This window comes from Solanum dulcamara, chromosome 9 (assembly GCF_947179165.1).
Source record: "Solanum dulcamara chromosome 9, daSolDulc1.2, whole genome shotgun sequence".
NCBI classification, from domain to species: domain Eukaryota; kingdom Viridiplantae; phylum Streptophyta; class Magnoliopsida; order Solanales; family Solanaceae; genus Solanum; species Solanum dulcamara.
In genome coordinates, this window is record NC_077245.1 from 76,880,068 (window position 1) to 76,952,156 (window position 72,089).

The following is a 72,089-nucleotide window of genomic DNA, read 5'->3' on the forward strand; positions in this document are numbered from 1 at the left end:
TTTGCTAGGTTTTGGTGTTTGTTAGCCTACAGATTTTTTAGGTGCCGGAGGTCCAGGTCGAATTTCCTTGGATTCCATAGTATCATCCGTAACAATCTTGGGAATGACTCTAGTAGCCCTAACGGTGGTTTAGAGGGGTTTATGAGTATTTTATTATCAACGCAACAGAAATTTGGCAATTTTACCAGGTTTTTGTGTTTGTTAGCCCACGGGTATTTTAGGTATCGTGGGTCCGGGTCAAATTTGCTTGGATTCTTCCATAGTAATGTCCTTAAAGATCTAAGGATGATATAGTAGCCCCCGCGGTGCTTTAGAGGGGTTTAGGAGCATTTTATTGGCGACGCAACAGGAATTAGGCGATTTTGCTTATTTTTCGTATGTGTTTGCCCACAGATTTTTTAGGTTGCGGAGGTCCAGTTCGAATTGTCTTGCATTTTTTCATATTATAATCCATAACGATTTGGGGAACGACTTCAGTAGCTCCGACGTTGCTTTAGGGGGATTTAGGAGCATTTTATTGGCGACTCAACAAGAATTAGATGATTTTGCCTGTTTGTTGTATGTGTTTGCCCACAGATTTTTTAGGTTGCCAGAGGTTCGGGTCGAATTGTCTTGGATTCTTCTATAGTATCTTCCGTAATGACCTGGGGAACGACTCCAATAGCTTTGGTGGCGCTTTAGAGAAGTTTAGGAACATTGTTTTGACGACGTAATCGGAATTAGACGATTTTGTCAGTTTTTCATGTGTGTTAGCCCACAGATATTTTAGGTGCTGGGGGTTCGGGTTAAATTTTCTTGAAATCTTTCATAGTAGCATCCGTAATGACTTGGGAACGACTCCAGTAGCCTCATCGGCACTTTAGAGGAGTTTAGGAGCATTTTATTATCGATGTAACAGGAATTAGGCAATTTTGTAAGGTTTTCGTGTTTGTTAGCCCATGGATATTTTAGGTGCCGGGGGTACGGGTTGAATTTCCTTGAATTCTTTCATAGTAGCATCCGTAACGACTTTGGGAATGACTCTAGCAGCCCCAACGATGCTTTAGGGGTTTAGGAGCATTTTATTGGCGAACCAAAAGGAATTAGGCTATTTTTCAATTTTTTTTGTGTGTGTTAGCCCATGGATTTTGTAGGTGCTGGGGGTTCGAGTCGAATATTTTTTGGATTCTTCCATATTAGCATCTATAACGACTTGGGGAATGACTTCAGTACCTTCAACAATGATTTAGAGGGGTTTAGGAGCATTTTATTGGTGACGAAACAGGAATTAGGAGATTTTTCTAGTTTTTCGTATGTGCTAGCCCTAATTTTTTTATGTGTCAGGGTTTCAGGTCGAATTTTATTGGTTTTTCCATAATAGCTCTGTAATGACCTGAGGAATGACTACAATAGCCCCAGCGGTGCTTTAGAGGAATTTAGGATCATTTTATTGGTGATGCAACAACAATTAGGCAATTTAGCCAGTTTTTCGTGTGTGTTAGCCCACATATTTTTAGGTGCAGGGGTTCTGGATTGAATTTTCTTGAATTCTTCCATTATTGCGTCCGTAACGACTTGGGAAATGACTCCAGTAGCCCTGACAGCACTTTAGAGAAGTTTATAAGCATTTTATTGGCGACGCAATAGAAATTAAGCGATTTTCCTAGTGTTTCATATGTATTAGCCCACGGATTTTTTAGGTGCCGGGGATTCTGGTCAAATTTTCTTAGATTTTTTCGTAGTAGCGTCCGTAACGATCTGAGAAATGACTCTTGTAGCCCCCTGATGGTGGTTTAAAAGGGTTTATGAGCATTATATTAGCGACGCAACAAGAATCAGGAGATTTTTTTTGCCAGTTTTTCATATGTGTTAGCCCACGGATTTATTAGATGCCGGGGTTTAGTTTGAATTTTCTTGGATTATTCCGTAGTAACATTCTTAACGACCTGAGGAATGATACAGTAGCCCCGACGGTGCTTTAGAGGGGTTTAAGAGCATTTTATCAAATAACAGTAAAGGAAGAAAAAAAAGGAAAGAAACACTTCCTATTACATGTTCATTGTCATACATATGCACATAAATAAAAACAACTTTTTTAAAAATTTTTACAGTGAAACATGGACAAACACCCGCTTAATTTCCTTTGAGCAGAATTACACTATTGACAAACTGCACTTCTGTATAGTTATATTACAAACAAATCTAAGCATCTTTTCTTTGAGGCTGCAGTAACCCAATTTTTTTTTTCTATAAGACGGAAGCCAAGCTTAACGATATTGACAACATAAACATACTCTATGTCGAATTTCAAGTTGCCTTCAGTATGCCTTTAGAGCCATTACACTCCGATTGCAAGACTAGGGCTCTGCTGAGTCCAAATTGTTCAGGCTGCAATCGGTTACAGGAAGAGCTGAACTTATCATGAAGCTCTCAATGAAGGCAACCATTTGTAGAAGCATTAACAATGTTAAACTTGAAATCCGTCAGGACCAACATTTCATTAGCATCCAATACGCGAATGTTTATTCATCATGATTGAGATAGTATATGAACACAATAAATGTGGAATGGAGCTCAAACTGACGCTAAATTGAAACAAAAAACGTTGACAATTTGTTGGCCTCGGCAATGCAATTCTACTAATATAACATGTTCAGCTTTAATAAATTTTATACATGTGTTTCCCATTCTCTCCTGGTACGAGGAGGGAATAGGAAAGGAAATTGAAGATGTAATTTCCAAAGGCAAAACACTTACTAAAGCAAAGGCTGCACAGGCTAGTTCAAATCCTGGGAAATGGAAAAGTGCATGTTCTGATAGAAATAAAGCTAGAAAAATATGACATCATATAATCAGAATAAATTGACTTGTATATCGCGAACACAAGGGAAGAAAAAGAAATACCGGTTTAGCTACCTATTAAAGGACTGAAAATTAATGGGGAAACTACGCTCGCAAAGGAACATATGCTTGTGATGCATCCTTGAACCTTTCCTAAAAACAGGAAATAATTCAGATTTTGAGACAATTCGAACATGTTATAGCTCTACAACAACAACGTATCTAGTGTAATCTCAAAAGTGGAGTTTGGGTAGGATAGAGTGTACAGAGACCTTATTCCTACTTGAGAGGTATAGAGACTGTTTGCGAGAGACCTCAACTCAAGTAAAAACATATCAAAGCAAACTGAGAAAAAAAATATAAAGGGATCATGACAAAATACTATAGAAAGCATGACAATAGATAGTAAAAGAAATCGACAGACAAGAAACTACAGGAGAAATACATTAACAAAACCATTTACAAGACAGAATACAACAGGGGAGAAAAAAGAAAAGAGAGTTTAACAAATGATCAAAGATGTTAGTGTCATGTAAAGGGAAAATATGAGAACAATTCTTGATAACAAACCTGCTCATTTGGCCCAACTTGCTTGGATGCTATGCTCTTCAACTGCAATCAGGTACAACATTTATTTATTTTTACCTTAAAACTATCGAAAAACAAACGATTATGTATACGAGACTTACACATGGCATCACGAAAATACACATAGCAGAGATTACAGCGCTAGCATATGGGACCTGCATGGTAAAGTAGATAATTAGCCATATCTCGAAGAATATAAAAGCTACGTCCCTCCTCTCTATTTTACGTGTATGTCTGTTTTAAGAAAAAACGGATATATTTAATAATAACAATTTAACTTTAAATTTCTCGTCATACCCTTAATGACATAATTTTACATCTACAAAAAAGCGTCATGGCATATTTATTACTACAAGTTTCAAAAGTCTTTATTGAGTACTCTAACCAATTCATGTAAAATGAAATGGAGGGAGTAATAGATCAGGAAAAGGGATAAAACATATGACATACACTAGTAAGGATGGAAGAATGGAAGAAATTACCCATGAGGACCAAGCAATACTGTAAAGTAACATCCGCATAATTGAATTTGAGTCAATATCAGTTAAATAAAATCTTCGATGCTTTGAATTGAACTAAAAAAAGCCTCCAGATGTATAATATTATTTAATCATTGTATAACTTATGTATACCAACAAGAAAAAGAAACAGTAAATCTGTCCGATTATTTGTATGAAGATCCCTTGAAAATATAGTCAAGGATAGAGTTATTAATGTACATCAACACAACTGAAAAAGAGCCTAACAGAGAGCAATTTCTTCTCTCCAAGAGTAGGAACTAATATGGGCAACAGAAGAATCTGCAAAAATATTAAAACATTGAAGATATAATATGTACATTAAGAAGCAAAAAGAAAAACAATACAAACATATAAAACAAAAAATGTAATCAAGAAACAAACACCTGTGATATGGATCCTGCAATCCCAGAAATTATCATCAAATCAGCAAATTGGCTTTTGTTGAAGTGAAACTTAGCCTTCAAGAAATACTTCTTACAGTTTCAAGAAAACCAATTTGTCTTAGCAAAAAACAAATGCACTTTTTGATGTATAATATATGTATAATAAATGTATACTATACGTATAATCTATGTATACAAGCTAGGAAAAGTAAAGAGTGAATCTGGCCTGTGATTTGTGGAAGGATCTCAATATTATACTAGACAATCAGTGGCAGATTTAGACTAGAACCTATGGGTTCATGAGAACTAGTAGCTTTTATTCATATCCTGCGTATATATAAGAAATCTGTGAAATGTCTGTAAATATTCAATTGTGAACTCAATTGTTATTATATATTAACTTAAAGTTTTAGTATGAACTCATAAAGTTTAAATCATGAATTCGCCTCAGTAAACAGTGAGGGTTTCCACATTAATGGGAAGTAGAGAAACTTACAAGAAGAGAAGATTCAAATCCAACTTCTGCAACATTGACAAAGAAAGAAACAATAGCTGCATGTAAGATTGTGGAGCTGCAAATTTTACAATAACCATACCATGATTAATAGGAGAGCCAAACAAAATAAAAATTCAATATACAGGCTATGTTGCTTAAACTCTTCAAAAATATCATGAGATATATGTTGGATCCTTCAAAACCAAAAGTAGTGAATTTTTGAAGGATCTGTCAGGGTTGCAACAATATATTTTTGAAGAGTCCGAGCAACATAATATGATGGTACAAAATTTGAGTAAATTTACAATCTCACCTATTCCTGAACAAATATAATACATCATTGAAAGAAGGCAATTCCTTGAATAATTGGAATTTATTCTTTGGAGCTTTTTCCAAAAGACAAACTGCCTCTGTTCCTATAACGGAAATTTGATCTGTTATACAAGAGCTATTATTGCCACTGTTGCAGCAACCTGTTGGTAACAATAGTTTAATTTAGCATAATAAAAATAAATACTTATGTTAGATGAATTTGTAATCTTGAAAGTCGTATACAATATTATTATGAGTTTAACTTCTATGTACAGATAAGGTAACTAACCTTTTGTAACATGTTAAAACTAGTGACGGTATAAAAGTTTCGTTATAGTGTTAGTGTATATAAGTAAAATCACAATATTATTAGTACTAAAATGGCATTAGACGTTTTAAGACGTCTCGAAATAAAAAGAGTGTGACTTACTTGGAAAGTGGAAGCCGGGGAGAGAAAACGAGTAGTGAGATTTCCACAGACAAAAGCAGAGGAGGCAATGCCTGATAGAACTCCAAAGATTGAGGCACGACGGCCCTTTAGAACAACATCAGCCTGAATTAAGTTATATATATTGTCAGTATAATTTGTTTTATATTATCAAATCACAAAATGATATTTTGTTTACCACATAGGCAAGAGCAAAGGAGTGAACATTTCCTTCACAAACCATAGAAACCAAAGTTCTTAGGACATAGTAAGCATAGAAAAAGTATTTTGTCCTGCTGTATGCCAATATCACTGTCCACACAAAATGAGTCAAGACATGATCAATTTGTTAGTTTCACAATTTGAGTCGAGGATGTATTGGAAACAATCGTTATAAAGGTAAGAAGTTAAGGTCTGCGAGTCTACATATACCAGGCTCTCCCCAAACTACACCTATAAGACTACATTGTATGTTGTTGTTGTTGCTTGATTCATTGGCTAATATAAATGGGTTAATTTTAGTAATGGTTACTGAACTTAATTAATTTTTATAACACTAAAGTTATAAATCAATTTTTTGTGTTAGTAAAGTCGCTATACTAATTATCGGTAATACTAAAGTCATAAAACTAATTTTTGTAATAGTAAAGTCACTAAATTAAGTGTTAGTTGCTTAGAAAATATAAATTATTGAAAAGTTTAAATTTTCGATGCCAAAAAATGGCATATATTCGCCGAATCATCATTTTGCCTTATTCATGAGTTGGGAAAAATCAAACTAACACAAAAATATATATGAGCAAAATAGAAAAATAAAATGGGAAAAATAATGACACCAAGAATTTTACGTGAAAACCCTTTTAAATAAGGAAAAAACCACAGGCCAAGAGGAGCAACTGATATCACTATAGTAAGAAATTTTACACCGTGTAGTCACGAGTACAATACTCAAAAATGACTACTACACACTCAAAAAGAATAGTACTCTTTTGATTTACCACCTTACTAAAATATCGTTCACACTCTATTTTTCTTCACATACTATTTTCTTATATATAATCTGTGGAAACCTCACAACTCTCTAGATATTTTCTCTTTGTGAATTGGTGTATCTCAACTAAATCACAAACTCTCAATTTATAGAGGAAGAAAGAGCTACAATTTCAGCTGCACTTTTTGACAACAATTGCAGCAACAATTGTTGACTAACAAATTTCAGTTGCACTTTTGATAATAATTGCAGCAACAATTGTTGATAAAAAAAACCACATGGGATGGACCCCACAAATCTCCCCCTCTATTCCTATGCACCAGAAGGAAGTATCTTCATCTTCTCAGAGAGAGATCATGCCAACAAGTTTTTTGCACAATTCAAACTTGTCCCTTGTTACCACTTTGGTCAGCATATCTGCAGGATTCTTATTTGTAGAGATCTTTTCAACCTGCATAGATTTGTCTTCTATCTTTTCTCGAATCCAATGATATCTCACGTATATGTGTTTCATCCTTGCATGGTACATAGAGTTCTTGCTCAAGTCTATTGCACTTTGACTGTCAAAATAGACGACATACTCCTTCTAATGCAAGCCAAGCTCTTGAAGAAATTATTTGAGCCATATCTAGACTTTAACTTTCTTAAAACAATTGAGTGTGATTTCTCAATGGTTAAGGTTTGTTTGTTCTATTAGATGGTCATGAGGTCAACATTGAAATAGGGTTCCAACCAGGATCGATCCCTAGTCGCACAGGCGGGTGCTTTGGCTTATACCAATGGCCCAAGTACACTTTTATGCTCTCTATGAGTGCATTGTTAATTATATCTGAGTTTCTATTAGTTTCTCAAGATATATATATACATACACATGATTTTCCCCAAAGTTAACAAGTGCATGTGTCGCCCACCTATACATGTGGGTTCGCCTCTACTTACATGTTATTACAAACATTCACTAGTCAATAATAGTAATAACTAATTATTCTATAATATAATTTTTTTTTCACAGGATACATACAATTTCTTTATGTCGGGAAGCATGTGTCTTTTTTTTTTCCCACAAATTTTTTAAATGGTGGATATTTTCTTTACTGATAATGAAATTCTATGACAAAAAGCATACGTAATATTTTTCAATCACGTTTATATATTGTGAATTCTTTCAACATTTATTTCTTCATATTGAGCCTATAAAAGATAGAGAAATGTAGGACAAAAAATACATTTAAGAAGAATAGAAGAATTTAATAACTATAAACTAGATATTTAAAAGAAAAAAAATTATAGTCACTAGTTAGAAACAAACAACAAATTAACCCACAAAAAAGCTAAAAATAAATAAATTAGTGGAGTTAAAAAAATGGTTAATTGAAAAATTAAACAGAAAAATTCAATTATAAGTATTGGTAAACCTGAATTCTATCCCAACCAAATAAACAAACAAACCATTTTCCACAAATTTCTTAACAGAATCAACTGATAATTCTCTTATTATTTCTTGTCTTACTCGCATTATAAATACGTACCCTATTTTTAAAATACGAATTTAATTTCTGTATACTGGCGGAGCCCAGGGGAATTACAAAATCTTGTTTAAAAAATCCCCAAATGCTCTGCTTTGGACAAAAAAAATTAAAAATTGAAGAAAAAACAACTATCCATTCATTATAATTAACAAAAATCCCAAATAAATTTAGAAAAATGGCGGATGCTGGAAAAAAGAAAATAGCAATTGCTGGAATTGCTTCAGTTCTTTTAGTTGCTTGTGTTGTTGGTGCTGCTGTTACATTTACAAAAAAGAATGATGACTCAACCTCTAACGGAGGCGAAATTTCGACTTCTAGCAAATCAGTACAAGCGATATGTCAACCGACTCAATATAGAGAAACATGCGAAAAATCGCTTGGATTAGCTAAAAATACGAGCGATCTAAAGGATTTAATTAAAACAGCATTTGATAGTACTATGAATGAAATTGCAAATTCAATTAAAAATTCTGCTCCATTCAAGGAAGCTGCAAATGATCCAAGGACTAAGAATGCATTAAAAATTTGTGATGAAGTTCTTGACCGTTCGATCGAAGAGATCAAGAGATCATTTTCAAAAATTGACAGTACTGACCTTAATAAATTGATCAAGGAGTATGTTTATGATGTTAGGTCATGGCTTAGCTCTGCTGTTACTTTTGAGGATACTTGTATAGATGCATTCGCAAACACGACTGGTGATACGGGTGAGAAAATGAAGAATGTCTTGAAAAATGCTAGCGAGTTGTCAAGTATTGCCCTTGACATTGTTAGCAGCTTTGAGGAACAAATGGCTGGCTTACAAGACCTAGGCATTACTAACAGACGATTATTGACCGTCGAAGCAGGTAATATTAGGCTAAAATTGAAAAAATAATAATATGGTAGAGGGTGTTTATTAGGTAGAGTTGGGTGTGGAGTTAGTTGGCTAGGGTGTGCCTTTTTACATGGCTGGACACCCGACTCTAGCCTTCTGGACCTTAAAAAGGTGAAATAAAAAATTATGCTAATTCAAAAAAAGGAAAGTGAGTGGAGGTGCTTTTGAGCTAGAGTTGGGTGTGGGGTTGCTATAGTTGGCTATGTTGAGCCTTCTTATACGACCCCAGTTCTAGCCTTTTGTATCCTTAAAAAAGGTTGAAGTAAAAAACAAGAAGAGAAATGGACCATCTTTATGAGAAAGGTCGTATTCTCTTAGGCTAGCGATCTTCTAGCCGACTACTCTATGATGAGCTTCTTTCTTTTTCTGGCTCTGCTCGCTCATCTACGCTTTGAGTCACACGATGTATTAACCAAAGAGCTTCTTATGCAATTCATGTCTTTCTATTTCTATGACCAAAATTATTTTATCGATTAAAAATCTTAAAAGGTTGAAATTATGAAATATAATTTTTGAATCTGTCTCTGCAGGCAACCGAAGGCTCCTTCAAGTTGCATCCCTTAAGCCCAATGTTGTGGTGGCTCAAGATGGTAGTGGACAACACAAATCAATCAATGAGGCTCTTAAAACAGTGCCCTCAAACAATGCTCAGCCCTATGTCATCTTCATCAAGGCTGGTATTTACAATGAAAATGTTGAAGTTGCCAATACAATGACCAATGTTGTTTTCATTGGTGAAGGCTCAAACAAGACCAAAATTACTGGCGAAAAAAATTATCTTGATGGTCTCCCAATTTACCTTACTGCCACTGTTTGTAAGTATTGATCATTTAATTCAATTATATGTTCATATGCATATAACCAAACATCAATTACTTTCCCATTTTTAAAAAAAAAATAGATTTTGACCCTAGTTCAACTCAAAAGTTAGCCCATGATATAAGCATGGGGTAGAGCTAGTAAAAATTGTACGTGTCCCGACCAATTTTTGGAAAATAAGTAGTGTTTGAAAATTCGTTCAAAAGTAGCCTCTTCTGATGCGGAAACACCATGAAAATGTCCTGGATTTCGAACTTAAACAAGTGAGAAATACAAAATATTGTCATGAATTTGTGTATATTTTTCAATTACAACCCTGAAAAATGGTTATTATGTTTTAGTTTTATAACGGAGACACAAAAGGGGTTCAATTGAATCTTTTCGTCAAAAGATACTTCACCTCAACTCTAAACATATCCTATCATTCTTGTGAAACTTTAATATAAGATTAGATCGGGATTTCACTCCCTTATAACTACTCCTAGCTTTCAGTTCATCTCTGACCATCAAATAAAATGTCAATAACCCGTCCTAACTCTTGACTCCACCACTACGTATAACACGTTTGATATTTGATGCAATTTTTTTGTAGCCATCTCTGGACATGGATTCATGGCTAAGGATATCGGATTCGAGAACTCAGCAGGACCTTTAAAAAAAGAAGCTGTTGCACTTCGTGTCTCAGCTGAAATGGCAGTTTTCCATAATTGCCAAATTGATGGTTACCAATCAACGCTTATGGCTCATGTTGGTAGACAATTCTACCGTGATTGTACTATCTCAGGAACCATCGATTTCATCTTCGGAGATGCTTTAGCTGTGTTCCAGAATTGTAAGTTAATCGCGAGAAAACCTGAGGAGATGCAGACACAGTCTATCACAATCGCGGCTCAGGGAAGGAACCAGCCATTCGGAACAGGTTAGTGAATTAAATCTCCTTCTTCGAAAAATTACAATTGTACAAATATGTGTAAAAAAAGTTGAACTAAATGGAGCCTTTGGCGCAATGGTAAGAGTTATTGTGATGTGCAGGGGGAGATATATCTTTTGCCCTTAAGTGTCACACGATATTGCGTCTCCTAAACTAAATGTTTATATTTATATGGATAATAAGCAAAATGATAAAATCAGATATAAATTTAAATAATGAGACCTTTCATGATAGTGATACGCCTATTACCAGGTGACGAGGAGGTCACGAGTTCTAGGGTAAAATGTATAGTGTGCGCTATTAGTTTGATCTAATTTAGTAACTTTGGCTTGGATCGTGTATATGGGTTTAAGAAATCTACTAGATCTGTATGAATATTAAATTTTGAAGCTAATAACTCAAAAGGTCTATGAGTTCAATGGCCCCTTAAGCCCATAAAGTTCAAATCTTGTACCAGTCGAGTTCGAGCCAGAGTAGAAGTCTCTTTGTGAAAAATACAATGAAAGATTGCATAAAGTGGACACAATGAGGTCCGTCTTTTCCTAGACATTGTGACCATCAAGAGCTTAGTGCACTATGCTGTCATATCATTTATATTAGTTTTTGAATCCCTTTACTTGAGGGAGGTTTTTGAGAGGATGCGAAAATTTCTTTAGTTTAAAATTGAATCGTCTTGTTAGGATTTCTGACTTTTTCACTACTGCTCAAACAGGTGCAACTATCATACAGAATTGCACGATCACAGCTGAGCCAGCTCTAGTTGCCATCAACCCACCACGCAACAAGGCGTTCCTCGGACGTCCAGCGAAGTTGTACTCAAGGACCATAGTGATGCAAACTCAAATTGATGGATTCATTGATCCTGAAGGATGGACACCATGGGCTGGTACCTTTGGACTTGAGACTTTATATTTTGTTGAGTACCAAAATAGGGGTCCAGGTGCAAATACTGATAAAAGAGTAACTTGGAAGAATTACATTAAGAACCCTCCACAAGATGTTACTGCTAAATTTGCCCCAGGAGTTGTACTTAAAGGTCGTGATAATACTGATGGATGGGTTACAAAAACTGGTGTCCCATATGAACCAGGGATGATGAAGATGTAAATAAGTTTGTATATCTTCAATAAATAAAAAAGAAATAATTATCTTCATTTTTGTAGTTTTTGTCGTGTTATCTTACACTTACCTCTTGGGCATGTGAAATGAAAAACAAATAGTATTTTTTGAGAATGTTTCTTTAAAGTGGTTTAATAACGAAATCTTTAATATTTTTAGCTAGATGGATAAATTATATTCGAAAACATATAATAAGCGTACAACAACTGTAGTTGGATTATAGTTTTTAAAAAAACATACTTATATTCTGTTTGGCTAAACTTTCAAAATCTGCTGATTTTGAAAAGAGGTTTTCGAAAAAAAACTTTTTAAAAATTGAAGTTTGTGTTTGGTATAAAATTTAAAAGACATTTTTGCCAATATTAAAGCATAATTTGTGCTCGATGAAGATTTCAAAAGAGTTTTTTGATTGGACATCTATATTTATTATTACCAGTTACCACGCTTCCCTATTCCTATAAATGCCGGCGGAAGGAACTTTTCATTAATCCCCTCTCCATATTTGAGTTTGCCAAAATGTTTTGGGCTAATGATAACCCCAAAAAGAAGTTTGGGCTAATGACATGATCCAATAAACTTCAAATGGGCTTTGTTTTGGCCCATCTCATTTCTTCAACATAAAGCCCACATATATATATACACATTGGAGCGGGAAAAGTTCATTCTAAAAATTTGAAACGTCAGTTAAACGACGTCGCACTGTAGTTTTGCTATAAACCCCTTTCCCCAAAAATTAGGGCTTTCGAATTTGATTCAACAATTCGAATTTTGTTGAATTTAGAGCTTTTTTAAGTTGGGTTTCTGTAATGGATGGTGGAATTTGTACTCCTAAAAGATGATTAATAGTCAAGAAGAAGCGAATCACTCCGGCGTAGATGAGGAAAACGGGAAGTTTCATACTGTTTAGCCTCTTCGGGACCTAGAATCTAATTGGGGTATTGATTTAGCCAAAAATCTTGAGCATTATTGCTTGGGTTTTTATCCATCTTCAAGCAGTTGTTTGTACAATTTGGCCCTGCTTGTCTTTGTCTTCACCCTAGTTAAATGATAAAAGGATTGTCTTGTATTTCATGAGAGGCGTGTCTATTTCAGAGAACCAGTTTGGATTTATGTCGGGACGCTCAACTATAGAAACCATTCATCTTATGAGAAGACTGGTGGAGCAATATACGGAGAGGAAGAGGGACTTGCATATGGTATTCATCGACCTAGAAAAGGCTTACGATAAAGTTCCATGAGAGATACTATGAAGATGTTTGGAGGCTAAAGGTGTACTTGTGGCGTATATTAGGGTGATCAAGGACATGTATGAGGGTGCCAAAACCAAGGTAAGGACAGTAGGAGGGGACTCAGAGCACTTCCCAGTTGTGATGGGGTTGCATCAATGATCAGCTCTTAGTCTGTTTTTATTTGCCTTGGTGATGGATGGATTGACGCGATAAATTCAAGGTGAGGTGCCATGGTGTATGCTTTTCGCGGACGACATAGTCCTGATTGTTAAGACTCGTAGCGGAGTTAATGCTAAGCTGGAGGATTAGAGACATACCCTGGAGTCTAAAGGGTTTAAGCTGAGTAGGACCAAGATAGAGTACCTAGAGTGCAAGTTCAGTGAGACACCTCAGGAGGTTGGCGCGGAAGTAGGCTTGGTGACCAGGCCATCCAAAAGAAAAGTAGTTTTAAGTACCTTGGGTCTATCATGCAAGGCAGCGGAGAGATTGACGATGATGTCACACATCGTATTGGGGCAGGGTGGATGAAATGGAGGCTCATTTCCGGTGTGCTATGTGACAAGAAGGTGCCACCACAACTTAAGAGCAAGTTTTACAAAGTGGTGGTTAGACGGACTATGTTATATGGGGCGGAGTGTTGGCCAGTTAAGGTCTCTCACGTTCAAAAGATGAAAATTGCCGAGATGAGAATGTTGAGATGGATATGTGGGCATACCAGGAGCGACAAGATTAGAAATGAGGCTATTCGGGACAAGGTAGGAGTGGCCTCGGTGGAAGAAAAGATGCGGGAAATGCGACTGAGATGGTTTGGGCATGTGAAGAGGAGAGACGCAGATGCCCCAGTGCGGAGGTGTGAGAGGTTGACCATGATGGTTTCAGAAGAGGTAGGGGTAGGCCGAAGAAATATTGGGGAGAGGTGATTAGACAGGACATGACGCAGTTACAGCTTACCGAGGACATGACCTTAGATAGAAGGGTGTGGAGGACTCATATTAGGGTAGAAGGCTAGTACATAGTATCGTTATTCTTCCGTATTAGTAGGCGCATTAGCGCACTATAATTTCTTGTGCTCTGATTTATGTTATTATCTATTACTTTCTGTACTTTGATTACTCTATTTTATCTGTGTCGCTTTCGTTATTTGCTTTCACATATCGCTTTGAACTTCTTAGCCTTATTTGACCTCTTTTTATGCTTCTATTGAGTCGAGGGTCTCTCGGAAACAGCCGTCCTACCTTGGTAGAATTAAGGTCTGCGCAGACTTTATTCTCCCCAGACCTCACGTTCTGGATTTCACTGGGTTGTTGTTGTTGTTATGTGGATTGCAAACAGTGTGTGTGTTAATTCAGTTATTGGCTATGTTTGCTGGACAATCACAGGTTTCCTCCAACAACACAGTTGCACAGGGTTCTCCAGCTTCCCCAGTTAGTTCTGGTTCAGCATTGTCTGATCCTGCTGATCTATCTACTTCTTGGGTTTTATCAGGAGAACTTGATTCAGCAGTTGATCAGCAATATTCCGCTAGACGACATGCACATTTAGGTACTATCAAATTAACTTTGTAGAAATGATATCTTTTTGCAGTTTATATTAATGAAAGTGTCCATAGCTTGAACTGAACCTCCTATTGATGTTAAAAGTAGGTAATTAATCTTCGGTCAAAGCCACAGCTGTAAAGAAAAACACAGAAAAGTTTCTCTTGATGAAAATGGAGTTATATTTCTTGTAGAATGTTTCAGGTATGTGCAAAAATATAGTACTCCTATTCTGTTTATGCTACTAGAGCTTGAACCTAATTGTAATCTCGGAATATGTTCAAATCCTCTTTTTCTCATTCAAAATTGGTTAGATTAAAGTCCTGTCTTCTACTGATTGACAGAACCTAACAGGGATATGACCGTCCAAAATCATGAACAGAGACTACTCGAGATAAGCACACTTGAATGGGATGAGCTGTTGGCACCTGGTGGTGATCCTAACAAGATAATTGCTACTCAACAAGGTATATGCTAGATACTGTTATTATTTGTGCTTGTACCTTATAGACATTATTTATTATTTACATTCATAAAAATAGTTATTTATTAAGTATTTACCTAACTTTTGCAGCAGGAGGCAAAACTGCTAATGTGCAGCACACGTTGTATGAACAACACAATCTATGTGAATTAAATGGGTACAGCCTCAATGTGAGTAGATATATCCACAGCTTGCTTCACTGGCGTAATTCTCCACCAACACAGTTTTCTCTCATCATTTTCATCTCTATGTTGCTGTTAAGATCTATTCATATCTTCACATATCTTATGCTATCAATGACAACGCAAGTAGCATTTTTTGATTTGGATAATTTCTTAGTTCTCCATTGGTGGTTGTAATAATATTTTAGGGAGGAACCTTTTCCATTGAGTCATTTTAAGGAAAAATGGTTCACCAGAGAGCAAGCTCCACAAATGTTATACTACTTAATTTCCTAAAATAAATACTCTTCATCTGAGATTAACTAACTTAGGGTATACCTTAAAATCAGAAGTAGAGAGTTATGCAGAACTACTTGTATGTAGTGTATGATCAAATAAATTGGCAAATGGATTTTGATACTTAAATTGAAATTCTTAGTGTCTTGCTTTGCACCAACATGCATGAGCAATACTGCATCTTCCATCTTATCGTTATTATCAGAACCAACAGAATCCTGTTTTATTGAAGTTTAAAACCAACTATATACTATAAGAAACTAGAGTAAAACTCTTGGTGCAGGAGTGTGGTGACTTGGAATGAGATACACCTAATTAAGAGTAGTAAAATGGTGTCTTCCTCTAAAGCAACTCACATGTACTATAATATGTTTACTCCCTTGAACACACAACTTTTTCTTTTTACCTTTTTCAGGTTATGGTGTTCTTAATTTCAGTTTTGCACACATATGGATAAGATTATCTTCCACTTATTCTTTGCAGTGTGCATTTATTATTTAATTTCATGAATTCACACACCATGTGTATATGTATACTTATCATGTTGTGCGTATCTATGTACCATTTAAGGATCTAACCTTCCTGCTTTAAATCCATCCTTAGCAATTGTCAAGTACCTTCCATCCAATTTTATCTTTCTTCCTTTTGAATTGAATGCTGCTCGGTAATATCTTCTTTTTTCCCCTTTCTTTTAGTTGTCTACTAATATTGGTACTTGTAGGGTGTCTCCTCCTTTCTTTAGAGAATGTCTACAGTTAACAATTCAAATGAGATCACCTTCCAGACGGTGGATGGTCAAATGACTTCAAGTTTTGAGAAGAATGAGTCTGGAGTAATGACAGTAAGCACAGACGATTCCTTTGATAGTCTGAACAAGGATAGACTTCAAACTCAGGATAGCTTTGGAAGGTGGATGAACTACCTTATCACTGATTCTCCAGGATCCACAGATGATCCAACTCCCGAATCTTCAGTGTCAGCTGGTCAATCATATGCAAGGGAGCAGATATTCAATATAACAGAAATTTCGCCTGCGTGGGCTTTTTCAACTGAAGAAACAAAGGTCCTTTCTTCACACATGTGCTTTCTTGATTCAATGGTTCTCTATGCAAGAAGAAAAATGCTGTCTGTCATGATATTGGCTTTAAGTAAACTCGATAAAACACAAGCAATAATATCAGAAAAAAGGAAGCTTAATTACTCTTCGTGTGTTTGTGTTACCTTTTTCATTCTTAAAGAAACAAGAAAAATGTGTTCAATATCATTTTGCATTAATAGAAAATAAGTGCTTTGTTAGACCTGACCTGACCTGACATAACATAACATTTTAGGTTGAGAATTAAGATTAGTTAGCTTTTCAAGAGAAAAAGGAGAACAAGGTTAGCATACTGTGGCCATTGACTTATTTTGTGAATGTGATGTGTTCAGTTATCAGAGATTTTTTTGTTTTTACCTCTTTAAACTTTTAGATATTATTCTTATAGTTTGCCAAGTTCTTTGCCACGGTCAAGATGGTCAAGATAAACATGTCTTTTGAGCTATGATCTAGCAGTTATACCTTTTTCTCTATGATTACAGATCTTTATCATTGGGCATTTTCATGGAGAACAATCACATCTGGAAAGTTCTAGCTTGAATTGTGTTTGTGGAGATTCTTGTTTTCCTGCAGAAGTTCTCCAACCTGGGGTATATCGTTGTATAGTTTCTCCTCAAACCCCTGGACTGGTAAACATATATTTAAGTTTCGATGGTAATAAACCTATTAGTCAAGTCATGAGTTTTGAGTTTCGAGCTCCTTTGGTACATGTTTGGACAGAACCCTTGGGGAATAAATGTGATTGGGATGAATTTAGAATTCAGATGAGACTTGCTCAGCTGCTGTTCTCTACATCTAAGAGCCTTAATATTTTATCCAGCAAAATACCTCAAGATTTGCTGAAAGATGCAAAAATATTTGCTGGAAGATGTTCTCACATTATTGATGATTGGGCCTGTCTGATCAAATCAATTGAAGACAAGAAATTCTCTGTCCCACATGCAAAAGACTGCTTGTTTGAGCTCTCTTTGAAAACCAGATTACAGGAATGGCTGTTGGAAAGAATTGTTGAAGGATGTAAAATTTCAGAACATGACGAGCAAGGTCAAGGAGTTATCCATTTGTGTGCTATCCTAGGTTACACTTGGGCTGTATATCCATTTTCCTGGTCCGGTTTGTCATTGGATTATCGAGACAAATATGGATGGACAGCTCTCCATTGGGCTGCATCTTATGGAAGGTATCCTTAGTTACAGCTATGGAATGTTGCAATTATCTATTGTTTGAATCTCTCTTTTCTATTCTTGGTTCTTTTGCTAATGTAAACTGTTTAAAATAGTCGTTACACCTTTGGTTGTGTTGAGTTGAACTTCTGTTCACCAACCTGTCTGACCCATTACCAATGAATGATAAAGAAAGTAGAACTAACATGGAACTTATATTTTTAACTGTTTTGGTCATTTCAAGCATAAGGTTGTTTAAATTTGAGCATTTGGACTGTCAGGGAAAAAATGGTTGCAACTCTTTTATCTGCTGGAGCAAAACCAAATTTGGTCACAGATCCCACTTCAGAAAACCTTGGTGGATGTACTGCTTCTGACCTTGCATCAAAAAATGGTCATGAGGGTTTGGGGGCTTATCTTGCTGAGAAGGCTTTAGTTGCACAATTTAAGGATATGACATTAGCTGGAAATATCAGTGGTTCACTCCAGACGACTACTGAATCAATAAACCCCAGGAACTTCACAGAGGAAGAGCTAAATCTGAAAGATAGTTTAGCAGCTTATCGTACTGCTGCAGACGCAGCTGCACGTATCCAGTCTGCATTCAGGGAGCGTGCACTGAAAGTGCGGACAAAAGCAGTAGAGTCTTCAAATCCAGAGATGGACACACGTAGTATAATTGCGGCTATGAAGATTCAGCATGCTTTCCGCAACTATGAGATGCTGAAACAGCTGGCAGCTGCTGCAAGAATCCAGTATAGATTCTGAACTTGGAAGATGAGGAAAGAGTTTCTTCACATTCGCTGTCAGGCCATCAAAATTCAAGTAAGGCCCCCTTGATTCTGTGACTTTTCCATATAACTAATTGAATGACACGGTCCATCTCATGCATCAAAGGGCATGGCTGATTTTGAATAATCAGTTAAATTTATTAGTGTTTCAACTTTCTTTAAATTTCATACTTATTATTTGCCCACCAAATTGAGGCGGGCCATCATGTTCCGCAATTGGAAGTGTGGACTATAACCTTTATTTTCCTGAAAATAATGGAATACTAGCAGATAACCTGAAAAGGTTCCTCCTTGTTACGAATATGACTTTTGATGCTCCTGGATTTCAAGGTTCCTGGAAAAACAACTCTGTTATAATGTGTTGCTACTACTGTCCACAACAACAACAAACCTAGTATAGTCCCACCATGTGGGGTCTGGGGAGGGTAGAGTGTACGCAGACCTAACTCCCACTTTGAAAGGTAGGGCGGCTGTTTCCGAAAGACCCTCGGCTTAAGAGAGAAGAACAAAGGAGGAGAAACAAGGAAAACAAGACATAGGTCAGTAGAGCCAAGCATATAGAAAACAATATAAAAATATGAATAATGAGAGCGATAAAGTCAGGATAGGAAAGATCGGGGATAAAGGAGCATTAACTACTATAGATAAAATAGGATACCCAAAGTAAACTGGGCTAACAAATATAAGCAGTAATCACATGCAAAAATCAAATGTTAATAAACAAATGAGCGCAACTACGACTACTATGGAGAAAAGATAGGCCACCTAGCCCACTATCTTAGTCTGAGTCCTCCACAGCCTCCTATCTAAGATCATGTCCTCGGTGAGCTGCAACTGTGCCATATCATGTCTAATCACCTCTTTCCAATACTTCTTCGGCCTCCCTTTGTGTAACACCCCTCAAAAAATTTCCCCTAAGATTCGGGCCTTCCTTGTACACGTGTGGGGCCCATCGTATTTATTTCGAAGTATGTGCTTGAGTTAAGATGAGTCCCTGAGAAATTAAAGAGCGTTGGAGGTGATGTGGGGTCATTGAGGACCCCTAGGACCGAGCTAAGTCCCAAAAAGGTTCGCCGTGGCTAAGTTAGGATGCGTTCGTGTATGGGGTCGACTTCTAATGGCCCTATCTTTTGAAAGATGGAAATCTAGGTGGCTCACAACCTATTGAATTAAAGGTCGTCGAGTCTTCTTTCCAATGCCACCAAGAATGTGAATTTTAGAGTTCGGAGTTGAAAGATACGATGATCCTAAGGCGAACTAGCACGGCAGGAATTCCATCTTTGGCCTGGGTTACAACTGCTGGGGAAATGGCCTTGGCGCTATAAATGGCGCGACGCGCCACTATCGCGCCAGGTGCATTTTTAGCCCATTTTCAGAACTTTTGAGGAGGGGCAATTTGGGAACTTACCCAAATTATATATGTATTTCCTTTGGTCTTTTGGGAACACATTTCTCAGCCTCACTCTCTCTCTAAAAAGCCCTAGGAGCTTCTCTCTCTCTCTTCTTCTTCTTCCCCATCTCCAACAAGAAGAGTTCCAAGAGCTTCAAGATTTGAGTTCTCCATTGAAGACCCAACATCAAGGTTTTCTTCAAGTCTTCACTAAGGTATGTAAGGCTATCTAAAACATGGGTTGAGTTCACCCATATGCCCTACTCTTGCTTTGAGGTTAGATGTTCATGAAAATAGAGTTTCTTGGTATTGTTTGAGTTTGTATGAACTTGATCCCCTATCTATTTGATTCTATATGTGTCAATGTTGTTGAGCTAAGAGGTTCCAAAAATGAGCCCTTAGTTGAGTATGAGTGATGAAGAAATGAGTTGTGAAATATGTTCTATTTATCTTCTTACTATGTAGATTATGATAAAGGATGTTATTTTCTTGAGAATGTTGCTCAATATGAAATGTCAATTTAAAGTCTTGAAATTGTGATAAGCCTCAAGAATTTCTCAAATGGATGAAAGAAATGATTGATTATATCTAGATGATGCTATGCATGTGCATTTAAATTTCTTTTGAATGATATGCTTGAGATTGATCGGATAGTACGATTGAGAAAGATGTGATTGTGATAGAGTTGATGAGATGACAAGGTTGTAATGAGACTTGTCGATATGAGTTGATTGAGTTGATTGGATTGAGTTTTATGAGCATTGAGTCTTGGGAGGAGTATCGAGCACCGAATTGGGCAAGAGTATAGTCCATACTCGAACCCAATACCTGTGTTGCCAAACGTAGGGGGGATTGAACCGTTAAGTCGGATGCTTCCTTGAGAGTTTTGTCCTGACATTATAGGACTTGGTTGGATTGGATCCATGAGTGTTTGATTCATTCATACCCTGGCAAGGTATGAACAAGCGCGGCAACAACGTCGTTTTGTTGTACCTTCACTGGCTCATAAGTGATGGTTGTCAGTTAAGAGAAACTCCCAAATAGGTCTTGATAGTACTCTAAGTTAGAATAAGTGGAATTGTATGTGATTGGTCCCGTCTAAATCATATTCTTGTTTAGACTTAGGACGTTTGATTGAGTTGGTATTCCTCTTGAGTTGAGCTTCCGAGTTGATTAATTCTTCCTTGTTGTTCGTTGTATTCATCTATTTTACATACTCGTACATTTCATGTACTAACGCCATTTGGCCTGCATCGTTTCATGATGTAGAGACAGGTACTAGAGATCATCAATTGGCGCTCCGTTGAAGATCCACATACACTCTCAGCTAGTTGGTGAGTCCTCCTAGTTTTCAGAGGATGTTGGGCCTTCATGTACAGTTTTGTTGACATTTCCTCTACTTTGATTGTTGGTAGCCATGGACTTGTCATTGGCACCTCTTAGACTTTGATAGAGGCTTCATAGACTGGAGTGTGGGGAGGTCGAACTGTTATTTTGAGAAGTCTTATTTTATTGTCTTGTTGGGTTGTAAATGTTTGGCCTTCGGCCCTATATATGAATAGTATTTCTTTAATTGAGTTTTCCGCTAAGAGAATGTGATTGATTGAATGTGTGATTGGACCAGGTGGTTCGCTCGGAGGTCAGAAATGGCCTTCGAGTGCCGGCCACGCCTAGGGTACCCTCCCAGGGCATGACAAACATGGTATCAGAGCACAGAGTTCAAGTATCCTAGGGAGTCTATGAAGCCGTGTCTAGTAGAGTCTTGCTTATGGGTGTGTTGTGCACCACACTTATAAACGGGAGGCTATAGGACATTAGGAATTGTTTCACTTCTTTCATACTCTGATTTCGTGCGATAGAGTTGAAACTCCATAAGACTCTGTTCTAATTTGTGCGTTTGTACGTTACAGATAATGCCTCCAAAACGTACTGCTAGACAGAGGAATGTTGATAACGCCGAGATGCCCCAAGCAGAGGTACGCCCACCAAGGGCTAGGGGCCGACCTGTGAGGTATGCCGAGGCACCCCAAGTGCCAACTACTCCACCTGCACCCACATCAGAGGCAGAATTTCGAGGGGCAATTGCAATGCTCACGCAACTAATGGCTGCCCGAAGTGGTAATCAGAGTTCGCCGACTCTTAGCTCTAGCTCCCAAGAGCCATCTGCTGCCAATAGAATTAGAGACTTTCTAAGGATGAATCAGCCGGCATTCACGGGTTCTAAGGTCGATGAAGATCCCCAAAACTTTATCGATGAGATGTGGAAGATTCTGAAAGCTATGCATACTACGGAAATCGAGGGGGTTGAGTTGGTGTCTTATCAACTCAAAGATGTGGCAAACATTTGGTATAACCAATGGGAACAGAGTAGGGGTGAGGATGCTGAACCAGCTAGATGAGATGAGTTTGAGAGAGCCTTCCTTGACCACTTCTTTCCCTGAGAATTGAGGGAAGAGAAAGTGGAGGAATTTGTAAACCTGAAACAGGAGGGTATGTCAGTTAAGGAGTATGGCCTAAAGTTCATCCAGCTGTCCAGGTATGCTCCAGAAATGATTCCAGATGTGAGGTCAAAGATGAGGAAGTTCGTCTCCGGATTAGGGAGGCATGTAAAGAAGGAGTGCAAGGCAGCATTGTTGATCTCGGATATGGATCTTTCCATATTAATGGTGTATGCTCAACAGGTAGAGGAGGAGAAAAGAAAAGACAGAGAAGAGCACCTGAGCAAGAAGGCAAAATCAGCGGGCCATGAGAATGAACAGAGGCAAAACAAGGGCAACAAGTCCTTCTTCCAGAAGAGGCCTCCCAATTATGCCTCATCTACCGCAAGTGCACCTATGCCACAGAACAGGTATGACCGGCAAGGACAGAGTCGCCAGAATTTCAGCCCCCAGGGTTCTCAATCCCAAGCCAGTGTAAGTCAAGGTTCGAGGGGGAAGCCACCATGCGGCAAGTGTGGTAGGCTCCACTTGGGAGAATGCAGAGCGGGAAGGGTTGGTTGTTATAAATGCGGCCAAGTAGACCATTTTCAGAAGGAGTGTCCAGCATGGGGGAACAGAGCCTAGTTCTCTACAACCGTACCGCCAGCTAGGGGTAATCAGAGGGGCACTACTTCAGGTACGAGTGGAGGTACAAACCGCCTATATGCTATGGGCAGTCGCCAAGATCAGGAGAACTCTCTAAACGTCGTGACGGGTATGATTCGAGTCTCTTCTTTTGATTGTTATGTATTGATGGATCTGGGTGTCACCCTATCTTTTGTGACTCCTTATGTGCTAGTAAATTCAATAAAATTCCTAAACGTCTTCTTGAGCCTTTTAGTATGACCACTCTTGTCGGTGATTCTGTCTTAGCTGAGAGAGTCTATAGAGATTGCACTGTGTCCATTTATCACAGGGATACCTTGGCCGACCTAGTTGAGTTGGACATGGTTGACTTTGAATTGATCCTTGACATGGACTGGCTCTATGTCTGTTATGCCTCTATTGATTGTAGAACTCAGATTGTCACGTTCAAATTCCCGAATGAGGCTGTCATAGAGTGGAAGGGTAGTCCTGTTGCGCCTAAGGGTAAGTTTATTTCATACCTTAGAGCCAGGAAACTAATCTCAAAAGGGTGTGTTTATCACATTGTCCGAGTGAAAGATGACAACATTGAGTCCCCATCCCTTGAGTCAGTTCCGATTGTCAACGAGTTTCCGGATGTCTTTCCTGAAGATCTGCCTGGAGTCCCTCCTAATAGGGAGATTGACTTTGGGATTGATAATTTTCCTGATACCCAGCCTATCTTAATTCCTCCATATAGAATGTCCCCAGCTGAGTTGAGAGAGTTGAAGGGGCAATTGAAAGACTTATTAGATAAGGGATTTATTAGGCCGAGTGTCTCACCATGGGGAGCTCCGGTCCTATTTGTTCGAAAGAAAGATGGGTCCCTTAGAATGTGTATTGACTAGAGGCAGCTGAATAAGGTCACCATAAAGAACAAATACCCTCTTTCCAGAATAAATGATTTATTTGATCAGCTTTAGGGTTCCACGTGTTTCTCAAAGATAGACTTGAGATCCGGTTACCACCAGTTGAAGGTGAGAGAATGTGATATTCCAAAGACTGCTTTCCGGAATCGTTATGGCTACTTTGAATTTTTGGTCATATCCTTTGGATTAACTAATGCCCCCGCAACTTTTATGGATCTCATGAACCGAGTGTTTAAACTATATCTTGATATGTTTGTGATTGTATTCATAGATGATATTCTGGTCTACTCCAAGAATGAAAAGGAGCACGCCTATCATTTTAGAGTCATTTTACAAACTTTGAGGGACTAGGTATTATATGAAAAGTTCTCTAAATGTGAATTTTGGCTTGCATCAGTGGCCTTCTTAGGCCACATTATATCTGGAGATGGTATTCAGGTGGATGCTCAGAAAATTGAGGCAGTGAAGAGTTGGCCCAAACCCACATCCCCGACAGAGATAAGGAGCTTCTTGGGTTTGGCTGGCTATTATCGAAGGTTTGTAGAGGGATTCTCATCCATATCATCACCATTGACTAAGCTGACTCAAAATAAGGCTAAGTTCCAATGGTCCGATGCTTGTGAGGAGAGTTTTCAGAAATTGAAGACCAAGCTAACCACTGCTCCTATTCTAACCTTGCCCGATGGTACAGAGGGTTTTGTGATATATTGTGATGCATCCAGAATTGGTTTGGGTTGTGTGTTGATGCAAAGGGGGAAGGTGATAGCCTATACTTCAAGACAGCTTAAGGTTCACGAGAGGAATTACCCAACTCATGACCTTGAGCTGGCAGATGTGGTGTTTGTGCTTAAAATCTGGCGCCACTACCTGTATGGAGTGCATATTGATGTATTCACCGATCACAACAACTTGCAATACGTCTTTAGCCAGAAGGAACTCAACTTGAGGCAAATGAGATGGCTTGAGCTACTCAAGGACTATGATATGAGCATCCTCTACCATCCAAGTAAAGTTAATGTTGTTGCTGATGCTCTTAGCAGGTTGTCTATGGGTAGCACTGCCCATGTAGAGGAAGGAAGGAGAGAATTGGCGAAGGAGGTACACAGATTAGCCCGATTAGGAGTTCATCTAGAAGAGAACAATGAAGGCAGAGTTACTGTTCAGGATGGGTCTACGTCCTCACTTGTGGCAGAGGTAAAGGAGAAGCAAGACCAAGATCCCGTCCTTCTCCAATTGAAGGGAGTTGTTCGCAGACAAGAGGTAATGGTTTTTACCCAAGGGGGAGATGGTGTGTTGGGGTACCAAAATAGATTGTGTGTGCCGGATGTCAATGATGTTCGAGAGAGGATCATGGCCAAAGCGCATAGTTCCAAGTACTCCATTCATCCAAGCTCCACGAAAATATATCATGATTTGAGGGAAATCTATTGGTGGAGTGGGATGAAGATGGATATTGTGGAATTTATTTCCAAGTGCCCGAATTTCCAACGGGTGAAGGTTGAGCATCAAAGGCCATGTGGTTTAGCTCAAAATATAGAAATTCCGGAATGAAAGTGGGAAATGATCAACATGGACTTTATTACAGGTCTATCGAGGTCTCGAAGGCAACACGATTCTATTTGGGTGATTGTGGATAGAATGACGAAGTCAGCTCACTTCTTGGCGGTTAAGACTACTGATACCGCAGAAGATTATGCGAAATTATACATCCAGGAGATTGTCATATTACATGGGGTTCCCTTGTCTATTATCTCAGACAGAGGAGCTTAATTCACTTCCCACTTTTGGAGATCTTTTCAGAAGGGTTAGGTTCGAAGGTGAACTTGAGCACAACCTTCCACCCTCAAACAGATGGCCAGGTAGAGTGCACCATCCAGACATTGGAAGATATGTTGAGGGCCTGTGTACTTGACTTCAAGGGAAGTTGGGATGACCACTTACCTCTCATAGAGTTTGCATATAATAATAGTTATCATGCAAGCATTCAAATGGATCCTTATGAAGCTTTGTATGGGAGGAGGTGTAGATCTCCCATTAGGTGATTTGAAGTTGGTGAAGCCGAGTTGATTAGGCCCGACCTTGTTCACCAAGCCATGGAGAAGGTGAGAGTTATCCAAGATAGTCTAAAGACAGCCCAAGCCGCCAGAAATCTTACACTGATGTGAGGAGGAGAGACTTGTAATTTGAGGTGGGAGATTGGGTATACTTGAAAGTATCACCCATGAAGGGTTTCATGAGGTTTGGAAGGAAAGGAAAGCTTAGTCCTCGATATATTGGTCCTTACCATATTTTGAGGCGGATTGGGAGTGTTGCTTATGAGTTGGAGTTACCCTCGGAGTTAGCTTCTATTCATCCGGTGTTCCACATTTCGATGTTGAAAAAGTGCTTGGGCGATCCCTCGTTGGTAGTCCCTATTGATAGCGTTGGAATTAAGGATAGTTTATCCTATGAAGAAGTTCCGGTCTAAATTCTTGATCGCTAAATTCGCAAATTGAGGAACAAAGAGGTCGCCTCAGTCAAGGTCCTGTGGAGGAATCAATTTGTTGAGGAAGCCACATGGGAAGCGGAGGAGGCCATGATATCTAAATATCCACACCTATTCGTGCCTACCGAGGAGAATGTTGAAGGTAATGACGTTTCCTTGACTTGAATTCATTAGTGCATTTTGAGTTTTGATTGATATTTGTCTGAAAAATTTGGTTGATTGAATGGCTGAATGTTGATTATGATTTGCACCCCGAGTCTATTCTCGATTTCTCGTCATTTGAGGACGAATGATCCCAAGGGGGAGATAATATAACACCCCTCAAAAATTTTCCCCTAAGATTCGGGTCTTCCTTGTACACGTGTGGGGCCCATCGTATTTATTTCGAAGTATGTGCTTGAGTTAAGATGAGTCCCTGAGAAATTAAAGAGCGTTGGAGGTGATGTGGGGTCATTGAGGACCCCTAGGACCGAGCTAAGTCCCAAAAAGGTTCGTCATGGCTAAGTTAGGATGCGTTCGTGTATGGGGTCGACTTCTAATGGCCCTATATTTTGAAAGATGGAAATCTAGGTGGATCACAACCTATTGAATTAAAGGTCGTCAAGTCTTCTTTCCAATGCCACCAAGAATGTGAATTTTAGAGTTCGGAGTTGAAAGATACGACGATCCTAAGGCAAACTAGCACGACAGGAATTCCATCTTTGGCCTCGGTTACAACTGCTGGGGAAATGGCCTTGGTGCTATAAGGGCGCGACACGCCACTATCGCGCTAGAAACATGCCTCAGTAGTTTGGTCCTTGGCGCGATGCGCCACTAAAAGTTGTGCAGGGTTTTTCAGGCCAAATTTCCAGAACTCAGAAAATATGGCCTTGGCGCTATAAAGGCGCGACGCGCCACTATCACGCCAGAAACATACCTCAGTAGTTTGGTCCTTAGCGCGACACGCCACTAAAAGTTATGCAGGGTTTTTCAGGCCAAATTTCCAGAACCTAGAAAATATGGCCTTGGCACTATAAGGGCGCGACGCGCCACTATCGCGCCAGAAACATGCCTTAGTAGTTTGGGCTTTGGCGCGGCGCGCCACTGTGAGGTGTGCAGGTTTTAGGGGTAATTGGCCTGGCGCTGCAATGGCGCGACGCGCCACTATCGCGCCAGGTGCATATTTAGCCCATTTTCAAAATTTTTGAGGAGGGGTAATTTGGGAACTTACCCAAATTATATATGTATTGCCTTTGGTCTTTTGGGAACATATTTCTCAGCCTCACTCTCTCTCTAAAAAGTCCTAGGAGCTTCTCTCTCTCTCTTCTTCTTCTTCCCCATCTCCAATAAGAAGAGTTCCAAGAGCTTCAAGATTTGAGTTCTCTATTGAAGACCCAACATCAAGGTTTTCTTCAAGTCTTCACTAAGGTATGTAAGGCTATCTAAAACATGGGTTGAGTTCACCCATGTGCCCTACTCTTGCTTTGAGGTTAGATGTTCATGAAAATAGAGTTTTTTGGTATTGTTTGAGTTTGTATGAACTTGGTCCCCTATCTATTTGATTCTATATGTATCAATGTTGTTGAGCTAAGAGGTTCCAAAAATGAGCCCTTAGTTGAGTATGAGTGATAAAGAAATGAGTTGTGAAATATGTTCTATTTATCTTCTTACTATGTAGATTATGATAAAGGATGTTATTTTCTTGAGAATGTTGCTCAATATGAAATGTCAATTTAAAGTCTTGAAATTGTGATAAGCCTCAAGAATTTCTCAAATGGATGAAAGAAATGATTGATTATATCTAGATGATGCTATGCATGTGCATTTAAATTTCTTTTGAATGATATGCTTGAGATTGATCGGATAGTACGATTGAGAAAGATGTGATTGTGATAGAGTTGATGAGATGACAAGGTTGTAATGAGACTGGTCGATATGAGTTGATTGAGTTGATTGGATTGAGTTTTATGAGCATTGAGTCTTGGGAGGAGTATCGAGCACCGAATTGGGCAAGAGTATAGTCCATACTCGAACCCAATACCTGTGTTGCCAAACGTAGGGGGGATTGAACCGTTAAGTCGGATGCTTTCCCGAGAGTTTTGTCCTGACATTATAGGACTTGGTTGGATTGGATCCATGAGTGTTTGATTCGTTCATACCCTGGCAAGGTATGAACGGGTGCGGCAACAACGTCATTTTGTTGTTCCTTCACTGGCTCATAAGTGATGGTTATTAGTTAAGAGAAACTCCCAAATAGGTCTTGATAGTACTCTAAGTTAGAATAAGTGGAATTGTATATGATTGGTCCCGTCTAAATCATATTCTTGTTTAGACTTAGGACGTTTGATTGAGTTGGTATTCCTCTTGAGTTGAGCTTCCGAGTTGATTGATTCTTCCTTGTTGTTCGTTGTATTCGGCCATTTTACATACTCGTACATTCCATGTACTGACGCCATTTGGCCTGCATCATTTCATGATGCAGAGACAGGTACTAGAGATCATCAACCCGCGCTCCGTTGAAGATTCACATACACTCTCAGCTAGTTGGTGAGTCCTCCTAGTTTTCGGAGGATGTTGGGCCTTCATATACAGTTTTGTTGACATTTCCTCTACTTTGATTGTTGGTAGACATGGACTTGTCATTGGCACCTCTTAGACTTTGATAGAGGCTTCATAGACTGGAGTGTGGGGAGGTCAAACTGTTATTTTGAGGAGTCTTATTTTATTGTCTTGTTGGGTTGTAAATGTTTGGCCTTCGGCCCTATATATGAATAGTATTTCTTTAATTGAGTTTTCCGCTAAGAGAATGTGATTGATTGAATGTGTGACTGGATTAGGTGGTTCGCTCATAGGTCAGAAATGGCCTTCGAGTGCCGGCCACGCCTAGGGTACCCTCCCGGGGCGTGACACTTTGCCCCTCCTAAAACCGTCCATAGCCAACCTCTCGCACCTCCGCACTGGAGCATCTGTGTCTCTCCTCTTCACATGCCCAAACCATCTCAGTCTTGCTTCCCGCATCTTGTCCTCCACCGATGCCACTCCCACCTTGTCTCGAATATCTTTATTCCTAATTCTATCTATCCTAGTGTGCCCACACATCCACCGCAATATTTGCATTTTCGCGACTTTCATCTTCTGAACATGAAGTTTCTTGATTGGCCAACACTTCGCCCCGTACAATAGAGTCGGTCTAACCACCACTTTGTAAAACTTGTCTTTGAGTTTTGGTGGAACTTTTTTGTCACATAGCACTCCGGAGGCGAGCCTCCATTTCATCCACCCTGCACCGATACGGTGTGAAACATCGTCGTTGATATCCCCATCTTCCTGTATAATAGACCCAAGATACTTGAAGTTTCTTTTCTTTTGAATGGCCTGGGTACCAAGCCTCACTTCCCCGTCAGCCTCACGCGGCAGGCCACTGAAACTGCACTCCAAGTATTCTATCTTGGTCCTACTCAATTTAAATCCTTTAGACTCCAACGTCTGTCTCCAGTCCTTTAGCTTATCGTTAACTCCGTTGCGAGTCTCGTCAATCAGGACTATGTCATCCGCGAACAACATACACCAAGGCACCTCATCTTGTATTTGTCTTGTCAATTGATCCATCACCAGGGCGAATAGAAACGGGCTAAGAGTCGATCCCTGATGCAACCCCATCGTAACAGAAAAGTGCTCCGAGTCCCCTTCTACCGTCCTTACCCTGGTCTTAGCTCCATCATACATGTCTTTAATTGCTCTAATGTACGCCACAGGTATACATTTCGCCTCCAAGCAAACTAGACTCCCAAGAAAACTAGAACTCATAAAAATACTCCCTCCATTTCAATTTGTTTGTCTAACTTTTCTTTTTAGTCCGTTTAAAAAAAGAATGACTTTTTTTGGCAACTTTCAACTTTCCACATGACATGTTTAAGAAAATAAGATTAAAGGACATTTTGGTACATTATACCTATCTTTAGTTTAAGACCACAACATTCAAAAGTCTTCTTCACTTTCTTAAACTCCGTGTCAAGTAAAAATCAGACAATCAAATTGAAACAGAGGGAGTAACAAGCAAACAAATAGGTATTGATAATATGGATATCCATATTATCCATCTAGATATCTATTATTTAGTGAATAATAGAGATAATATCCATATTTGATCTATTTTAAATGGACAGTTATCCAATCCATTCAAAACTAGTTTGTCTGTCAAGATATAGAGATGATCTAAATAACTTCCGTCATCTTGCATATGATCTTATAAACAATAAATTCATTTCTGTATGCAAGAGGAAAATATGGAAGCCCTAATCCAAAAGGAGTTTGGTTTATTTTAAAAAAAGATTGCTACTTTATTATTATTTCTATTTTATGTTGAGAAAATAATGTGTGCATTGGTGAAAATTTGGACCCCTAGTTTTAAATACTTCTTAAGTACAGAGTATTAAAATATTAGGGACCTAAACAATACATTTATAATATTGAGGATTCACTCAAACGACCCCAACTAGCTAGGGATTGAGGCATAGTTGTTGTTATACTACTGTCCACAACAGCCTTAATTAGTGGAACCTGCCTCTGGTTTATGCAGGCTGTGTTCCGTGGTTTCCAAGTCCGAAGGCAGTACTGGAAGATAATTTGGCTTGAAAAGGCATTATTTCGGTGGCGTTTGAAGAGGAAAGGTTTCCATGGGCTTAAACTCCAGTCTAGTCAAGTAGTTAATCACAAACCAGATGATGTGGAGGAGGATTTCTTCCAAGCCAGCAGGAAACAAGCTGAAGAACATATTGAAAGATCTGTTGTGCGAGTTCACGCCATGTTCCGTTCTAAGCAAGCACAAGAACAATATAGGAGGATGAAGTTGGAACATAATAAAGCAACGGTAATTGTTATAACAATTATTTTGAGATAGATTCAGATACAAAATTTGAGATTCTTAGGTGGTACTTTTATCACAAAGCTTCTCTACATTTTACCAACTTTATTTTTTTGTCACAGCTGGAATACGAAGGGACTCTCAATCCTGACACTGAGATGGACTAAGAGGACAAGTTACAAGCATTTCATATATATGGCTGATTTAGCACTGCTGATGGAAAACAGGATTTGGTGTTGCAAGCCAGTGTGTACATTAGCAGATCTTGTAAAATTGTAGATGCAGGTAGTCTGCTTGCATTTACCCTCCAAACATTTTTTGGGTAACGTGAGGGTGGGACGATAATGATACCAGAGTTGGGAAGCTGTTTCTCAAAAAGCAAACAGGCCCTTCTACGGAACGATTGACTAGATACACTGGCATTTTGATGACAACTCGAATTAGACATGGTAAGTTTCTTTGATAGCAAGTTGTGATGGAGAATGAGATAGACATGAAGGGTGGCTTTGTCTTTCATTGTTCATCGCCGGAGCATGAATCTTTATATTTAAGAGAAGCTAACTGATGTATGAAAATCAGATCCACCAAGACATGAAATATTGAAACTAAGCTATCTTTTGTCAAATTTAGTGAGTTTATTAGACCATCTCTGGCAAAAAAAGCCAAGGGGTATTCTCTTGATTGTGAAATGTTCTTTTCCTTGATCCTTCACAAAAATGTGGAGTTGACTATGAAAATTGCCAAGAGATTATCTTTTTTCTGTTTTTACTTTCTACTATGTAGAGCGTCTAAGTGCTTTTTAGGCCAACTTAATTCTCTTATTGATCTGTGCAATGCATTAGGTTCATGTGCTTCAGGACCCACAGTAACAACAACGAATGTGTATCGTCTCAACAAGAACACCTTAATATGTTGAAGGGAACAAGTACTTTTTTTTTGTCAAAAACAATTATCTACCCAAACAGGTCCATATGTAAATTTACATTTCTTAAACATTTGAACTATTCAGGATTTTGATTGGTTCCAGTTCATGCTATGTGACTGAAAAAACATGTTCTTCGTCATCTTCATAACTCTATACATATAATGTTGTTTGATAACAATAAACTCAAAATGGAAAAATCAAACCACAATTTCCAATTTTTTTTACTCCCAAAATTAAATAAATACTCAGAAATAAAAAAAACGATGATTGTACGAGAAGGGGGGGTGCTAATAGGAAGAAGCAAATTTTTCACAATTTGAGTTAGGTGGATATTATTATATAAATAATTTTTAAATCCTAAATATGATTGTTGTTGTTCCTCCTTCGCAACTTTTCACAATACTAGTGTGGTTTATAAATCCATTGACATGTCATTGAATTATCCATACATTGACTATGAAACCTTAAAAGCATAATTATACCTCATTCAAGACATCATTTTTGAAAAACTTATTAGATAATTAAACTTTACACATTGAGATTAAATTTGAACTACATTCAAACTCGCTTCAAAATTCAAACATGACGTATGAAGTTATCTGTTGACTTTGACATAACATAACTTCAAATCTTCGACCCTATTCAACTTCCCACTCTCGTACATCTGAAGTTGATTATGAAGCGATTAAAATTTAAATACCTTGGTTAGTTTTCAAATGGCTATATGTGCACATCAATCTAGGCCCAAATCAAGGCTATTTTCGTCATTTCACATAGCTTTAGGGTTCCAAACACCATAAGAAACCTGAAAAAATGAGGTAAAAGGGATCTTTGAGAGTGGATGAAGAATAGGAGATTTCTATTTTTTTTCCTTTTCTTTTGTTATAAATATTTAATTAGAGGTTAATTATGAAGAGATGGGTTGAATTAGAATATTTAAAAGTTTAGGGGTAAAAATTAAAAGATCAAATTTTTTTAATAAAACCCTAAATTCCATTCATTTACTCTATTTTTTTAAACTTCTGTTCTCTATTTCCCTCCTCTCTTGTCTTCTCTTTTCTTTTCTCCATTTTTTAAACGCTCTTGTTCTTTTTTCCTTTTATCTTCTTCTTCCTTAACTTCTTTACCTTTTTTCTTCTCCGTTTTTTCTTTTCTTTTCAAACTTTTTGTGTTTTCATCTTCTTCTTCTTCGGATGTTGTCATTCTCATTTTTTTCTTCACTTCGATTTGATTGTGAAAATTATAAAAAAAATTGATGAGAAGAGAAGAGAGGAGAGGATATGTTGTTTATATAAACAAGAGTTGTTCAAGCTACCAAGAGATGTTGTTTAAACAATCCTAAGTTGTTTAGTTCAAATAACAGAAGTTGTTTAAACAACAAAAGTTGTTTAGTTCAAATAACCAGAAGATATTTAAACAACTCTAAGTTGTTTAAGTGTTTTTTATGATTCTTTAGTTAAAACAATGAGAATATTTTAAATATCAGTTAGTTGTTTGGAGAAATATGAAAATATTTGCTAATTGTTTTGGAGATTGAGATATGAAAATATTTTTTAATTGTTTAGATAAATGTTTAAACATCTGCTAGTTGTTTGAAGGTGATAATGACGTGGAGGAGGGGAGGCTGGAAGGATGGGACTGAGGGGTGGATGAGGGGCAGGAAAAAAAAGGGAGGAGGTATTTTATAAATTAAAATTTTTTTATGGATTTTTAAAATATGTGTTATTATCACTAATTAAAAAAAATCCCTTTTATATTATTTTCAAAACTTGTGTCCTATTTTTTTATTTACGCTCTCAAAAGTCTCTTTTAATTAATTCTCCGAAGAAACCTAATCCATTCTCCTCTTTCACTTTCTTCCTTGCTGGTGAAATCCCTATTCGCCGGCAACAGGTACCCCTTCCCCCCAAACTCACCCCCACCCCCACCCCCACCCCACTCCACAAAATTGAGAAGTATGAGCTGATTTTTCATCGGATTTTTCCTTATTATTTTTTTTCTTGTTCTGCAATTACTTTGAGAAGAAATGGCCAAGTCAAAGAATCACACAGCTCACAATCAGTCGTATAAGGCACACAGGAATGGAATCAAGAAACCCAGAAAGAATCGTCACAGTTCAACCAAAGGGGTTTGTTAAAAAACCCATCTTTTCTCCTGTTTATGCTTATTTGTATATGTAGATACAATTAAGGTTATTGAATCAGGTGAATGTAGATTATATATATAATAAGAATAGTCATTTAAATAAAATCTGTAGTCATATTAAGTTCTATCACACACTTTCACTAATGGGTCTGTAGTCATTTAAAAAATGGTAAATGTAGACCTTTTATATAATATGAACAATTTTTAAAACAAAGTATATAGTCATACTAAGTTCTATCATTCCCACATGTAATAGTAGGTGTAAAGATATTCGTATCTGCTGATACAAATTCTCACGGATTTGCTTATGATAAAAAAGCCCATCTTTTTTCCTTAGTTTATAAGTGGAGGGTCTTTTAGAAATAACCGTCCTACCTTGGCAGAAGACGCTCTCCAGACCCCACGTTGTGGGATTTCACTGAGTTATTGTTGTTGTAAGGTTGTTACATCGGCGAATATAGACCTCAATATAATATGAAAAGTTTTTAAAGCAAAATACTTAGTCATACTAAGTTCTAGTACTGCCACAAGTAATAGTAGGTGTAAAGGTATTTGTATATCCGTTGATATAAATTCACATATTTGCTTATGATAAAAAAAACCCATCTTTTCTTGTTCTTAGTTGATTCTTGTTTAGACTTCAAACTATTTGGATATGTAGATGTAAGGTTATTAAATCAAACAAATGTAGACCATATTATTAATTATGAGTAGTTTTGAAGCAAAATACTTAGTTATTCGAAGTTCTATCACTGCCACAGAGTAATAATAGGTGTAGTCATAGAGCCCGTTTGGATGGGCTTAAAAAAAAGTAACTTAAAAGTAACTTTTATGTATGAAGTGTTTTTAAAACTTTAAAGTGCTGAAAGTTATTTTTATAAATAAGCAGTTGAGTGTTTGGATAAAAGTGCTTAAATGAGGAAAATTATGTGAATTTTAGGGTTAAAAGAATAAAAAGGGCAGTTTGAGAATTTAGTTAAAATATAAGAGATATAAAAGTAATTTCCATGGTCAAAGAAAATGACTTTAAGCACTTAGAAAAAAAAAGGTTAGGAATCCTAACTTTTCATTTTTGACTGACTTTAAGAACTTTTTGGCTTAAAGTTAGCATTAGATAAACACGTTCAAAAGCTGAAAAGGGACTTTAAGTTGGTTTTGACCAACTTAAAGCCAATCCAAACGGGCTCATATTCTATATCTGCTGATATAAGACTATGGATTTGCTTATGGAAAAAGTAGTAAAGAAAAAGTTGATCTGTTGTTTTACTAAAGTTTGGTGATTTTTTATCTTTATGGTAAAATGCAGATGGATCCCAAGTTTTTGAGAAACCAGAGCTATACTAGTTAATATGGTCTTTTGAATGTAAACAATTTTTAATATTAGTTATTTCTATACTTTATATGTATTGCATTGATATCAACAAAGGGTAAAATGGTAAAGCCTTTTAATATAGTAATGATTTCTAAATCACCATATAAAATTAGAAATGTCCATCTAATATGGACTAGGGAAGTATCAACTAAGTCCCTTTTAGCCAAAAAAAAAAAAAACTAGCAAAGAGGATCAGTTAATTAGTTATGTAATAATGACATCTTAGTACCACACATCTCATTATTGCATAAATAATAAAACATTTTTCCTAGTTTTTGAGTTTTGATAATTGATGAATTGATATGTGTCCAAAAGTTAGTTAAGGTTAGACATTTCCTTAGTTGTTTCACGTGTGTATATCATCCAAACTTTAATTTGTTAAGGATGACCCATCATGTTTTTTTATGTTAAAAGAATCAATTTAGCAATGTGAGATATTTTGATTTTGTTATGTTAAAAGACTACGTACACATTACTCTCCTCAAGATCTATTTCTGAGCTTACATTAAATATGTTGTTATTATTGTAATGAAAAGATTAAATTGTAACGCTCTTTGATCAAATAGGTAATTGGTGACGTGGATTTAAATATAAAAGAGTTATATTAGTAGGCTTCTTACGCTAACAAACTTTTGACTGAGAAATAAAAATTAAATGACTTAATAACCCATATCACAAGTTTATATGTATGCACACTTTTGGCCTATGACATGGTTCAATAAATAAATTTGGGAGATTCATCAAACCAAACACAAAAAAATACATGTCATGAGATTGAGTCGTTGTAGTTGGATTTCTTTCACTACAATGATGAAAAAACCTCAACGAGGACACCAAATCCCTATGGAGGTGTATTCGAAGCCCATAACAAAGAGTGACTCAACGAGGACATACAAACTTCTAAGTTCTAAGCACAAAGCTTCTCAAAAAGTGATGCATATGACACCGTAGATGAATTCCGTCATTTTTCTTTTAATAAATAAATATTTTAGTTCAATATAAAATAATAGATAAATTCAATATAATTTTTATAAATTATTTTTCTTCAATGGCAAGTCTGATATTTTACTCACAATCTAAGGGCATTAAAGTCATTTCACCCATCCAACAATGTAGTGCTTCTGTGTTCCCAAAGGTCAGGCCAGGCACGAACACTTTAGAAAGAATTGGAGAGAAGAGAGAGAAAGAGGAGAGAGAAAGAGAGAAGATTCACTCCATTTCAATGGCGGTTAGGGTTTTGAATTGATCCCAATTTTATACCCAAAAAACCTCAAATACTTCATATTCAATCTCTTCCTCTCTTTCCCCCTTTTTTTAGCTACTCAAAAACCCTAATTTCAATCGTTCTCCGGTAAACAGCAGGCTCAGTGAAGTTTGTGCTCTAGAAGTTTCTATGGGTGCTCAAGAGAAGTCATCAAACTCTAATAATCCGATGAAGGTTAGTTTCGTTTATTGTTCAGTTCAAAAATTGTTTCTTTTGCTTTGTATAACCCTAAGGACTAAATTTTACACCAATTTAGCTCTTTTTTTTGCTGTGAAATCAATTTTTATATAATTGATTATGTCTCGATTCCGAACTAGCTAGAATTTGAGTATATTTAATTTTGGTTTAGCTATTTTATGTTGGTTGTTAAGGTTTTGTGGAACTCCTTTATTAGGACTATAGGTTAAGTTGGAGGTTGCTTTTTTTTTTTTGGTTTGTTGGATGATTTGAGATAAGAAGTATGGAACATGTGCTTATGAAGTGGAGAAAGGTAGAGGGGCGGGCCAAATATGCAGTGGATTTCGAACTGTGAGCCACTGGTTTAAGGGATTTCTGGGTATGAGTATTTATGAAGTGGGTCTAAGGGGAATTTGCTTTTGTTGTTGTCTTTGCATTTGAGCTAGAAAAACATAATTCCTGAGTCCGAAGAGCGCTTTTCTGCTTTATAACCCAAGGACTAAGTTCCCACTGATTTTGCTCTTTCTTTTTTTTCTCTGAAATCAATTATTATAGAATAGACTATGTCTCAATTCCGAACTAGCTGGAATTGGATATTTAGCTAGAATTTGACTATGTAATTTTAGTTTAACTATTGTATGTTGACTGCTAAGTTATTGTGGAACTCCTTTTTTGGGACCTGGGACCTGGTACCTTCTATATTCTAGAACCATAGGTTGATTTGGTGGTTACTTTTTTCTCTTATTGTGGAGAAGGTCAATTATACAGTGAATTTCGAACTTTGAGTCATTGGTCTAGGGGATTTCTAGGTATGAGTATTTATGAAGTGGGTCTGAGGGGAATTTGCTTTTGTTGTTGTCTTTGCGTTGAGCTAGAAATACAGAACCTCTCTCAGAATATACCCGTTACCCAAAAGTATTTCACTGTAGGACACATGTCAAAAGCCTTGGGGCTTGGATAAAGGTAGCTGAGCTCAAAAAAATCATATTTTTTTGGGTTTTTCGCGGTGCTACTCCAGTATTTATGTTTTGGTTCAGTTTCAGTTCAGAATGTACTTGTGGCAAGGTGGAATATTATGTCTTCTGTGTTTGCTTTGTTATCCTGTTGAATGCTTATGGGTTTTGTAATCTATAATATCCAGCCCTTTGCAGTTCATATTAGACTAAGTTATGTTGTTCCAGACCCCACGTTGTGAGATTTCACTGGGTTGTTGTTGTTGTTGTTGTAATCTAAAAGTAAACTTTTTTCGTTCGGCGTCAAGAGAAATGTTCCCATACCATGGGATTTTCTGAGTTGGTGGCATTGATGGTTAGGTTGTATTTCCCTGGATTTTTTGTGGAAAACAAGAATTGAAAATCGCCTACAGTCTCATTAGGGATCTTGTTATGTTATTGAGTTCACAAGAAAGAGAACTTCAAGCCTGTTTGGATTGGCTTAGTTTAAGTGCTTTTAAGCCAAAACAACTTTTAAGCACTTTTGGAGTGTTTGGGTAAATTAAAAAAATGTTTATAAGCACTTAGTTTCAAGCTAAAATGGTAAAAATAAGCCAAAAGTCATAAGTTAGAAGATGAACAAGCGGAAGCAGGCGTCAGAGAGACTCAGCAAAGGAAGATTATATTTGAAAAATGAGTGTTATTTTGTTCATAAATTGATTTTATCACATATCATAAACATACAATCAACCCAGAAATCAAATATTTGCACTCCCAATATTTTAAACTAAAATCAGTAATACAACCCCAAAAATATCAAGAGTAGCCACTGAGCTCTTACACTCTTTTGGGTTTACTTTTTATCTTTAAATGTGAAAGGCTTCTTTGGAGAAAAACAAATAAAAGCAAAATCAAGAACTGAGGAGTGGATGGCGTGCAAACTTCCTCCAACTTTGGATATCCAAGGCAAAACATGTCTTTGATCTTTCCTTTGCAAAATTGAGAATATATTGGTCAAGCCAAGGATGCAGGCAAAAAGGAAAGTGAAGATGGACAATAATAATGCTATTAGTAAGCATTATTGGAACGTGAAAAATGAAGTGGATACAATGGATCCACACATACTACATAAAGGGTATAGCAGTTGATCAGGTACATCCTTCCTAAACAGGCAGCGTGGATGGTAAGGAAGTAATTGAAAGCTAAAGCCACTTTGTAGAAGGCAGGAATGACCCTGACATATGCTGATATACTGAATCTGCAGAATCTTTCTGTTAAAGTAGTGTACAAGCAGTTAAGAGGGCTATTCCCCAAAATAAGCTGGAAAAGAATGGTATGCATCAATGAAGGTAGTCCTAAGTGTCTATTTCTATTTACCTTGGTGGCATAGGGCAGGATATATACAAGAGATCTTGTTTAAATGGGGAGCTTCTGTTGCGATTGTGTGCCCCCTATGTGAGGTAGAGGATGAAACTTTAGAGCACCTTTTTTCAAAGGCCCATACTCAACTGATTTATGGGAAAAGCTATTACAACAACAACAACAACAACCACCACCACCCAGTGAAATCCCACAACGTGGGGTCTGAGGAGGGTAAAGTGTATGCAAACCTTACTTCTACCAAGGTAGAATGACTGTTTCCGAAAGACCCTCGGCTCAAACTAACTATAAATAAAATTGAACCAATTTCAACCAAAAAACTGACTCAAAACTAACAAAGGCAAGAAACAATAATCGAATTAAAATAATCCAAAATTGAGAAGAAATCAATCAATTCTTAATCAAAGCTTGCCAAATTACTACTTAATAAACTAAATCCGAAATTAACTAAGGGAAGAAATAAACGGTAATATTTGCAATCAAGAGGGCAAAGAAGTAGAGTGTGACTATATACTTCACAGAATCAATTTTAAAGAAAAGTAGCACACGGTAGTATCAAAATTAATAGAAAAATTGTCAAACAAATTTGAAACCAATTATCATGTAACTTAAATAAAAAATTAAAAAAATAGTGATATAAAAAAAGGGCCTAAGAAGTTGGTCCAGAATCCATAGAAAAATGGGCAATTGTTCACTGTGTTCACAAAGACACAACACATTATCACAAGGGATTGAAGTAACCAAACTTTATGCAAGAAAAGCCTTGTTCATACGAATCCAGAAAACACATCACAAAATCTTGAGATTATGCACAGAATCAGACCAAACACTTGAGCTCTCCAATAGTGGTAATTGGATACAAAGTTACCGTAAAACCATCATATTACACATGCAAGTATTTTAAACAATAATATGAACACAAACCACAATGTAAACACACTTTTAATAACATGTAAATCTTAATAGGCTAAGAACGAACAAACATTTATGAATCTCGAATTTAACAAATCGAATGAAGATAAACAAAGAACTGAAAGGATGAAATAGGAGAATACCTGGTACTACAGATCTGTATCTAAACCGATTAGACCTAAAATATATACCCAAATATTGAGTTTCGAATGGTCGTTTGACTGCTGGCCGGAGTTTTCTTGTTGTCAATGTCGTTGTGTCCTGTCGTCTCTTATTGTGGTCATCGTTGACCTCACCGGCGGAGAGAGAGAGAGGGGGCATATGGAGGCGGCGCCGTCTTGTTTCCGCCGCCATTGGTGAAGGGAGGAGCGGACGGCGGTCGTCGTGCTGGGTGGCTGTTGGTTTGTTGTCGAAACGGCGTTCTCTCCGACGAAGGAGAGACAGACGCGGTGGGTCTGCTTGGGGTTCGCCGGTGGGATGAAGAGACACGGCGAGGGTGAGGAGTGAAATGTTGTCTTTGGTTGGAGAAGAGAGGGGCAGCGGATCTGATTGTTGGTGGAGAAAATGGAGAATGAGAGAGGAGGGCGGCTGTTTCCTTCTCTTGTAGAACAGAAGATGAATATACACATAGAGGCATAGGGATGGACACAAGAACTGGAATGTATCCATGCTAATGGGAAGACGCCCCGTGCCTGATGTTGCTGGTAGGGGCTGTTTATTCTATCTGGCTGAAAGGAATCAAAGAATGTTTCAGAACAAGAGGAGAACTGTTGAAGAAGTCTGTAGGATAGTGCAAGAGGTGCATTGTTGTGGCTTCTGCAACAACAAGATAGCAAGTTTCCTACTGCAACACAATGTTTACCCTTAAAAACAGTGTAGACTATAGAAATGTTTTTTTCTCATGTGTTGTAGAACACAGGAGGTACTGATAGAGAATAGGGTGAAGGAGGTTTACCTGAGATACTGATGGTGTGGTATCGATTGTATTTGATACATATTCCACACTTGTACATTGTTGCTCCTTGGTGAAATAAAATCTTTGTATATCAAAAATAAAAAAATTAAGCTGGTTAGCTATTCAGAAAGTGACATATCTAATTGCTGGAGCCTAGAAGAATGTTTACAAGGTCTTTGCTTATTCTTTTTGTGTCATCTAGTTTCCTTTATTGACATGTTGACTTTGACAAGTCACAGCTTACTGAATAAACTACCAGGGTAAGCGGAAATATGGAAATAGCAAATTCATGTAAATAAGCAGAAATAGCCAAAAATAATTGCAAAATTATGGAACTTACACTATAGGTCCATATCAGGCCCACACTTCATATGCTTTGTTGCCTTGCATTTTTAATTAGACTAGTAAGTATTAAATTTGATTAATACTTCATTTGATACATATGTATTGCGATAATTAATAATTAATATATATAAAAAGAATAAATTATTGTGTATATGTTATATTATGAATACACAACTTTGTTATATTATTAATAACATCAAATTTATAAAATAAAAAAATGTACTTAAAGAGAAACATGATCAATAAAACAAAATTATTAACTTTGATTACTTTTTAGTGTAATATTTCAAAGCTTGATATGTAATTTTTGTTATGTTCAACTTTACCAATAAAATTGTGAAAGTTTAATATTTACCGATGTACCCATTACTTCATCGAAAGTTTATTAGACTATAATCTTATCTTTATATATATATATATATATATATATATATATATAGTGACATACATCCAAAGTTGTCTATAACCAAATATGAATGAATTGTATTGGACAACCTTTGAATTTGTTATTGTCTATTAAGAATACACTATCGTTTATGATTGTATAACTGCAAAAATAAAGTAAAGATATAAAAAGTTTACCTCAAATTAAACAAATTTACCTTTTTACTTATAATCATTAACACTATCCTAACTCCATGTTAAAGAATGTAAAATACCAAAAGAAAAATTATAAAAAGTTCATCTCTTTTTTATTCCAAATACTTTTGGATTTAAAGTTCAAGAAAATTAGTATAAGAGCCCGTTTGGATTAAGCTTATAAGCTACTTATAAGCTATTTTCAGTTTTTTGAGTGTTTGACTGACCAACTTAAAGTCATCTTGTGCTTAAAATAAGTTTTCAAAAATAATTGGGTTTGTTTGATTTAGCTTATTTAAAACAACTTATAAGCTAAAAACAACTTATAAGCCAAAAAAATTAGTTGGGTTACCCCAATTTTTTTTAGTTTAAAATAAGCAATTTTCAGTTTATAAGCAGCTTAACAAAAGCTTATCCAAACAGGTGGTAAGTAACATTAGTTGGTGAGAAATTCTAAACCTAAAGTGATAGTAACTATTGAATTCTAAGCCGATTTTCTTTTTCCCATCTAGCCTATGCAACTTTTGTGAAAGAATCCTAAGTGGACTCTAAATCTAATTAAACAAAGAAAGGCAAGAAGTTAATGATAATATTACTCCTAAAAAGGAATTTTAAACCTACACATTATTGATATTTATTATAGTCAATATTTAATATGATTAAAATAATGATATAATAATTGATAAAAATGGTGAAAAAATGATTTTGTCTAAAGCGGAATTTTTTAATGAAGGACAACAACATTATTAAGACCTTCATGCTTTTAATATAGTATAAATGTTTCCTTATTCCTACCCTTCTGAAATTTGATATTGACAATTGCAGTGCAACCCATTTTCTGACATCGAAAATCTAATTCAAAGATTATCATGCAGCATATAGGAGATCATCAGTTGCTTGCCCTTGGTTCTGATATGCAGTCAAACAACAAAGATCTGCTTCACTTGGAGGCTGAAGGCTTGTCTTTGGAATCAAAACTTCTCTTTTGCCCTAGCGATGGTGGATCTCAATCCCTAAATTTGAAACCTGAACTTTTTGATAAGAAGCCCGAAATTTCTTCTGTACCCAGAAGCCAAGTTCTAACAAAGGTCAAGGATTTTTTAGGAGTGTTTTTGGAAAATACTAGAAAAGTGGAGCTTGAAGCTAAGAAGAATCCAAAGAAATATGATATTGAAGCTCTTACCGGTGAAGAATCTGAATACATAGAGATGGACTTAATGTTGGGTGTCACTGAACTTCACACACAGGAGGCTGTATCAGCTGCTGAATTTGCAATGGCAAGTTACCAACCAGTAATCGATCTGGCTACCAATAATGAGACAGAATCTGAAGATAGTAGCGATGAGGATGACATTCAGGATAGTAGCACCAACAAAAGTGATGATGATGGAGCTTCTTATCTAGGAAAAGAATCTAAGCTTACGGAAAAGGATTCTCCTAAGAAAGCATTGAAGAGGAAGCGACAGTCCGTAAATCGAGCTAACATAGTTGAGATCTCTTAGCGCTAAGGACATTAACTAGTTGTAGCTATTTTGGGGGAGAAATTCAGAAAATAGTAAGTGTGTCTCTTTTCCATGTTTCCTTTAAAACTTGTTTTAGTTCTACCCTTTTAATTTCTTGAAATGGTCGTTTTGTTTTACTATCTAGTAGCACCACATGGTGTTTCTTTTAAACAAAAAAAGAACAAAACAAAAACTAAGTTAATCTTTTTTTTTTGGAAAATGTATAAGTTGGCTCAACTTGTATTGTTGTTTATAGGTGTGAGACCGTTGTACTTTGATTATCTTATTTATTTATAGTAGTTAATGCCGGAAATGTTTGGATTGATATTCGACGAGCAAATCTAAGGGGTTGATTATCTTATCTATTTATTTAAGTCATGATGCATCCCAGTGCGCTCCAAGACAATGTGGAAATGGTGAAACAGGTTACGGGTTTCACTCAGAAGCATAGTCCCATCACCTACTTAGGATGCCCTCTGTACATTGGCAGGTAGAGAGTCATGTACTACACGGACATGGTCTCTAAGGTTGTCAACAAAATTAGAGGGTGGCACTCCAAAATCCTCAGCTATGGCGGTAGAGCTACACTCGTGAGATACGTATTTCAGTCGCTCTCCATTCACGTTCTTTCGGCCATTACTCCCTCCCGTACCACTCTTAAACAGATTGAGAGAGTTACCGCTGATTTTTTCTGGGGGTGGAAGGATAACAAGAAAAAATACCATTGGGCCTCATGGAAAAATCTTTGTTACCCTTATGACGAAGGAGGTATTGGGTTGAGGAGAACTACATATGTGTGCAAATCTCTACAGTTAAAGCAATGGTGGCTCTTTAGAGCTAAACCAACGTTGTGGGGTGATTTCCTTAGAGCCAAATACTGTTAGAGAGCTAACCCCATCATTAAAAAATTCCATACTGGCCAATCGCTTGTGTGGAAACACATGATGCACAACAAACACATTGCCGAACCTCACACTCAATGGAGGCTTCACTCAGGTTCGTGCTATTTTTGGTGGGACGATTGACTAGGTATTGGACCCTTAGCCAACTATAGGCAGGAGTCGGAAAGAGCAAGCAATGTGAGGGTGGCTGATTTTCTTATAGATGGGCAATGGAACATCGATATGCTAAATCAGTTGGCACCAATGCAGCTCATTCCGCTCATTACTTCTTCCACACTTCAACTGCAAGGAAGCACACCGGATCAGGCTATTTGGAAGCTAAATACCAATGAAAACTTCACATGTTCCTCGGCATGGCAACTTGTGAGGGAACACAGGACCAAGATACTTTTCGACCATTACACTTGGCACAAACACATCCCCTTTAAATGCTCATTTTTGTTGTGGAGGGCTTTTAGAGGCAAGCTGCCAACAGAGGAAAAGATCACTGCATTCGGCCATGCTTCCACTCCATGCTATTGCTGCCACAGCCTAAGTTCGGACACCATAGCACATTTTCAGCACTGGCCACTTCGCTAGGAATATTTGGCGTTATTTCTCTGATTCCCTAGGCATAAGGCATGAAGCCACACCCCTCAAACCTCTTGTTATGAGCTGGTGGCTTCGCAAGTACCGCACAGATGCTCACAAACTTATCCTCCACTTCACCCCAATATTTATATGTTGGAATTTGTGGAAGAATAGGTGCGCGAGCAAATACGGGGGGAAGAGTCTAACTTGGCGAGAGTGAAATTTGCAGTTTTCAAGGACATCTTAAATCTTCTTAGTGTCGTATACCCCTATATCCATTGGCCTTCGAACTGGATCCACACCATCTCCTGCATAGATAAGTGTACTCATGAGATGAAGATCACCCAAGTCTCGTGGATTAAGCCACAACTTGGTTTCGTCAAGCTGAACACTGACGGCAGCGCGCTGGGTAATCCGGGGGCAATTGGGGGGGTGGCATCTTAAGAGATCACATGGGTAAATTCATCTTCGCCTATGCCATACCGTTAGGGGAGGGAACCAACAATCAAGCCGAACTAGATGTGGCAATTTATGGGCTTAAATGGTGCATTCAACAGTGCTTTTAGCACGTTATCCTAGAAATTGACTCGGAGTTGCTCACTAAATGGATCAATCATCAGACGAAACCTTCGTGGAGCCTTCACCAGGTAACTCATGACCTTGTTATTATTTCCAAATTATTTGTTTTCTTTTCTTGCAGGCATGTATACAGGGAGGCAAACTTCACTGCGGATGCTCTCTCCAAGCACAGTCACACTCTTACCACTCCAGGCCACTACACCACCCTCCAGCACGTACCCCGTGGTACTCGAGGATACCACATGCTAGATAGAGTCGGCCTGCCCAACTTTAGACGGAGGAAGACCAAACGGATTAAAAAACCTTCATGATCTACTATTTTGTGTTGCATCCTTGGATTGAGCACCCAATTGCAGTGTTTGTGATTCTCCATGTTATATCTTAGCCATTTTATTTGATGCTCCTCGTCTACGCTAATTTTGTTGTATATAATAGCATTTATGAGGATTCATCCCCAGTTTTATTTAGATTTTTCCTTTATTTTTATGTAAAAGGAGAGTCTCCCTTATTTATGCTTTCCTAATTTCTTTGTATCGAGAGGAGTCCTCTCCTTTAGATGCATAGTTTCTAGGTTTCCTTTTTGTGTACTTGTATCGGAGATGAGTTGGCTGACCTTAATAGGATGGTTGGCTTATGAACCACCATAGGATTGAAGGTTAGGTTTATGTTTTCCTTTGTGTATTTTGCTGTTTTTATGTATAATACAGCTTGGCGGTGAGCGACTCAACCCCTTGCTGCGCATGAGAGGTGGAAGCCTCGTGTAGTGTCTGTTTTCGAAAAAAAAAACTAAGGGTGTCAAAAGAATATGAAAAATCGATTAAATTGATAGAACTTAACTGCACTGAATCAATTTATATTATTTTTTAAATAAAATCGTGGATTTTTATTAAGTGTATAATCGTTTTGAACAATTGAGATGGACTTTATAATTTATAAAACAAATCAAAAAATTTTCAAATCGAATAACCTTACATGTATGTAAATATATTTATATATTTTAACAATATGTTAAAAAATTTCAATATCATGATAAAATACGAATATATTGTGGTAGTATCATCAATGTAATATTGAATGACTTAAGAATTTTTTATGATACTATCACAATATATATATACTATAATGATATCATTCAACATTTGTGATGGTATCATGTCAGTATAAGATGTATACTTAAAAGACTGCTCATTGGTGAATGATACCACGCTATTATATATGATATTATGTGATGTCATCATTGAGAAATTATGAATTCTTCACTTGAAAAACTGTCATTAGTCAATGATATCATGCTATTATATATATAATGTCTTTGTATTATTGAAGATTGACTAAGTTGTACATAAATGAATTTAGGAAACCTTAATAATAATTCCATAGCAGTATATGGATATATTGTTATGATATCATTAATGAATGAATAGTTTTGTGAATGAATGAATAAATGAAACCCTAGTGCTATCACAATAGTATATTCACATATTTATGATGGTATCAGGGTTCAAGGTTCGGGTTCGGGGTTGAGGGTTTTTAGGGTTTAGGGTTCGAGGTTCAAGGTTTCAGGGTTTCAGGGGTTCGGGGTTCAGGGTTTGGAGTTTGGGGTTTGTATCGAATTTTCTTAGATTCTTCTTGTCACGCCCCAGAAGGGTACCCTAGACGTAATCGGCACTCAGTAATCATTTCTGGCTCCCAAGCGAACTACATAGCCTGATCACACATCCGTTCATTCATTCAATCAGCGGAGACAAATGAATAAAGGGATTATTCGGTGGGCAACTCAAACATCAGTCTAACTCAAAGAATAAAGGCCATGGGCCAACAAATCAACTCTAATATTTGTCATTATAAATAGTTTGACAAGAATAATTTAAGGAAAGAAATACTCAATTGACACATCACTATCTAGTCTATGAAGCCTCTATCACTACTATCTAATTGGTGCCAATGACATGTTTATGGCTACCTCAATTCAAAATGAAAAGGGCTAACTCGACGCAAGAATACACAAACGATGTCCTCCGAATGTAGGGGAGGACTCACCAATACGCTGAGTGCAAATAGATCCCCAATAATGCTCCTATTGACGATCTTTTAAACCTGTCTCTGCATCATGAAATGATGCAGGCCAAATGGCGTCAGTACGTGAAATGTACTGATTTATAAAATGGCAGGATGAAACATACCTCAAGGAAGAGTAACGCTGGTTCAAATATCTCAACTCAGGAAGATAAGAGAAACTCAAATAAAGCGTCATAAGTCTAAAGTAAGGATACAGTTTAGACAGAGACCAATCGTATACCATACAATCCAATCCAATTATGTATAATACAGATCAATCAAATCATTTACAATTCGATCTCTTTCAATCATGTACAATCCGATTATATACACTCAACTCAACAATCAACTCAATAATCAAATCCAATCTAGTCATATACCATTCTATTCAATCCAATCACAATTCATCTACTCCAATCCGACTGTATACAATCTACTCAATATTCAACTCAACCATCAATTCAAAGGACTCAACTCAGTAAATATGCAAATTAAATTATGCAATGTTTTACAATTCAACTCAAAGAACTCAACTCAATAAATATGTAACAACTCACTCAAGCGTCCTAAGTCTAACCAGAAATAATTTAGACAGGACTAACTTATAAGCATATAGCAACTCACTCAACTCAACTGACTCAGAGTACTATCAAGACCTAAATGGGAGTTTCTCTAAACCGACAACAATCACTTATGAGCCAGTGAAGGTACAACAAAACGACGTTGTTGCCGCTCCCATTCATACCTTGCCAGGGTATGAACGAATCAAACACTCATGGATCCAATCCAACCAAGTCCTATAATGTCAGGACAAATCTCTCGGGGAAGCATCCGACTTAACGGTTCAATCCCCCCTACATTTGGCAACACAGGTATTGGGTTCGAGTATGGACTATACTCTTGCCCAATTTGGTGCTCGATACTCCTCCCATTACTCCATCCTCATAAGACTCCTCCAATCATCTCAAACAAGCCCTCACGGTTAGTTTCATGTGGAACATTGCCACCTCATCAACTCTGTTCTCATTTTAACTCAATTAACTCATAATGACAAGTCTCATTGGACCTTCTTTCAAATCGACTCATCTCAAATCATCAAACTCTTCTCTTAAATTTTTTTTATACAATCTCAACTCAATGAATGTAGAAAATATTATGTACATTAAAATATAATTTCAACTCCTCAACTCAAACTCAAAATAGATACTTTAATGTAAAAATACTCAACTCATATAAAGGCTTCTCATACTCAACTATACTTAAACTCCTTTCTAAATTAAAGATGAAACTAATAATTCTTTAGACTCAAAATAGTGTATAAATAGTTTATGCAAAAAAGTTCACAATTAATTTATTTAAAGCTCCTCCTCAAAAGATCATTTATTTTCAAAATATTCTTAAGACTCCAATCAACTCAAATTATGCACATCACCTACCACAAAATCACATTAGACTCCAATCCACTTCATCACACAACATCCTCCTCAATATACCTCTTCATCAATCATTCTACACATATTTAATAAACACCATTCACGTCATCACTCACATCGTCATCAAAACATCATCGTCACATCATCATCATATATTATCATTTACATCATCATCAAACATTATCATCACATCATTGTCAAGTATCGTCAAACATCTATATACAAAGATACATTTATAGTTAATAATATGAAAAATAACTATTTAGTAACTCAAGTCATTAAAATCATCAATCAACCATTAGTACTTAAAAACATTCTATAGTTTAGGAAAACTTTTAAGAAAACCTTCTTAGAAGGTTCAACTCTTTCACAACTCCTATCCAACACATCTATGGGCATATGGAAGAACTAAATCCATATTTTAGGTTAGCCTTACATACCTTGCTTGAAGACTTTGAAGAACCTTGATGTTAGGTCTTCAATGGAAGGCTTGAATTCTTGAAGCTCTTGAAGGCACCCTTTGTTGGAGATGGATTTGGGGAAGAAGAAGAAGAAGAGAGGGAAAGTTTCTAGGGCTTTTTAGAGAGGGAGAGAAGTTGAAAATAATGGTCCAAAATGCTCAAGGATGGTGTATATATAATTTGGAAAAAGTCTAAGTTGCCCCTCTTCCAAAAATCTGAAAATTTGGGCAAAAGTCTTGCTGGCGCTATAGTGGCGCATCGCGCCATTGCTGTGCCAAGACAAAATAGGCTTGAAACCCTGCACATCTAATAGTGGCGCGTCGCGCCAAGCCCCAAACTACTGAGGCTATTTTCTGGCGCTATAGTGGCGTGGGGCACCACTGGAGCGCCAAGCCTGAATTTCGCCCAGGCCTGAATATTTCTGCAGTACTAGTCCATAGTAAAATGGCCATAATGTTTGACTCCCAACTCCAAAAATTACAATCTTGGTGGAGTTAGAAATAAGACTCAAAGACCTTTAATTTGATAGGTCGTGGGACACCTAGTTCTTTATATACTAGGAGATATGGTCATTTAAAGTTGACCCTTATACTAACTCGTCCGAAAACTTAATCGATTGGAGTTCTTTGGACTTGACTTGGTGTTAGAGATCCCTTATTACCCCTAAACACATCTAACACACTTCAAACACTTAGAAATTAATCCTAACTCATGGTAGAATTATAAGTCCTCCGGTCCGAGTCTACCCACACGTGAAGAAATGTTCGAGTCTTTGCAAAAAAAATTCTAGGGTGTCACACTTCCATGGTAACATCCGTAATGACGTAGGGAATGACTCCAGTAGCTCCGGCGACTTTTAAGAGGGGTTTATGAGCATTTTATTGGCGAGACAACAAGAATTAGATGATTTTGCCAACTTTTCGTGTGTGTTAGCCTATGGATTTTTTAGGTGCTGGGGTCTGGGTTAAACTTTCTTGGATTCTTCTATAGTAGCATCTGTAACGATCTGGAAAACAATTCCAGTAGAACCGGCAATACTTTAGAGGGGTTTAGTAGCATTTTATTGCTGACAGAGCAAGAATTAGGCGATTTTGCTAGTTTATCGTGTGTTTTAGCTTACAGAAATTTTTAGGTGTCGGGGTTCCGAGTCGAATTTTCTTGGATTCGTCTATAGTAGCTATCATAACGATCTGGGGAATGACTTCAGCAGCCCCGACAATGCTTTAGAGGGGTTTAGGAGCATTTTATTGGTGACGCACCAGGAATTAGACGATTTTGTCAATTTTTTGTGTGTGTTATCCCACGGATTTTTAAGTGCCGTAATGACCTGGAGAACAACTCTAATAGCCTCGGTGGCGCTTTAAAGACGTTTATGAGTATTTTATTGGCGACGCAATAAAAATTAGGCAATTTTATCAGCTTTTCATTTGTGTTAGCCCACCTAAGAAATTCATGGACCAACACACACAAAAAGTGGCAAAATCGCCTAATTTCTGTTGCGTTGCCAATAAAATGACTCTAAACCCCTCTAAATCGATGTTGGGGCTACTGGAGTCTTTCCCTAGATTGTTATGGATGCTACTATAGAAAAATCCAAAAACATTCGACCCAGACCCCTAGCATCTAAAAAATCAGTGGGCTAACATATAGAAAACTGACAAAATTGCCTCATTCCTGTTGCATCGCCAATAAAATACTCCTAAATCCCTCTAAAGCACCGCCTGGGATACTGAAGTCAATCCCATGTCGTTACAAATGCTACTATGGAAGAATCATAGAAAATTAGACTCGGACCCCCAGCACCTAAAAAATCTGTGGGCTAACACACACGAAACTGGCAAAATTGCCTAATTCCTATTGCATCTCCAATAAAATGATATTAAACCCCTCTAAATTGCCGCCGGGGCTACTGGAGTCTTTTCCCATATTTTTACGAATGTTACTATGGAAAAATCCAAGAAGATTCGACCCAAATCCATGGCAATCTGTGGGCTAACACACGAAAAACTGACAAAATCATCAAATTCCTATTGCGTCATATATAAAATGCTCTTAAACCCCTCTAAAGTAATGTTGAGGCTACCAGAGTCGTTCCCTAGGTATTTACGTACGCTGTTGTTGAAGAATCCAAGAAAATTCAATTCGGACCCCGGCACCAAACCAATAAAATGCTAATAAACCCCAATAAAGCATCATCGGGGCTACTGAAGTCTTTCCCCAGATTTTTACAAATGCTATTATGGAATAATCCAAGAAAATTAGACCCGGACCCCCCGGCACTTAAAAATATATTGGGTTAACATAAGCGAAAAACTAGCAAAATCGCCTAATTCCTATTGTGTCGCCAATAAAATGCTCCTACACCCCTTCAAAGCACAGCTGAGGCTACTGGAGTCGTTCTCCCGGTCGTTACTGATGCAACTATTGAAGAATCTAAAAAAATTTGTCCCAGACCCTCGGCACCAAAATAATCTGTGGGCTAACACATATGAAAAATTGGTAAAATCGCTTAATTCTTGTTGCGTCGGTAATAAAATACTCCTAAAACCATCTAAACCACCTCTGGTGTTGTTGTAGTCGTTCTCCAGGTCATTACAGATGCTACAATAGAAGAATTTAAGAAAATTCAATCCGAAACCCCGACACCTAAAATATCTGTGGGCTAACACACACTAAAGATTGGCAAAATTGCCTAATTTCTGTTTCGTCGCCAATAAAATGCACCAAAACCCTCTAAATCACATTCGGTGCTACTAGAGTCATTCTTCAAGTCGTTACGGACGCTACAATGGAAGAATTCAACAAAATTTGATCTGGACCCCCAACACCTAAAAAATCATTAGGCTAACACACACGAAAAACTGGCAAAATCGCCTAATTCCTGTTACGTTATCAATAAAATGCTCCAAAACTCCTCTAAAGCACCACCAGTGCTACTGAAGTCATTCCTCAGGTCGTTACGGACGCTACTATGGAAGAACCCAATAAAAGTTTTTTTGGACTCCTGGCACCTAAAAATTCTTTTGGGCAAACATACGAAAAACTAGCAAAATCGCTTAATTCCTGTCATTTCGCCAATAAAATGCTCTTAAATCCATCTAAAGTGCCGACGAGGCTACTGGAGTCATTCGCAAGTCATTATGGACGATACTATAGAAGAATCCTAGAAAATTTGACACGGACCCTAGCACCTAGAAAATCCTTGGGCTAAAACACCCGAAAAACTGACAAAATCGCTTAATTTCTATTGTGTTGCCAATAAAATGCTCTTAAACCCCTCGAAAGCACTGTCGGGATACTGGAGTGGTTTCCAGGTCGTTATGGATGCTACTATGGAAGAATACAAGAAAATTCGACCTGAACCCTTGACACTTAAAAAATTCGTGGGTTAACACACAAAAACTGACAAAATCGTATAATTCCTGTTGCGTCGCAAATAGAATGATTCTAAACCCCTCTAAAGCGCCGTCGGGGCTACTGGAGTCATTTTTCATTTTGTTATGGATGCTCTTATTGAAGAATCAAAGAAAATTTGACCCAGACCCTAGCACCTAAAAAATCTGTGGGTTAACACACACGAGAAACAGGCAAAATCGCCTAAATTCTGTTGTGTCGCCAATAAAATGCTCCTAAACCCCTCTAAAGCACCGCCAGGGCTATTGGAGTCGTTCCCAGGTCGTTACAGATGCTACTATGGAAGAATCCAAGAAATTTAACCCGATCCCCCGACACCTAAAAATCTGTGGGCTAACACACACGAAAATTTGGCAAAATCGCCTAATTTTTGTTACGTCGCAAATAAAAAACTCCTAAACCTCTCTAAAGCGCCGCCGGGGCTACTGGAATCTTTTCCCAAGTCATTATGGATGCTAATATCGAAGAATCCAAAAAAATTCAACACGGACTCCGACACCTAAAAAATCTGTGAAGTAACACTCACGAAAAACTTGGAAAATTACCTAATTCTTGTTGTGTTGACAGTAAAATGATTCTAAACCCCTCTAAGAGCCCGTTTGGATGAGCTTAAAAAAGTAATTTTTATGTATGAAGTGCTTTTAGAACTTTGAAGTGCTGAAAGTTATTTTTATAAATAAGCAGTTGAGTGTTTGGATAAAAATGCTTAAATGAGGAAATTGATGTGAATTTTAGGGTTAAAAAAATAAAAAGAATAGTTTGGAAATTTAGTTAAAATATAAGAGATATAAAAGTAATTTCCATGGTAAAAATTTTTTACTTAGTACTTAGAAAAAAAAGTTAGGAATTCTAACTTTTTATTTTTGACTGACTTTAAGAACTTTATAGCTTAAAGTTAACATTAGCCAAACACGTTCAAAAGCTAAAAAGGGGCTTTAAGTTGGTTTTGACCAACTTAAAGCCCATCAAAACGGGCGCTAAAGCACCTTCAGGGTTACTGTAGTCATTCCCAGGTCATTACGGACGCTACTATGGAAGAATCAAAGAAAATTCGATCCGGACCCTACCACCTTAAAAATCTGTGGGCTAATACACATGAAAAACTGGTAAACTCGCCTAATTCCTGTTACGTAGCCAATTAAATGATCCTAAACCCCTCTATAGCGCCGTCGGGGCTATTAGATTCGTTCCCCAAATCATTACGGTTGCTACTATGGAAGAAGCGAAGTAAAATTTGACCCAGTTCGCCGGCACGTAAAATATCCGTGGGCTAACACATAAAAACAACTGGTAAAATCGCCTAATTCCTATTGCATCGCTAATAAAATGCTCCTAAACCCTTCTAAAGTGACATCGGGGCTACTGAAGTCATTTCTTAGGTTGCTACGGACGCGACTATTGAAGAATACGAGAAAATTCGCACCGAATCTTCGGCACCTAAAAAATTTGTGGGCTAATACACACGAAAAACTGGCAAAATTGCCTAATTCGTATTGCGTCGCCAATAAAATGCCCCTAAACCCCTCTAAAGCGTTGACGGGGCTACTCAAGTCATTTACCAGATCATTATGGACGCGACTATGAAAGAATCTAAGAAAATTCAACTCAGACCCCCGACACCTAAAAAATCTGTGAGCTAACACACATGAAAAACTAGCAAAATTGCCTAATTCCTATTTTGTCGCCAATAAAATGCTTCTAAACCCCTCTAAAGCACCGCCGGAGCTACTGGAGTCATTTTGTAGATCATTACGTACGATACTATGGAAAAATCTAAGAAATTTCGACCTGGACCCCGGGCATCTAAAAAATCTCTGGGCTAACACACACAAAAAACTGGCAAAATTGCCTATTTCTAATGCGTCGGCAATAAAATGCTCCGAAACCCCTCTAAAGCTCCATCGGGGCTACTAGATCATTCCCTAGGTCGTTACGGACGCTACTATAGAAGAATCCAAGAAAATTCGACTAGAACCCTCGGCACCTAAAAAATTTGTGGGTAACACACACGAAAAACTAGCAAAATTGCCTAATTCTTATTGCGTCGCCAATAAAATACTTCTAAACATTTCTAAAGTGCCGTCGGGGCTACTGGAGTCGTTCACCAGGTCATTACAAATGCTACTATGGTAGAATCCAAGAAAATTAGACTTGAACTCCCGGCACCTAAAAAATCTGTGGGCTAACACACATAAAAAACTGGCAAAATCCCCTAATTCCTATTGCGTCGCCAATAAAATGCTCCTAAACCCCTCTATAGCACCTTCGGGGCTACGGGAGTCATTCCCCAGGTCGTTACGGATGCTACTATAGAAGAATCCAAGAAAATTTGACCCGGACCCCCGGCACCTAAAATATCCGTGGGCTAACACACACGAAAAAGTGGCAAAATTGCTTAATTCCTATTGCGCCGCCAATAAAATGCTCCTAAACCCCTCTAAAGCACCGCCGGGGCTACAGGAGTCATTCTCCAGGTCGTTACAGATGCTACTATGGAAAAATCCAAGAAAAGTTGACCCGGACCCCCGGCGCCTAAAATATCTGTGGGCTAACACACACGAAAAACTGGCAAAATCCCCTAATTCCTATTGCGTAGCCAATAAAATACTCCTAAACCCCTCTATAGCACCTCCGGGGCTACTGCAGTCATTCTCCAGGTCGTTACGGACGCTATTATGGAAGAATCGAAGAAAATTTGACCCGGACCCCCGGCATATAAAATATTCGTGGGCTAACACACATGAAAAAGTGGCAAAATTGCTTAATTCCTATTGCATCGCCAATAAAATGTTCCTAAACCCCTCTAAAGCGCCGCCGGGCTACTAGAGTCGTTCCCCAGATCGTTATGGATGCTACTATGGAAGAATCCAAGAAAATTTGACTCGGACCCCCAGCATCTAAAAAATCTATGGGCTAACACACACGAAAAAACTGGCAAAATTGCCTAATTCCTATTGCATCGCCAATAAAATATTCCTAAACCCCTCTATAGCGCCGCCAGGGCTACTGGAGTCGTTCCCCAGGTCGTTATAGATGCAACTATGGAAGAATAAAAGAAAATTCGACTCGGACCCCCAGCACCTAAAAAATCCATGGGCTAACACACACGAAAAACTGGCAAAATCGCGTAATTCCTATTGCGTCGCCAATAAAATAATTCTAAACCCCTCTAGAGCTCCGCCGGAGCTATTGGAGTCGTTCTCCTGGTCGTAACGGACGCTACTATGGAAGAATCCACGAAAATTCAACTCGAACCTTCGGCACGTAAAAAATCCTTACACTAATACACATGAAAAACTGGCAAAATTGCCTAATTCCTATTGCGTCGCCAATAAAATGCTCCTAAACCCCTCTATTGCACCGCTGGGGCTACTATAGTCGTTCCCCAGGTCGTTACGGACGCTACTATGGAAGAAATCAAGAAAATTCGACCCAGACCCCCGACACCTAAAAATTTGTGGGTTAACACACACGAAAAACTGGCAAAATCGCCTAATTCCTATTGCGTCGCCAAAACAATGCTTCTGAACCCCTCTAAAGCGCCTCCGGGGCTACTAGAGTCATTCCCTAGGTTGTTACGGACGCAACAATGGAATAATCCAAGTAAATTTGACCCGAACCCCAGGCACCTAAAAAATCAGAGGGTTAACACATACGAAAAACTGGCAAATTCACCTAATTCCTATTGTGTCGCTAATAAAATTCTCCTAAACCCCTCTATAACGCCTCCGGAGCTACTGGAGGCGTTCCCCAGGTCGTTACGGATGCTACTATGGAAGAATCTAAGAAAATTTGACCCGGATCCCCTTCACCTAAAATATCTGTGGGCTAACACACACGAAAAACTTGCAAAATCGCCTAATTCCTATTGCGTCGCCAATAAAATGCTCTTGAAACCCTCTAAAGCGCCGCCGGGGCTACTGTAGTCGTTCCCCAGGTCGTTACGGACGCTACTATGGAAAAATCCAAGAAAATTTGACCCAGACCCCCGACACCTAAAAAATCCATGGGCTAACACACACGAAAAACTTGCAAAATCCCCTAATTCCAATTATGTCGCCAATAAAATGCTCCTAAACCCCTGTATAGCACCTATGGGGATACTAGAGTCATTCCCCAGGTCGTTACGGACGCTACTAGAGAAGAATCCAAGAGAATTCGACCCGGACCCCCGGCACCTAAAAAATCCTTAGGCTAATATACACGAAAAACTGACAAAATTGCCTAATTCCTATTGCGTCGCCAATTAAATGCTCCTGAACCTCTCAAATGCGCCGCCGGGGCTACTGGAGTCGTTCCCTAGGTCGTTACGGATGCTACTATGGAAGAATCCAAGAAAATTTGACCCGAACCCCCGGCACCTAAAAAATCCGTAGGTTAACACACACGAAAAACTAGTAAAATCGCCTAATTTCTATTGCGTCGCCAATAAAATGCTCCTAAATCCCTCTATAGCATCGCCGGGGCTACTGTAGTCGTTTCCCAGGCAGTTACCAACGCTACTCTAGAAGAATCCAAGAAAATTCGACCCGAACCCCTGGCACCTAAAAATCTGTGGGCTAACACACAGGAAAAACTGGCAAAATCGCCTAATTTCTATTGCGTTGCCAATAAAATACTCCTAAATCCCTCTATAGCGCCGCCGGGGCTACTAGAGTCGTTCCCCAGGTCGTTACAGACGCTACTATGTAAGAATCCAAAAAAATTCGACCCGAACCCCCAGCACCTAAAAAATCCGTGGGCTAATCACACACGAAAAACTGCAAAATCGCGTAATTTCTACTCCGTCGCCAATAAAATGTTGCTAAGCCCCTCTAAAGCGCCGCCGAGTCTACTATAGTCGTTCTCCAGGTCGTTACGGACGCTACAATTGAAAAATCCAAGAAAATTTGACCCGGACCCCCAGCATCTAAAAAATCCGTGGGCTAACACACGAAAAACTGGCAAAATCCCCTAATTCCTATTGCGTCGCCAATAAAATGCTCCTAAACCCTTCTATAGCACCTCCGGGGCTACTGGAGTCATTCCCCAGGTCGTTACGGACGCTACTATGGAAGAATCCAAGAAAATTTGACCCGGACCCCCGGCACCTAAAATATCCGTGGGCTAACACACACAAAAAGTGGCAAAATTGCTTAATTCCTACTGCGTCGCCAATAAAATGCTCCTAAACCCATCTATAGCACCTCCGGGGCTACTGGAGTCGTTCCCTAGGTCGTTATGGATGCTACAATGGAAGAATTCAAGAAAATTTGACCCGGACCCCCTTCACCTAAAAAATCTGTGGGCTAACACACAAGAAATACTGGCAAAATTGCCTAATTCCTATTGCGTCTCCAATAAAATGCTCTTAAACCCCTCTAAAGTGCTGCCGGGGCTACTGGAGTCGTTCCCCAGGTCGTTACGGATGCTGCTGTGTAAGAATCCAAGAAAATTTGACCCGCCCCCCCCGGCACGTAAAAAATCCGTGTGCTAACACACACGAAAAACTGGCAAAATTGCCTAATTCCTATTGTGTCTCAAATAAAATGCTCCTAAACCCCTCTAAAGCGCCGCCGGGTCTACTGGAGTCGTTCCCCAGGTCGTTACGGATGCTACTGTGGAAGAATCCAAGAAAATTTGACCCGCACCCCAGCACCTAAAAAATCTGTGGGTTAACACACACGAAAAACTGGCAAAATTGCCTAATTCCTATTGCGTCACCAATAAAATGCTCCTAAACCCCTCTATATTATCGCCACGGCTATTGGAGTCGTTCCCCAGGTTGTTACGGATGCTACTATGGAAGAATTCAAATAAATTTGACCCGGACCCCCTTCACCTAAAATATCTGTGGGCTAACACACAAGAAAAACTCGCAAAATCGCCTAATTCCTATTGCGTCGCCAATAAAATGCTCCTAAACCCCTCTATAGCGCCGTCGGAGATACTGGAGTCGTTCCCCAGGTCTTTACGGATGCTAATATGGAAGAATACAAGAAAATGCGACTCAGACCCCCGGCACCTAAAAAATTCCGTGGGCTAACACACACGAAAAACTAGCAAAATCGCATAATTCCTATTGCGTCGCCAAAACAATGATCCTAAACCCCTTTAAAGTGCCGTCGGGGCTACTTGAGTGGTTCCCCAGGTCGTTATGGACGCTACTATGGAAGAATCCAAGAAAATTTGACTCGGACCCCGGCACCTAAAAAATCTGTGGGCTAACACACAAGAAAAACTGGCAAAATTGCCTAATTTCTATTGCGTCGCCAATAAAATGCTCCTAAACCCCTCTAAAGCGCCATCATGGCTACTGGAGTCATTCCCAGGTCGTTACGGATGTTTCTATGGATGAATCCAAGAAAATTCAACTCGGACCCCCAGCACCAAAAAAAATCCGTGGGCTAACTCACACGAAAAACTGGCAAAATCGCGTAATTCCTATTCCGTCGCCAATAAAATGATCCTAAACCCCTCTAAAGCGCCGCCGGGGCTACTAGAGTCGTTCCCCAAGTCGTAACGGACTCTACTATGGAAGAAATCAAAAAAATTCCACCCAAACCCCCGGTACCTAAAAATTCTGTCGGCTAACACACACGAACAACTGGCAAAATTGCCTAATTCCTATTACGTTGTCAATAAAATGCTCCTAAACCCCCATATTGCACCGCCGAGGCTACTAGAGTCGTTCCCCAGGTCGTTACGGACGCTACTATGGAAGAATCTAAGAAAATTCGACCCAGACCCCTGGCACCTAAAAATTCAGTGGGCTAACACACACGAAAAACTGGCAAAATCATCTAATTTCCTATTGTTTCTCCAATAAAATGCTCCTATACCCCTCTAAAGCGCCACCGGGGCTACTAGAGTCATTTTCCAGGTCGTTACGGACGCTACTATGGAAGAATCGAAGAAGATTTGACCCGGACCCCCGGCACCTAAAAAATCCGTGGGGTAACACACACGAAAAACTGGCAAAATCTTCTAATTTCTATTGCGTCGCCAATAAAATGCTCTTAAACCCCTCTATAGCACCGTAGGGGCTACTGGAGTCGTTCTCTAGGTCGTTACAGATGCTACTATGGAAGAAATAAAGAAAATTCGACCCGCACCCCCGGCACCTAAAAAATCCGTGGGCTAACACACACGAAAAACTGGCAAAATTGTTTAATTCCTATTGCGCTGCCAATAAAATGCTCCTAAACCCCTCTAAAGTGCCACTGGGGCTACTGGAGTTGTTCCCAAGGTCGTTACGGACGCTAGTATGGAAAAATCCAAGAAACATTGACCTAGACCCCGGCACCTAAAAAATCTGTGGGCTAACACACACGAAAAAACTAGCAAAATCTCCAAATTCTTATTGCATCGCCAATAAAATGCTTCTAAACCCCTCTAAAGCACCACCGGGGCTACTGGAGTCGTTCCCCAAATCGTTACGGATGCTACTATGGAAGAATTCAAGAAAATTTGACCCGGACCCCCTTTACCTAAAAAATCTGTGGGCTAACACATAAGAAATACTGGCAAAATCGCCTAATTCCTATTGCGTCGCCAATAAAATGCTCCTAAACCCCTCTATAGCGCCGCCGGGGCTACTGGAGTCGTTCCCAGGTCGTTACGGACGCTACTATGGAAGAATACAAGAAAATTCGACTCGGACCCCCGTCACCAAAAAAATCCGTGGGCTAACACACATGAAAAACTGGCAAAATTGCCTAATTCCTCTTGCGTCGCAAATAAAATGATCCTAAACCACTTTAAAGCGCCGCCGGGGCTACTGGAGTCATTCCCCAGGTCGTTTTGGACGCTACTCTGGAAAAAATAAAGAAAATTCGACCCAGACCCCCGGCATCTAAAAATTCAGTGGGCTGACACACTCGAAAAACTGATAAAATCACCTAATTCCCATTGCGTCGCCAATAAAATGCTCCTAAACCCCTCTATAGCACCGCCGGGGCTACTGGAGTCGTTCCCCAAATCGTTACGGATGCTACTATGGAAGAATTCAAGAAAATTTGACCCGGACCCCCTTTACCTAAAAAATCCATGGGCTAACACACAAGAAATACTGGAAAAATCGCCTAATTCCTATTGTGTCGCCAAATAAATGCTCCTGAACCCCTCCAAAGCGCCACCGGGCTACTGGAGTCGTTCCCTAAGGTGTTACGGATGCTACTATTGAAGAATCCGAGAACATTTGACCCAAACCCCCGGCACCTAAAAAATTCGTGGGTTAACACAGACGAAAAACTGGCAAAATCGCCTAATTTCTATTGCGTCGCCAATAAAATGCTCCTAAATCCCTCTATAGCGCCGCCGGGGCTACCGGAGTCGTTCCCCAGGTCGTTACGGACGCTACTATGGAAGAATCCAAAAAAATTCGACCCGAACCCCCGGCACCTAAAAAATCCGTGGGCTAACACACACGAAAAACTAGCAAAATCTCTTAATTCCTATTGCGTCGCCAATAAAATGCTGCTAAACCCCTCTATAGCACCGTCGGGGTTACTGGAGTCGTTCTCCAGGTCGTTACGGATGCTACAAGGGAAGAAATAAAGAAAATTCGACCCGCACCCCCGACACCTAAAACATCCATGGGCTAATGCACACGAAAAATTGGCAAAATCGCCTAATTCCTATGTCGTCGCCAATAAAATGCTCCTAAACCCCTCTATAGCACCGTCAGGGTTACTGAAGTCGTTCTCTAGGTCGTTACGGATGCTACTATGGAAGAAATCAATAACATTCGACCCGCACCCTCGGCACCTAAAAAATCCGTGGGCTAACACACATGAAAAATTGGCAAAATCGCCTAATTCCTATTGCGTCGCCAATAAAATGCTCCTAAACCCCTCTATAGAGCTGTCGGAGCCAGTAGAGTCATTCTCCAGGTCGTTACGGATGCTATAATGGAAGAATCCAAGATATTTAGACACGGCCCCTCGGAAAGTAAAAAATCCATGGGCTAACACACAAGAAATACTGGAAAAATCGCCTAATTCCTATTGTGTCGCCAATTAAATGCTCCTGAACCCCTCCAAAGCGCCACCGGGTTACTGGAGTCGTTCCCTAAGGTGTTACGGATGCTACTATTGAAGAATCTGAGAACATTTGACCCAAACCCCCGGCACCTAAAAAATTCGTGGGTTAACACACACGAAAAACTGGCAAAATCGCCTAATTTCTATTGCGTCGCCAATAAAATGCTCCTAAATCCCTCTATAGCGCTGCCGGGGCTACCGGAGTCGTTCCCTAGGTCTTTACGGACGCTACTATGGAAGAATCCAAAAAAATTCGACCCGAACCCCCGGCACCTAAAAAATCCGTGGGCTAACACACACGAAAAACTAGCAAAATCTCTTAATTCCTATTGCGTCGCCAATAAAATGCTGCTAAACCCCTCTATAGCACCGTCGGGGTTACTGGAGTCGTTCTCCAGGTCGTTACGGATGCTACAAGGGAAGAAATAAAGAAAATTCGACCCGCACCCCCCGGCACCTAAAACATCCATGGGCTAACGCACACGAAAAATTGGCAAAATCGCCTAATTCCTATGTCGTCGCCAATAAAATGCTCCTAAACCCCTCTATAGCACCGTCAGGGTTACTGAAGTCGTTCTCTAGGTCGTTACGGATGCTACTATGGAAGAAATCAATAACATTCAACCCGCACCCTCGGCACCTAAAAAATCCGTGGGCTAACACACACGAAAAATTGGCAAAATCGCCTAATTCCTATTGCGTCGCCAATAAAATGCTCCTAAACCCCTCTATAGAGCTGTCGGGGCCAGTAGAGTCATTCTCTAGGTCGTTACGGATGCTATAATGGAAGAATCCAAGATATTTAGACACGGCCCCTCGGAAAGTAAAAAATCCATGGGCTAACACACAAGAAATACTGGAAAAATCGCCTAATTCCTATTGTGTCGCCAATTAAATGCTCCTGAACCCCTCCAAAGCGCCATCGGGCTACTGGAGTCGTTCCCTAAGGTGTTACGGATGCTACTATTGAAGAATCCGAGAACATTTGACCCAAACCCCCGGCACCTAAAAAATTTGTGGGTTAACACACACGAAAAACTGGCAAAATCGCCTAATTTCTATTGCGTCGCCAATAAAATGCTCCTAAATCCCTCTATAGCGCCGCCGGGGCTACCGGAGTCGTTCTCCAGGTCGTTACGGACGCTACTATGGAAGAATCCAAAAAAATTCGACCCGAACCCCCGGCACCTAAAAAATCTGTGGGCTAACACACACGAAAAACTAGCAAAATCGCCTAATTCCTACTGCGTCGCCAATAAAATACTCCTAAGCCCCTCTATAGCGCCGCTGGGGCTACTGGAGACGTTCCCAGGTCGTTAGGGACGCTACTATGGAAGAATGGAAGAAAATTCGACCCAGACCCCCGGCACCTAAAAATACCATGGGCTAACACACACGAAAAACTGGCAAAATTCCCTAATTCCTATTGCGTCGCCAATAAAATGCTCCTAAACCCCTCTATAGCACCTCCGGGGCTACTGGAGTCATTTCCTAGGTCGTTACGGACGCTACTATGGAATAATCCAAGAAAATTTGACCCGGATCCCCGGCACCTAAAATATCCGTGGGCTAACACACACGAAAAAGTGGCAAAATCGCCTAATTCCTATTGCATCGCAAATAAAATGATCCTAAACCCCTCTAAAGCGCCACCGAAGCTACTGGAGTCGTTCTCCTAGTCGTAACGGACGCTACTATGGAAGAAATCAAGAAAATTCGACCCGTACCCCCGGTACCTAAAAATTCTGTGGGCTAACACACACAAAAAACTGGGAAAATTGCCTAATTCCTATTGCGTCGCCAATAAAATGCTCCTAAACCCCTCTATTGTACCGCCGGGGCTACTATAGTCGTTCCCCAAGTCGTTACGGACTCTACTATGGAAGAAATCAAGAAAATTTGACCCAGACCCCCGGCACCTAAAAATTCGTGGGTTAACACACACGAAAAACTAGCAAAATCGCCTAATTTGTATTGCGTCGCCAAAATAATGCTCCTGAACCCCTCTAAAGCGCCGCCGGGGCTACTAGAGTCATTTCCTAGGTTGTTACAGACGCTACAGTGGAAGAATACAAGAAAATTTGACCCGAACCCCCGGCACCTAAAAAATCCGAGGGTTAACACACACGAAAAACTGGCAAAATCACCTAATTCCTATTGCGTCGCTAATAAAATGCTGCTAAACCCCTCTGTAGCTTCGCCGGGGCTACTGGAGTCGTTCTCCAAGTCGTTACGGATACTACTATGGAAGAATCTAAGAAAATTCGACCCGCACCCCTGGCACCTAAAAATTTTGTGGACTAACACACACGAAAAACTTGCAAAATCGCCTAATTCCTATTGCGTCGCCAATAAAATGCTCTTGAAACCCTCTAAAGCGCCGCCGGGGCTACTGTAGTCATTCCCCAGGTCGTTACGGACGCTACTAAGGAAAAATCCAAGAAAAGTTGACCCGGACCCCCGGCACCTAAAAAATATGTGGGCTAACACACATAAAAAATTGGCAAAATCTCCTAATTCCTATTATGTCGCTAATAAAATACTCCTAAACTTCTCTATAGCACCTCTGGGGATAGTAGAGTCATTCCCCAAGTCGTTACAGATGCTTGTATGGAAGAATCCAAGAACATTTGACCCGGACCCCCGGCACATAAAATATCCGTGGGCTAACACACATGAAAAAGTGGCAAAATTGCTTAATTCCTATTGCACCGCCAATAAAATGCTCCTAAACCCCTCTAAAGCGCCGCCGGGGCTACTAGAGTCGTTCCCCAGATCGTTATGGACGCTACTATGGAAGAATCCAAGAAAATTTGACTCGGACCCCCAGCATCTAAAAAATCTGTGGGCTAACACACACGAAAAAACTGGCAAAATTGCCTAATTCCTATTGCATCGCCAATAAAATATTCCTAAACCCCTCTATAGCGCCGCCAGGGCTACTGGAGTCGTTCCCCAGGTCGTTACGGACGCTACTATGGAGGAAATCAAGAAAATTCGACCCGCACCTCCGGCACCTAAAAAATCCGTGGGCTAACACACACGAAAAACTGGCAAAATTATTTAATTCTTATTGCGCCGCCAATAAAATGCTCCTAAACCCTTCTAAAGCGCCACCGGGGCTACTGGAGTCGTTACCAAGGTCGTTACGGACGCTACTATGGAAAAATTCAAGAAACTTTGACCCAGATCCCCGGCACCTAAAAAATCTGTGGGCTAACACACACGAAAAACTAGCAAAATCCCCAAATTCTTATTGCATCGCCAATAAAATGCTCCTAAAACCCTCTATAGCACCTCCGGGGCTATTGGAGTCATTCCCCAAGTCGTTACGGATGCTACTATGGAAGAATCCAAGAATATTTGACTCGTACCCTCGGCACCTAAAATATCCATGGGCTAACACACACGAAAAAGTGGGAAAATTACTTAATTCCTATTGCTCTGCCAATAGAATGCTCCTAAACCCCTCTAAAGCACCACCAGGGCTACTGGAGTCGTTCCCTAAGTCGTTACTGATGCTACTATGGAAGAATTCAAGAAAATTTGACCCGGACCCCCTTTACCTAAAAAATCTGTGGGCTAACACACAAGAAATACTGGCAAAATCGCCTAATTCCTATTGCGTCGGCAATAAAATGCTCCTAAATCCCTCTATAGCGCCGCCGGGGCTACTGAAGTCGTTCCCCAGGTCGTTGCGGACACTACTATAGAAGAATACAAGAAAATTCAACTCAGACCCCGTCACCAAAAAAATCCGAGGGCTAACACACATGAAAAATTGGCAAAATCACCTAATTCCCATTGCGTCGCCAATAAAATGCTCCTAAACCCCTCTATAGTGCCGCCGGGGCTACTGAGTCTTTCCCCAGGTCGTTACAGATGCTACTATGGAAGAATGGAAGAAAATTTGACCCGTACCCTCGGCACCTAAAAAATCCGTTGGCTAACCCATACGAAAAACTAGCAAAATCGCCTAATTCCTGTGGAGTCGCCAATAAAATGCTCCTAAACCACTTTAAAGTGCCGCCAGGGCTACTGGAGTCGTTCCCCAGGTTGTTACGGACGCTACTATGGAAGAATACAAGAAAATTTGACCTGAACCCCCGGCACCTATATAATCCGTGGGCTAACACACACGAAAAACTGGCAAAATCGCCTAATTCCTATTGCGTCGCCAATAAAATGCTCCTAAACCCCTCAAAAGTGCCACCAGGGCAACTGGAGTCGTTCCCCGGGTTGTTACGGACGCTACTATGGAAGAAATCAAGAAAATTTGACCCGCACCCCCGGCACCTAAAAAATTTGTGGGCTAACACACACGAAAAATTGGCAAAATTGCCTAATTCCTATGGCGTCGCCAATAAAATGCTCTTAAACCCCTCTAAAGCGCCGCCGGAGCTACTGGAGTCGTTCCCCAGGTTTTTACGGATGCTACTATGGAAGAATCCAAGAAGATTAGATCCGGACCCTTAGTACCTAAACTATCCGTTGGCTAACACTAACGAAAAAGTGGCAAAATTGCCTAATTCCTATTGCGCCACCAATAAAATGCTCCTAAACCCCTCTACAGAGCTGTCGGGGCTACTGGAGTCATTCCCCAAGTTGTTACGGATGATATAATGGAAGAATCTAAGAAATTTAGACACGGACCCTCGGAAAGTAAAAAATCTGTGGGGTAACACACACGAAAAACTTGCAGATTCGCCTAATTCCTATTGCATCGCCAATTAAATGCTCCTGAACCCCTCCAAAGCGTCGCCGGGGCTACTGGAGCCGTTCCCTAGGTCATTACGGATGCTAATATGGAAGAATCCAAGAAAATTTGACCCGAACCCCCGACACCTAAAAAATCCGTGGGTTAACACACACGAAAAACTAGTAAAATCGCTTAATTCCTATTGCGTCGCCAATAAAATGCTCCTAAATCCCTCTATAGCGCCACCGGGGCTACTGGAGTCATTCTCAGGTCGTTACGGATGCTAATATGGAAGAATCCAAAAAAATTCGACCCGAACCCCCGGCACCTAAAAAATCTGTGGGCTAGCACACACAAAAAACTGGCAAAATTGCCTAATTTCTACTGCGTTGCCAATAAAATGCTGCTAAGCCCCTCTAAAGCGCCGCCGAGTCTACTATAATCATTCCCCAGGTCGTTACGGACGCTACTATGGAAGAATCCAAAAAAATTTGACCCGGACCCCCGGCACCTAAAATATCTGTGGGCTAACACACAAGAAATACTGGCAAAATTGCCTAATTCCTATTGCGTCGCTAATAAAATTCTTCTAAACCCCTCTAAAGAGCCACCGGGGCTATTATAGTCGTTCTCCAGGTTGTTACGGATGCGACAATGGAAGAATCCAAGAAATTTTGACTCGTACCCCCGACACCAAAAAAATCTGTGGGTTAACACACATGAAAAATTGGAAAAATTGCCTAATTTCTATTGCGTCGCCAATAAAATGCTCCTAAGCCCCTCTAAAGCGCCATCATGGCTACAGGAGTCATTCCCAGGTCGTTACGGATGTTTCTATGGATGAATCCAAGAAAATTAGACCCGGACCCCCAGCACCTAAAAAATCCGTTGGCTAACACACACGAAAAACTAGCAAAATCGCCTAATTCCTATTGCGTCGCCGATAAAATGCTCCTAAACCCCTCTAAAGCGTCTCCGGGGATACTAGAGTCGCTCCTCAGGTCGTTAAGGATGCTACTTTGGAAGAATCCAAGAAAATTCGACCCGAACCCCCGGCACCTAAAATATCCATGGGCTAACATACAAGAAAAAGTGGCAAAATTGCCTAATTCCTATTGCGCCGCCAATAAAATACTCCAAAACCTCTCTATAGCGCCGCCGGGGCTACTGGAGTCCTTCCCCAGGTTGTTACGGATGCTACTATGGAATAAAGGAAGAAATTTCGACCCGTACCCTCGGCACCTAAAAAATCTGCGGGCTAACACACACGAAAAACTGGTAAAATTGCCTAATTACTTTTGCGTCGCCAATAAAATGCTCCTAAATCACTCTAAAGCGCCGCCGGGGCTATTGGAGTCGTTCCCCAGGTTGTTACGGATGCTACTATGGAAGAATCCAAGAAGATTTGACCCGGACCCCCGGCACCTAAGAAATCTGTGGGCTAACACACACAAAAAACTTGCAAAATCGCCTAATCCTATTGCGTCGCCACTAAAATGCTCCTAAACCACTCTAAAGCGCCGCCGGGGCTTCTAGAGTCGTTCCCCAGGTCGTTACAGACGCTACTATGGAAGAATCTAAGAAAATTTGACCCGAACACTCGACAACTAAAATATTCATGGATTAACACACACGAAAAACTGGCAAAATCGCCTAATTCCTATTGCATCGCCAATAAAATGCTCCTAAATCCCTCTATAGCACCGCCGGGGCTACTGGAGTCATTCCCTAGGTCGTTATGGACGCTACTTTAGAAGAATCCAAGAAAATTTGACCCGGACTCCTGGCACCTAAAAAATCTGTGGGCTAACACATACGAAAAAATGGCAAAATTGCCTAAATCCTATTGCGTCTCCAATAAAATGCTCCTAACCCCTCTATAGCGCCGCCGGGGCTACTAAGTCTTTCCCTAGGTCGTTACAGACGCTACAATGGAAGAATGGAAGAAAATTCGACCCGTACCCCCAGCACCTAAAAAATCCGCAGGCTAACACACGCAAAACTGGCAAAATCGCCTAATTCGCATTGCGTCGCCAATAAAATGCTCATAAACCACTCTAAAGCGCTGCCGGTGCTATTAGAGTCGTTTCCCAGGTCATTACGGATGCTACTATGGAAGAATCTAAGAAAATTCGACCCGAACTCCCTGCACCAAAAAATTTTGTGGGCTAACACACACGAAAAACTGGCAAAATCTCCTAATTCCTATTGCGTCGTCAATAAAATGCTCCGAAACCCCTCTATAGCACCGCCGGGGCTACTAGAGTAGTTCCTCAGGTCTTTACGGACGCTACTATGGAAGAATGCAAGAAAATTCGACTCGTACCTTCGGCACCAAAAAAATCTTTACGCTAATACACACAAAAAACTGGCAAAATTGCCTAATTCCTATTGCGTCTCCAATAAAATGCTCCTAAACCCCTCTATAGCGCCGCTAGGGGTACTGGAGTCGTTTCCCAGGTTATTATGGATTCTACTATGGAAGAATCCAAGAAATTTCGACACGGACCCTCGGTACGTAAAAATCAGTGGGCTAACACACACGAAAAACTGGCAAATTCGCCTAATTACTATTGCGTCTCTAATAAAATATTCTTAAGCCCCTCTAAAGCACCACCGGGGCTACTGAAGTCGTTTCCCAGGTTGTTATGGACGCTACAATGGTAGAATCCAAGAAAATTTGACCCGGACCCCCGACACCTAAAAAATCTGTGGGCTAACACACATGAAAAACTGGCAAAATCGCTTAACTCCTATTGCGTCGCTAATAAAATGCTCCTGATACACTCTAAAGCGCCGCCTGGGCTACTAGAGTCATTCCCCAGGTCGTTACAGACGCTACTATGGAAGAATCTAAGAAAATTTGACCCGAACCCCCGCCACCTAAAAAATTCGTGGGATAATACACACGAAAAACTAGCAAAATCACATAATTCCTATTGCATTGCCAATAAAATGCTCCTAAATCCCTCTATGTGGGCTAACACACACAAAAAACTTGCAAAATCGCCTAATCCTATGGCGTTGCCAATAAAATGCTCCTGAACCACTCTAAAGCGCCGCCGGGGCTACTAGAGTCGTTCCCCAGGTCGTTACAGACGCTACTATGCAAGAATTGAAGAAAATTTGACCCGAACACCCGGCACCTAAAATATTCGTGGGTTAACACACACGAAAAACTGGCAAAATCGCCTAACTCCTATTGCATCGCCAATAAAATGCTCATAAATCCCTCTATAGCACCGCCGGGGCTACTGGAGTCATTCCCCAGGTCGTTACAGACGCTACTTTAGAAGAATCCAAGAAAATTTGACCCGGACTCCTGGCACCTAAAATATCCGTGGGCTAACACACACGAAAAACTGACAAAATCACCTAAATCCTATTGCGTCTCCAATAAAATGCTCCTAAACCCCTCTATAGCGCCGCCGGGCTACTGAGTCTTTCCCCAGGTCGTTACGGACGCTACTATGAAAGAATGGAAAAAAATTCGACCCGTACCCCCGGCGCCTAAAAAATCCGCGGGCTAACACACACAAAAAACTGGCAAAATCGCCTAATTCCTATTGCGTCGCCAATAAAATGTTCCTAAACCACTCTAAAGCGCCGCCGGGGCTACTGGAGTCGTTCCCCAGGTCGTTACGAATGCTACTATGGAAGAATCCAAGAAAATTCAACCCGAACCCCCGGCACCTAAAATATCCGTGGGCTAACACACACGAAAAACTGGCAAAAATCTCCTAATTCCTATTGCGTCGCCAATAAAATGCTCCTAAATCCCTCTATAGCACCACCGGGGCTACTAAAGTCATTCCCCAGGTCATTACGGACGCTACTATGGAAGAATCCACGAAAATTCAACTCGGACCTTCGGCACGTAAAAAATCCTTACGCTAATACACATGAAAAACTGGCAAAATTGCCTAATTTCTATTGCGTCTCCAATAAAATGTTCCTAAACCACTGTACAGCGCCGCCGGGGCTACTGAGTCTTTCCCCATGTTATTACGGACACTACTATTGAAGAATCCAAGAAATTTCGACATGGACCCTTAGCACGTAAAAAATCTGTGGGTAACACACGAAAAATTGGCAAATTCGCCTAATTACTATTGCGTCTCTAATAAAATGCTCTTAAGTCCCTCAAAAGTGCCGCCGGGGCTACTAGAGTCGTTCCCAGGTCATTACGGACGCTACTATTGAAGAATCTAAGAAAATTTGACCTGAACCCCCAGCACATAAAAAATCTGGGCTAACATACGAAAAACTAGCAAAATAGCCTAATTCCAATTGCATCTCCAATAAAATGCTCCTAAATCCCTCTAATGGCCGCCGGGGCTACTGGAGTCGTTCCCCAGGTTGTTACGGACGCTACTATGGAAGAATGGAAGAAAATTTGACACGTACCCCCGGTACCTAAAAATTTTGCGGGCTAACACACACGAAAAACTGGCAAAATCGCCTAATTCCTATTGCATCGCCAATAAAATGCTCCTAAAACCCTCTATAGCTCCACCGGGGCTACTGGAGTCATTCCCTAGGTCTTTACGGATGCCACTATGGAAGAATCCAAGAAATTTCGACATGGACCCCCGGCACCTAAAAAATTTGTGGGTTAACACACACGAAAAACTGGCAAAATCGCCTAATTCCTATTGCGTCGCCAATAAAATGCTCTTAAACCCCTCCATAGCACCGCCGGGGCTACTGGAGTCGTTCCCCAGATTGTTATGGACGCTACTATGGAAGAATCCAAGAAAATTTGACCCAGACCCCCGACACCTAAAAAATCTGTGGCTAACACACACGAAAAACTCGCAAAATCGCCTAATTCCTATTGCGTCGCCAATAAAATGCTCCTAACCCCCTCAAAAGTGCCGTCGGGGCTACTGGAGTCGTTCCCAGGTCGTTACGGATGCTACTATGGAAGAATCCAAGAAATTCGACCCGGACCCTCGGCACCTAAAAAATCCTTACGCTAATACAGATGAAAAACTGGCAAAATTGTCTAATTTCTATTACGTCTCCAATAAAATGCTCCTAAACCCCTCTATAGCGCCGCTGGGCTACTGGAGTCGTTCCCCAGGTCGTTACGGATGCTACTATGGAAGATTCCAAGAAATTTCAACACAGACCCTCGGCACCTAAAAAATCCGCGGGCTAACACACACGAAAAACTGGCAAAATCGCCTAATTCCTATTGCG

The 72,089-nt window shown here is 39.4% G+C and overlaps 4 protein-coding genes, 1 long non-coding RNA gene and 1 pseudogene across 7 annotated transcripts; 5 read left to right on the top strand and 1 right to left on the bottom strand.

Moving 5' to 3' along the window:
• Nucleotides 1–5,153: 5,153 nt before the first annotated feature.
• Nucleotides 5,154–8,744, bottom strand: LOC129904631 (uncharacterized). The gene is made up of 3 exons (XR_008770459.1): nucleotides 8,663–8,744; nucleotides 5,551–5,673; nucleotides 5,154–5,281 (listed from the first exon to the last, which is right to left on the bottom strand). It is a non-coding gene; the product is annotated as an uncharacterized LOC129904631 (long non-coding RNA).
• On the top strand, nucleotides 8,144–11,845 carry LOC129904629 (pectinesterase-like). Its single transcript, XM_055980205.1, has 4 exons — nucleotides 8,144–8,915; nucleotides 9,475–9,759; nucleotides 10,356–10,682; nucleotides 11,407–11,845. Exons 1-4 carry the CDS (start codon nucleotides 8,243–8,245, stop codon nucleotides 11,799–11,801), a joined length of 1,680 nt encoding a protein of 559 aa, XP_055836180.1. The 5' UTR covers nucleotides 8,144–8,242; the 3' UTR covers nucleotides 11,802–11,845.
• Nucleotides 11,846–16,021: 4,176 nt separating this feature from the next.
• Nucleotides 16,022–18,627, top strand: LOC129904627 (calmodulin-binding transcription activator 5-like; annotated as a pseudogene).
• Nucleotides 18,628–30,966: 12,339 nt separating this feature from the next.
• On the top strand, nucleotides 30,967–31,480 carry LOC129903827 (calmodulin-binding transcription activator 5-like). Its single transcript, XM_055979339.1, has 2 exons — nucleotides 30,967–31,263; nucleotides 31,380–31,480. Exons 1-2 carry the CDS (start codon nucleotides 30,967–30,969, stop codon nucleotides 31,422–31,424), a joined length of 342 nt encoding a protein of 113 aa, XP_055835314.1. The 3' UTR covers nucleotides 31,425–31,480.
• Nucleotides 31,481–33,988: 2,508 nt separating this feature from the next.
• LOC129903828 (60S ribosomal protein L29-1-like) lies at nucleotides 33,989–35,675 on the top strand. The gene is made up of 3 exons (XM_055979340.1): nucleotides 33,989–34,075; nucleotides 34,207–34,310; nucleotides 35,634–35,675. The coding sequence occupies exons 2-3, from the start codon at nucleotides 34,209–34,211 to the stop codon at nucleotides 35,673–35,675; spliced, it is 144 nt and encodes a 47-aa protein (XP_055835315.1). The 5' UTR covers nucleotides 33,989–34,075; nucleotides 34,207–34,208.
• A 1,166-nt stretch (nucleotides 35,676–36,841) lies between these two features.
• Nucleotides 36,842–44,070, top strand: LOC129903478 (uncharacterized). 3 transcript variants are annotated; one of them, XM_055979045.1, is made up of 2 exons: nucleotides 36,842–37,137; nucleotides 43,069–44,070. In XM_055979045.1, the coding sequence occupies exon 2, from the start codon at nucleotides 43,113–43,115 to the stop codon at nucleotides 43,743–43,745; it is 633 nt and encodes a 210-aa protein (XP_055835020.1). In that variant the 5' UTR covers nucleotides 36,842–37,137; nucleotides 43,069–43,112; the 3' UTR covers nucleotides 43,746–44,070. The 3 variants fall into 3 exon arrangements, with proteins under 3 accessions (XP_055835020.1, XP_055835018.1, XP_055835019.1); XM_055979043.1 differs by having other exon boundaries at nucleotides 43,107–44,070; XM_055979044.1 differs by having other exon boundaries at nucleotides 36,843–37,137; nucleotides 43,119–44,070.
• Nucleotides 44,071–72,089: the final 28,019 nt, after the last annotated feature.

Coding starts and splice junctions, on each gene's coding strand:
- LOC129903828 (XM_055979340.1), top strand. CDS start 34,209: ATGGCCAAGTCAAAGAATCACACAGCTCACAATCAGTCGTATAAGGCA. Junction 34,311..35,633: donor GTCACAGTTCAACCAAAGGG/GTTTGTTAAAAA, acceptor GGTAAAATGCAG/ATGGATCCCAAGTTTTTGAG.
- LOC129903478 (XM_055979043.1), top strand. CDS start 37,093: ATGGGTGCTCAAGAGAAGTCATCAAACTCTAATAATCCGATGAAG. Junction 37,138..43,106: donor ACTCTAATAATCCGATGAAG/GTTAGTTTCGTT, acceptor TCTAATTCAAAG/ATTATCATGCAGCATATAGG.
- LOC129903827 (XM_055979339.1), top strand. CDS start 30,967: ATGCAGGCTGTGTTCCGTGGTTTCCAAGTCCGAAGGCAGTACTGGAAG. Junction 31,264..31,379: donor TGGAACATAATAAAGCAACG/GTAATTGTTATA, acceptor TTTTTGTCACAG/CTGGAATACGAAGGGACTCT.
- LOC129904629 (XM_055980205.1), top strand. CDS start 8,243: ATGGCGGATGCTGGAAAAAAGAAAATAGCAATTGCTGGAATTGCTTCA. Junction 9,760..10,355: donor TTACCTTACTGCCACTGTTT/GTAAGTATTGAT, acceptor ATTTTTTTGTAG/CCATCTCTGGACATGGATTC. Junction 10,683..11,406: donor GAACCAGCCATTCGGAACAG/GTTAGTGAATTA, acceptor CTGCTCAAACAG/GTGCAACTATCATACAGAAT.